This window comes from Lampris incognitus, chromosome 16, assembly GCF_029633865.1.
Source record: "Lampris incognitus isolate fLamInc1 chromosome 16, fLamInc1.hap2, whole genome shotgun sequence".
NCBI classification, from domain to species: domain Eukaryota; kingdom Metazoa; phylum Chordata; class Actinopteri; order Lampriformes; family Lampridae; genus Lampris; species Lampris incognitus.
Window position 1 is genome coordinate 16,290,252 of NC_079226.1, and position 72,089 is coordinate 16,362,340.

The following is a 72,089-nucleotide window of genomic DNA, read 5'->3' on the forward strand; positions in this document are numbered from 1 at the left end:
AATTTGAACAAGCCAAAGAGGAGTTTTTTTTCTCCACATCCTTCACAGAACCCCACTTTACTTTTAAACCAGCGAGCGGTTTCCTCCCAGCCGACGTTGCCAAGGCGATGGCCAGCTGCAAGTCTGCAGATTATTTGTTAATAGGTTCAGGGTTGGAGAGCAGTTCAATGAAGGTGGGGAAGATCTATTTGTGTGTTGGCCGGGTCATACTTATGACTGTGTGTGTGTGTGTGTGTGTGTGTCTGCTCTATGCTGAGTACGTCATTTTGACAGACGCAATGAAAATATTACATTACATCTCGTGTGTTTGCAGGGAAACTGCAAAACTGTCGCAATTTGAGATAAATTGGTAACCTTCCCAAGACGCCGCGTGAAATGTCCTTGAAAATGCAGGAACAAGCCTCTAAAGACGTCTTGGACATATGGAAAAACGCCCGGAAATCTAGTTAATGGGGACACTAATCCAACAACAAATACATCAGCACACACACACACACACACACACAGCCGTGCACAGCAAACAACAGAAAGACCCACAATGCCATAGCAACTGTTAAATTAAGCCGAGGCAAGCCTTAATCATTTCTCCAAATATGACATTTGATAATCTCCCCCCCTCCAAACCACACAGGAGTCTTAATATAGCTGGCCCCAAGGGCCAAGGAGCCAAAGAGGACCACCCACTTTCTTTTCAATTATCATCTTGCAGCAACCTGTCTCCTCTCCAGCATTCAGTAAGAGACACTGACTGCTCTCCAGAGGGAATTACAATTAGGCAGCGGTAGTCCCCCCTCACCCCCCAACCCCCCGAATAAACTTGCAGACTGTAGCGGACAGTCTGAACTTTGCAGAGCATGTGACCTAAAAGACAAACAGAATTACACCCCAAATCCCATGTCTCTTTCCTCTCTGCCCTCTTAAATTAGCAGGGGTCAGGGGTCTCAGGGTGGAGACAGGCTATGGGCAGTTTACAACACTTGTCTTATTTAAAACTGGTTTCATGCCGAGTCACCTTACAGCACATTACGTGTGACATGGGGGGTGGCATGAGATCCATACATGCCGCATCTGATATTATCATCTTAACATAAAGGGATGCCATGATATGAGGAGAAATATACATCATTTCCAAGTGATGCCGTTGCTGTTAAATGACAGCACAATATTTAATCTGACTCCATACTTTTTTTTAAAGAACAGCAAATAGGTGAAGCACTTGGTCACAGAATGCAAAAACGTCTTTATACATGATCAGTGCAAAGATATTTTACGAGACCGCTTTGTCAGTATCCCTCTAGCTCACAGTTTCTTATTTATGCATAGTGAATGGACCTTTTTGAGCTATGTTTCTTCATCTATCTTCACGTGGTTAATGAGGGAGGGGTAAGACCTCATTTAATCATTTTCCTCTGGCCTATAATGTCGGTCTATTACCTGTGCATTAAAACCTCATCAGTATGAATGACAATAACACAAAATTTGTCTTGGGACACCAAGTAGGACCCAATCCACGTGGGACAAAGGCTCTGCTTCAGACGGCGGCCGCATTGGCCGGTGAATATGCTAAAGTGTTTATTTGCCCTGCTTTAACCAGCTGGCCATACGGAGGGGCAGAAAGGGTATATTGACTCCACTCGGCAGGGGGTAGTGGCATTGCAAAAGGGAGACAGGGCTCTTTTTTTCAGCTCCCTCTCAACAATGCTGTGCATCTAATCAAAGAATACCCCCCATCCCACCCACCCACCCACCCTCTTCTGTGGGGCCAGTGAGTGGACGAGGAGGGAGTTTAGGGCTGAGGCGCCACAGCACACTGCCAACCACTCCTCCCACCGCTGCCCTGTCTGTCCGGCTGGCCGCACTTCACAGCTAATTAGCGGTCAGATCTACTGGCCCCTAATCAGCAGGACATGTTAAAACTGCTCTAATCAGGCCTAATCCTGGCTTTGTGTCATCATCCCTCGGTCAAACAGGCTTTCAATTTGTCTGCGCTATTGATTGGGGCATCATTTTGGGATTTGTTGGTCAACATGCTGCAATCTCTGGAGTATGTCGAGATTGAATCACGTAATGTAATTGTGAGATGAACCTGTCACGGCTAGCATACGTGCTAAGGTTTCTGCTGGCGTCAGTGTGATCCATTCAGAATCAGGGATGCAATGGGAGGCAAAATATCATATTGGTGAAATAAGAGGCAGGTATCGATAGTTGACTGCTTGAATTAAAATCCTCTCATAATTAGATAATTTGCATTTGCAATACAGCATAGGCTTTTTTTTCCTGTAAACTGGCAAATTGTCATTGGGTTTATGGCCATATACTATATCATGCAAAAATTTGCAAATTTATGACTTGTGTCTCTGTCATCCATTACTGACTAGGCTGGAGTTAATCCCAGATGTACACACACCCCGAGCTGGGCGTGAATAGTTAGACAATGCTTTTCCATACACAGATTATCCTCAAGTCATCGTTCATGAAAAATGGGAGTTTATTTGCAATGCCATATTTTGTAGGCTGCAGTAATAACCTTGGAAGAGAAAGTCAAGGAAGAATCTATTATATTCAACAGATGTTAGTACAGCATAATTAGTAGAGATGAAATAGCATTGTTTAATTTTCCCCAGATTGCATGGTACTATTGTATCAGAGTCGCTCTAGGCCTTGAATGGCAATGAAAGGTAGTGGGGCTAGAAATTTGCTTGTTGTGAATTCATTTAATTTCCGAGCCACTTCTCTGCAACTTGACCATTGATAGGCTGCATATGGGAATTCTTTCCCTCTCTGTCTAAATAATGGCTATTAGCTTCACTTGGACAGACTACTTAGACACTTTTGGGATGAAAAACGAGGTCTTCGTGCATTAGCAGTATGGCTGAATTTTAATCCAAGTACTGAATTGCAGAGAATGGATTTTGGTAATTATCATACTTTTCAGCACTATAAGGCCATAAATTAAAATCTCCAACTACTGCTGAAGTGACAACTCATCTAATCAGGGGAACAATCATGGAGAGGCCTTGCTGTTTACTGATTGCTCTAATCAAAATGGCTTCTTCAAACACAGCTAATTGGCCAGTTTACTCATGGAACTGGGAGGCAAACGTAGAGGGGCTACCGCCGTGATTTGAGGGACCCAAATACCTTCCATTTGCATTGAGTGCCACCGGAACGCACTTGACTCCCACAAGTTATCAGCAGACCCGACAATTATTCATCAGACTCAAATTGGCACGTCAAAGTCAAATCAGCGAATTATCGTCAGGAAGACCCTTGTGTATAGGGGCTGAGAGAGGAAACGTAGCCTTTGATTGACCGCCTTACCCTTCCCTCACTCAGCCATCTATATTACGACACACAACACCTCTCATACGAACCCACAGGATGTTTAAAGCTAAAAAAAAAACGAGCAAGGAAAAAGTTTAAGGTATCCAGTGGAGATTTTCTCTCCTTGTGAATAACTCGGTTTCATTTGAATTCAAGGCTTCTCGCCATGCATGCGTTAAAACGCCTTGAAGGGAGAAGCGCCTATGTCAGAATGTTGTTTACTGACTATAGCTCTGCATTTAACACCGTTGTACCATATAAACTGGTGTTAAAGCTGAGGGACCTTGGTCTTTGTAATTCCATCTATACGTGGTTACGTATATGACCTTCTGGCAGGCAGACCTCAGACAGAGAGAGAGCAGGTACCAGCTACTCAGCTACCATACTTCTCCACACAGGAGCACCACAGGGCTGCTGCTTTAGTCTTCCGCATCCTGTCAGGCCGCTCTCGGTGTTTCCTCTCAGGCGCAGCTCCAAGCAGGGCCGTGGTCCCTGGGCCCACAGGATGCAGCAGCAGACCAGGCTCTCCCAGCCGATCCAACGCCAGCTCTCTCAGCCATCAAATGAAGACAAACACGCAGATGTGGACAAAGCCACTGCACTCACTGGGTGAGGCCGCTGCAAACGAGAATTCACGGCGCCATCTTCCCACAGAGCATCAGAGCTCCAACCAGCCACCTCAGGGACAGTTTTTACCCCCAGGTGGTCAGAATAATTAACAGTAGGCTCCTTACATAACTTTCATTCATTTATAATTTTGTGGGATTTCTGATTTCTTATTTATGGTTTTTCTTATTATTTCCTTATATATATAGCTTTAAGGGCTGAGAGAGCCAGGGCATATGCATTTCACTGCATTTGAAGGTACATGGTACTTGTCTATGTATATGATAACTTGTGTGTGTCCTTGAGGTCTATCAAACATGCATTTCCCACCTCATAAAACTTTGCAAAGGCTTTAAAAAAAGTGTTGGATGCTGCTTTGCTTTATATCGGCTTGCGATCTTCTTATTCTTCTGTGTTTACTGGCGGATATGGAGCAATGCTGCTACCAGTTGTTGAATTGCAGCCAAGCGAGTGAAACAAATGTAAAACACCATTCAGTGATTCTCGCCCATCCGTGTTGGCACAAAACTACCCCCCCGACTGACTGCACCCTTCTCTACCTAGACACAGCCTCACCAATATCTATGTGATTTGTTTCTTTGTCCTTTTCTGTGTCACGGCCAGAGTAATGGCTCTTTGCTTTCATTGCAGCTGCTTCACTTTCTCCGGTCGACATTTATCTTTTCATCAAAATGTATTACATGACAAAAGGTATACAATGAGCGACAACAGCCAAACACACTGTACAAACAGAATCAATTGAACCAATAAACCTAATAATTCACTGTGTGTGTGTGTGGGGGGGTACATATTAAATAAAGACCCTTATAATGATTACAAATCCGGTATGTTTTAAAAGCTTTATTGTTACTCAGCTGTCGTGGAAAGGCATTGCAGGAGGTCAACAAACACTCCAAGAAAGTTTAGTTTCTTACTCCTTCTTGGGGGCGGCACGGTGGCCCAGTGGTTAGGACTGTTGCCTCACAGCAGGAAGGTCCTGGGTTCGAACCTCAGGCTGTCCCAGGTCCTTTCTGTGTGGAGTTTGCATGTTCTCCCCGTGTCTACGTGGCTTTCCTCCGGGTTCTCCGGTTTCCTCCCACCATCAAAAAGACACGCGTGTTAGGGTTAATACTCCTGTCTGTGCCCCTGAGCAAGGCAGTGCCACTGCTCCTATACAATAGGATGGGCTACATGCAGAGGACACATTTGTTGTAGCAATACAATTTGTTGTAAGAATACAATGACAACATAAAGTAGCTTTCTTCTTTCTTTCTTGTTTGCAACTTTGGACTCATGGGTGCAGACTTTAGCTAGTAGAACAGTAGAATTGGGTAGATAAAAGTGTACGCCTGAATTCTTGTCCTGGTCAATGAATCCTACCTAAGCATCCTCTGGTCGGTTTGTTGTGGGCAGAAAAGCGTAATACCTCAGCCCCGTGCTCATGGCATGTGGGCCCTCATGCAAGTGCAGGAGGAACACGTGCTGCAGACAATATGGGGCTCTGCTTTTCATGTTGTGCTCTATAGCGCCGCTGATGGTCAATCCCTTCACTGGCCGCCTTTAAGAGCCAGGCAGGCGAGCTCAGACATCAGGGCTCACACCAACAAAGAGGAATGCAGTTTGTTTCCTTCTGTCGACATGCAACTTCTTTCACCTTGGGTAACTTGTTCTCAGATTTCTGCATAGACATTTTCGAGGAAATGTGTTATGACGGTAAATGATGTGCGTCAGGACAAGCTATTTATCTTCATTTGGAGGGTCGGTCGGCGTAGGTTGTACACAGGTTGGGTCAGCTTTATTCCACAATGCCTCATATCCATTTTGAGAAAGATGTCTGGTTCTCAAGGCTCAGTATTTAGAAATAACAAATAGCAACATTCTTAGATATTTTTCTCTCTCCAGTAAACAGGTCTGACAGAAAACGTCTTCAATAAATGTTTTTAACGATTTCTTCCCCTTTATGGCAGTTGTCGCTTTGCTGTTGTGGTAGCTGTCGTGTTTTTCGGGGGTTGGATGTGTAATTTTGGATTGAAACTCTGTGTATTTTGTCTTTCAGTTGAAGGAAAAACATCCTGTCAGTGCTGGTAGCATTTCTAATGGAAACCATGGAGGACTTTGAAATGTGCAGACCAGTTGTGTAGGGGGGGGGGGGGGGAATTAAGGGACTGATGTAGAGATGCTTTTGATCCAATTTGAAAAGGATGACAAAAAAGGGAGCAATCAAAATTGTATTTATAGTGCAAGTCTCTGTTGAGAGACGGAGGTTCGTCCACAGTTTTATCCTCTGCAGCACGCCAACCTTTGAGCCGCAGGTTGCAGGCGGGTAATAAGCTGAGTGGTCTCTTAAATGGCGAGCCAGGTAAAGAAGATGGCCGCCATCTTAATGCTTTCTTTAGAGAGCAGGCGGGCCAGTTTTCCGTTTATTGGACTGCATTCTTTTTATTCTCCTTTGTCTATCATACAAACTTTTGGAGTTTACTTTTGTAAAGCAATATAGGCAAATATTTAGTTTTGTTTCTTCTTCTGAGATTCCCCCTCTTTCACCCCAATTGTACTTGGCCAATTACCCTACTCTTCCGAGCTGCCCCAGTCGCTGCTCCACCCCCTCTGCCGATCCGGGGAGGGCTGCAGACTACCACATGCCTCCTCCGATACATGTGGAGTCGCCAGCAGCTTCTTTTCACCTGACAGTGAGGAGTTTCACCAGGGAGACGTAGCGCGTGGGAGGATCACGCTACCCCCCCCCCCAGCCCCCCCCCCCTCCCCGAACAGGCGCCCCGACCGACCAGAGGAGGCGCTAGTGCAGTGACCAGGACAAATACCCACATCCGGCTTCCCCCCCGCAGACACGGCCAACTGTGTCTGTAGGGACACCCGACCGAGCTGGAGGTAACACGGGGATTTGATCCCTGTGTTGGTGGGCGACGGAATAGACCGCCACGACACCCAGACGCCCCCTTCCCTCTCCTTTTTAAATGACCAATATATCTGCTGCCATTTTTCAGTTCTCCTGAAACGCACCTAACTTTGACTTATTTCCTCGACAGCCTTTACTTACTGATCTTCAATATAATGTAATTGTGATCATAGCAGTGGCTAGAATTATATTATTACGTCAAATTTCTTTTCAGAATATCACTGAAAGGTTCTTTATGACACGTTGGGCCTAGTTTGAAGTAAATTGGACAATGTTTCACTAAGTAATGGCAAAAAAAAAATCACTTTTCTGTAAAATTGACTTGACTTGACCTTGACCTTCACCAACGTTTTTTTTTTCCTCCCCAAATTTTGATGGAAACCTTCTGGGATGGCGTCTCCTACTATTTGTTATTGTTGTTTCATTTTGAGCAAATAATTTTCCTTTGACGTTACCAACACACAAATAAAGACAGAAACAAAAGGAACCAAATACAACCTCAATGTCTAAGCTTACCGTCATGGTAGAAGAGCACTGTTCATGCATCCTACTGTTTAAAGGGCAAAAAAGTGCATCCTCATATGTAACTGACCTGATCCATTTTCAGTTGTACTTGTACCCCCCCCCCAAATGTAAGTGATCTCCCCACCTTCGTGCTGCAATTTCAGATTTCTCTCCACCACTTAAAGCTAGAATCCTGAAGATTTCTTTCGTTTGTTTTTGTTTGATTTCCTAACACCTATGGTGATACTGGTAACTGCAGAGGTTTTCAACGACTTCGATTCGAAATATAACAGTGTCGCCAGTGTTGTTGTGTCAGCACCTCTCCACTGCTGAACAGTTAAACATGGTTAAATCTGGGTTTCTTCTTCTGCTGCTTAACAGCCACAACGTTGGTTCTTCTTCACCTTTCCTGCTACCTGCTTTATTCTTCTCCAGTTGGCTGTTCTCGTAAGCTGGAAGGGCTCACACAGCAGGCAAGGGCTTCGTGAGGCCCTTTACCAAAGCCGAAGGTTAATCTATTGTCTCACCAGAAAGGAACAAAGTATGGATTTTGTTTTCAAGGGACTGGTGAGCCCCGCTGTATTAATTATCTATAGAATTGAGTTGATTAAGATTGTTGTTGCAATTCTCGAATTTACTGCTGTGTATGGCCCAATTTCTACCTTTAAAAACTACTACTACTACTACTACTACTACTACTACTACCACCACCACTACTACTACTACTACTTTTGGCTGCTCTCTTTAGGGATCGCCACAGCAGGTCATCCGTTTCCATCTCTTCTTGTTCTCTGTATCTTCCTCTGTCACACCAGCCCCCTGCACGTCCTCCCTCACCACATCCATAAAAACCTCCTCTTTGGCCTTCCTCTTTTCCTCTTCCCTGGCAGCTCCATATTCAGCATCCTTCTCCCAATATACCCAGCATCTCTCTTCCACACATGTCCAAGCCATCTCAATCTTGCCTCTCTTGCTTTGTCTCCAAACTGTCCAACCTGAGCTGTCCCTCTAATATAATCGTTCCTAATCCTGTCCTTCTTCGTCACTCCCAATGAAAATCTTAGTGTCTTCAACTTTGCCACCTCCACCCTCGCCTCCTGTCTTTTCATCAGTGCCAGTCTCCAAACCATATAACATAGCTGGTCTCACAACCATCTTGTAAACCTTCCCTTTAACTCTTGCTGGTTCCCTTCTGTCGCAAATCACTCCTGACACTCTTCTCCACCCACTCCACCCTGCCTGCACTCTCTTCTTCACCTCTCTTGCACTCCCCATTACTTTGAACGGTTGACCCCAAGTATTTAAACTCATACGCCTTCATCACCTCTACTTCTCACATCTCCACCATTCCGCTGTCCTCCCTTTCAGTCACGCATATGTATTCCGTCTTGCTCCCACTGGCTTTCATTCCTCTTCTCTCCAGTACATACCTCCATTTCTCCAGGCTCTCCTCAACCTGCACTCTACTCTCACTACAGATCACAATGTCATCCGCAAACATCATAGTCCATGCAGACTTTTGCCTGACCTCGTCCGTCAACCTGTCCATCACCATTGCGAACAACCTCCACCTTGAACCCATCTGTCATTCCAACCGCACACCTCACCACTGTCACACTTCCCTCATACATATCCTGCTCCACTCCTACATACTTCGCTGCAACTCTCGACTTCCTCATACAATACCACACATCCTCTCTTGACACCCTGTCATATGCTTTCTCTAAATCCACAAAGACAGAATGTAACTCCTTTTGACCTTCTCTATACTTCTCCATCGACATTCTCAAAGCAAACATCGCATCCGTGGTGCTCTTTTGTGGCATGAAACCATACTGCTGCTCGCTAATCATCACCTCTCCTCTTAACCTAGCTTCTATTACTCTTTCCCAAATCTTCATGCTGTGGCTGATCAACTTCATACCTCTGTAGCTGCTACAGCTCTGCACATCGCCCTTGTTCTTGAAAATTGGTACCAGTATGCGTCTTCTCCACTCCTCAGGCATCCTTTCACTTTCCAAGATTGTGTTAAACAATCTAGTTAAAAACTCCACTGCCATCTCTCCTGAACACATCCATGTCTCCACAGGTATGTCATCTGGACCATCTGCCTTTCCTCTCTTCATCCTCTTCATAGCTGCCCTCACTTCCTCCTTGCTAATCCACCGCACTTCCTGATTCACTATCCCCACATCATCCAACCTTCTCTCTCATTTTCTTCATTCATCAGCCCCTCAAAGTACTCCTTCCACCTTCTCAACACACTCTCCTCACTTGTCAGCACTTTTCCATCTCTATCCTTGACCGCCCTTACCTACTGCGCATCCTTCCCAGCTCAGTCCCTCTGTCTAGCCAATCGGCACAAGTCCTTTTCTCCTTCCTTAGTGTATAAACCTTTCATACAACTCACCATACGCCTTTTTCTTTATCTTTGCCATCCCTCTCTTCACTTTATGCTGCATCTCCTTGTACTCCTGTCTTCTTTCCCCATCTCTCTGACTATCCCACTTCTTCTTTGCCAGCTCTGTATACTTTGCTTTACTTCCTCATTCCACCACCAGTCTCTCCTTGTCTTCCTTCCTCTGTCCTGATGACACACCAAGTACCTTCCTAGCTGTCTCCCTCAATATTTCTGCAGTGGTTGCCCAGCCACTCTTCACTACCACCCAGTGCCTGTCTTAGTGCCTGTCTTAACTCCTGCCTGAACTCCACACAACAGTCTTCCTTCTTCAACTTCCACCATTTGATCATTGGCTCCGCCTTCACTCGCTTCCTCTTCTTGGTCTCCAAAGTCATCCTACAGACCACCATCCAATGCTGCCTAGCAATGTTCTCTCCTGTCACCACCTTGCAGTCTCCAATCCCTTTCAATCACGCCTCCTACATAAGATATAGTCCACCTGTGTTCACTTTCCGCCACTCTTATACATCACCCTGTGTTCCTCCCTCATCTTGAAGTATGTATTCACCACAGCCATTTCCATCCTTTTCACAAAATCCACCACCATCTGTCCCTCCACATTCCTCTCCTTGACACCATACCTCCCCATCACCTCTGTTACCTTCACCAGCATGCCCACTGAAGTCTGCTCCAATTACCACTCTCTCCTCCTCGGGTACCCTCTCCACCACTTCATTCAACTCACTCCAAAAAGTTTTTTTCTCTTCCATCTCACACCCAACTTGCGGGGCATATGCACTGATAACAGTCATCAACACACCTTCGATTTCCAGCTTCATACTCATCACCTCCAACACACTCTTGACATACTCTTCCTTCAGAATTACCCCTACCCCATTTCTCTTCTCATTTGCACCAGAAGAGTTTGAACCCTCCTCCGATGCTCCTGGCCTTACTCCCCTTCCACCTGGTCTCTTGCACACACAGTATACATACCTTTCTTCTTTCCATCATATCAGCCAGCTCGCTCCCTTTACCAGTCATAGTGCCAACATTCAAAGTTCCGACTCTCCCCTCCACACTCTTACCCTTCCTCATCTCCCACTGCCTCTAAATATGCCTTCCCCCTCTTCTTCTTCACCCAGCAGTAGCATAGTTTCCACCTGCACCCTTCTGGCCACCAGCACCAGTGGCAGTCGTTGGTAACCCGGGCCTCGACCGATCTGGTATGGAAATCTGATTTATGATCCACATATTTGATTTGGCAAAGCCTTTATGCCGGATGCCCTTTCTGACGCAACCCTCCCCATTTATCCGGGCTTGGGACCGGCACTAAGAATGCACTGGCTTGTGCATCCACAGTGGCTGGGTTTTCTACCTTTCAAAAAATCTTTCCTTTATTGTTGGCTGATTATTGAGCAACATGAGCAAACATTTAGGCCATTGGAAGGCTGGGTGGCAAATTTGCTAATGCATTTGTCTTAGTGGGAATAATAACTAGGTTTGCATAGTTTCATCTTGTTGAGCTGGTGGTTTGAGCACACGAGTTAACAAGTGCTGGAAGACAATTTTGTACTGGACTTATTTCTATGTGAAATTAATAACGTAGTTAGCATATTGTTTCGATTTTAGTGGAGCTTGAGGCAATTTGCTGGCAATAAGTGCACTGTGTGTGTGTGTGCGTGTGTGTGTCTGTGGCGGGGTCATCAGTCTGACCAGGGAAGGCTCAGCGCAAGATCCCTCAGTCCGCTACTGCAGTCTTTACAGGGCATTGTATCTGATCCAGATACAATCCAACTTTTGTGGGGGAGGAGGAGTCAGTCTCTCAAGTTGCAGACCACGACTGCCAGGCAAGAGAATTCCGGAGTCTGTGGAGAGATACGACCCGGGGAAAGTCTGTCTGAGAGCACCAGCTAGCTACTTGGGCTAAAACAAGCCGGTGCTAGCTAGCAGCAGAATCCACCAGCGGTAGAAATGCAGTGGTCGGCGATCGCGAGCAAAGCCAGGAAAGCCAAGTCTGAGTGTTCGGTAGCTGCACTAGCGCCTCCTCTGGTCGGTCGGGGCGCCTGTTCGGGGGGGGGGCGTGATCCTCCCACGCGCTACGTCCCTCTGGCGAAACTCCTCGCTGTCAGGTGAAAGGGAGCGCCACATCATGTATCGGAGGAGGCATGCGGTTGCCTGCAGCCCTCCCCGGCTCGGCAGAGGGGGCGGAGCAGCGATCGGGACGGTATCGGCAATGAAGCAGAGCAACAAACGAGCAAACAAACCGTCAGCTGACAACCGGGAATGACTCAGCAGGAAATGCGCATGCGCAGAAAGAACGCAGCCAGAAAGGAGTCGGTTGAATCGCGTACGATGTGATAAGAGATTTTCTTTCGGTCGGTATATGAAAAGGTTTAAATTACCCTTCTACAACCTAAAGTACCCATCTGCAACCGATTGGGCCTGTATATTCTGATTTAGGTGTTTATATGGAGCATTTTTTTATTGTGTTTGGGGCTTTTAAAGTGATTATAATCGGACTATTAGGCTCCATATAAACGTAGCGACTGGCTGTGCTCACAAAGAATGAAAAGAGTATTGACAAGAAGACACACTTGGAAATTTATGGAAATCTGCTCTTTCAGAGTGACGATATCACGGGGTTTGGTACTTCACCCGGAAATAAGGTATGCCAGATATATTAAAATGTCTTCATGTATGCAGTTTCACAAATGTTTATAAAGAATGTAAATTGTGAATATTTAAGAGGCTGGTCAAAATATGTGCTATGTGCAAGCTAACGTGATCATGCCGGGCAAGGCCACTGACTGTGACATTACTCAGCTAGCTAGCTAGCTTTCTGAAAACCTTAACATTCCTGGGAGGTAAACCAGAGATTCAGATTGTTCCTGCTTTTTTGCATGTTTGTGATTCAGATGCATAGCATGTGTACATTTACACGATGAGAAGAAAAAAGATAGGCACCTGCACTCACATAAACTGAGTTTTTAATAATGGCTCTTTATTAATGACAGCAGACTTTTCACAGACAAGGCTTCATGAGTGTAGAATGTGAACCATTAATATATTTGGTCAGTGTTGGTTGGTACTAGCAGGTGGACTGATAATTATATATAACTATGACTGCACATATGGAAAATGATATCATTAGCACTACGTGAAAAAGAGTCCATATTCAAACGTTTACACACACACACACACACACACACACACACACACACACACACACACACACACACACACACACACACACACACACACACACACACGTTTTCAGAAACAGGTAGAGAGAGCAAGTTAACAAATAACAAATCCCATGAATACAGTCTGACCAAAAAGAGATAAAGGAGGGATGCAGAGTAGTTGTGATGGTGGGGTGGAATACTATAAAGGTCAATGTATTCATTAAAATCATTAGGACTCGTGGGTTTCGATTGAAAATCCAAGAAGTCTCCTCTGTAATACATGTTGTAGGCTGCTGACGTCACCTCCTCGACAGACATTGGGTCTGTGGTCAAAGCGATGTGCTGCAGCTATTTCCGGTGCTTTTCTCCTGATGGTGCATTTGTGTCTGCTGACTTTACCCACACATAGGTAAGAAGGTAAATGATATAGAAGGAAGTGCAGATAATGAGTCAATTGAGAGTTTATTTTTTTTCTTCTTTCATTTTCTCCCCTTTTAATCCTGATTTGGCATGTCTAATTCTCTGTTCTGCTAAGGTCAAGTCAAGTCAAGTCAGTTTTATTTGTATAGCCCAATATCACAAATTACAAATTTGCCTCAAGGGGCTTTACAGCAACACAACATCCTGTCCTTAGACCCTCGCATCGGATAAGGAACAACTCCCTAAAAAAAAAAACCTTTAACAGGGAGAAAAAATAGGAAGAAACCTCAAGGTCCCATCATTGCACAACCCCTCTAGCAATTGGGGAAGGTGTAGACTTTCAGGTGCATCCTCCAATACATGTGGGGCCAACTGAACTCTTCTGTTCACCCGCTATCTGCAGATGTCTGTGTGAATGTAATGTGTGTACAGGATCACACTATTTCCCCCAGATCCAGCCACAGTTGTGTTGGCGCCCTACCACTTGTTGGAGTCACAAGTTGCAATTACACCATCCAGATGCCCACCTCGGAACATCACCGAATGTGCTCCCAGCAATGGTTAGCTAACACCAGGGCTCAAACGGTGAATTAATTGAGAATTTCTTGCCAGTAAGAGGTTGAGAAATACTGGAGGCTTTTTTTTTTTATGGTATCACATTGTACACGGCTGAAGCAGGGGCAAGTTTCCAATTGGGGTGAGAGCTGAGTTGGGGTGGGAGCTGAGTCACTGCTCCACCCCCTCTGCCGATCCGGGGAGGGCTGCAGACTACCACATGCCTCCTCCGATACATGTGGAGTCGCCAGCCGCTTCTTTTCACCTGACAGTGAGGAGTTTCACCGGGGGGAAGTAGCACGTGGGAGGATCACGCTCTTCCCCCCAGTTCCCCCTCCCCCCTGAACAGGTGCCCCGACTGACCAGAGGAGGCGCTAGTGCAGCGACCAGGACACATACCCACATCCGGCTTCCCCCCTGCAGATACGGCCGGTTATGTCTGTAGGGACGCCCGACCAAGCTGGAGGTAACACGGAGATTCGAACCAGCAATCCCCTTGTTGGTAGGCAATGGAATAGACCGCTATGCTACCTGGACGAATGTAGTAGAATATTTTTCTAAGAAGTACTGCAAAGCTGGGTTCATGTATGCATGCATGTTTATCCTCCAGTGAACACTATCAGGGCCGAAACGGCACCACATAGGGCATGTTATGCCAACTTTACGGATTACCTAATGTCCAACGGCACTTTCTGATAGAGGAATTAATTCATCCTTGGGATTTGTGTCATCATATACATAGTGCTAATATAGACAGCAGAGGAGCCTGCACTGCACGTCTATGCTTCAAGTCCAAAAAAGTTTGTTTCTGGCTGACGGTGCCTACCAAATTAATTGTGAATAGTTTGTTGATCACTGGGGACTCGGCTTTATATAATAATTTGTGTTCCTATTGAAAGGTAGATTAAATGGAGGAAAACACACATTTGCCCATAGAAATTTTTTGTTGAAGGGCATTATCCCCGTGCAGCACTCAGTAGATGTCTGTCAAAGTGAAGGCCCGATGAATGCTGCTTGGCCTTCCTTCAATCAAATGCAGCGTGTGGGGCTTTTGAAAAGGGGACTGAATGGCATACATTGCTGTGTGCGCATCAATGTTTGCATACAAAGGGGTACACTTGTTCTCCTACGTTAAGATGGGTGCCGTGGCAGGCCGCACAAATTTTGCTTGAGTCTGCATTCACAGGTTGGCACAAAGGATGTGCTTCAAAGGCAACTCCTCATGCTGCAGACTCAAACATCATCTGAATATAAATTTGAGACCAATAGCACTACACCTATGTGTAATTTTGCAGCTTACTCTCTTTGACATCCATATGCATATTTCCGTGGCGTTGTACTGTTTTCAGAGAAGTTATGTTTTTCACCGCCAATGTAGAGGGAGTGTTTAAAAGGATCTTATGTAGCTTGGCAGATATTACCAAACATTCAAATTAAACATGGAAAGAGTGAAACCGGTCCTCCGTTTAACATGTTGGTGTAGTCTAGAGAATACGAACTAGAAAAAGATGGAAGGGTGATTGCAGGCATATTTCTATGGGCTCATGGCCACGTTTTATGGATGACAATGACAGTACTTCAAGAAGCTGAACCTATTTGGGTATAAATGGCCTGTCTCTCTCTCTATATATATTCACCCCAATTTCTGTCAGTGTGTCAGCCTAAGGTTGTATGCACATCAGCACAACACATCATCAAGTTCTTGGATCTGTGGCTTCTAGCGTTGGGGAAAAAAGTTATGGATGTTCACAAATATTAACTGAAATGCCATTGGCCATGAGACGCATGGTGGCTTGGTACCCTTCTGTTGAGTTTGGGTTTTCCTCCAGGTGCTCCAGTTTTCCTCCAACAGTCCACAAAACACAGGTCTCAGGTGATTTAGACACTATATATTGCCTCCTCAGTGCAAGTGTGTGTCTGCATTGGCCTTGCAGTGGATTGGTAGCTTGACTGGTCTCTCCCCGGTGTACGATGAGATAGACCTCGGCCATAGATGACCCCGCAATAGACGCCTGTAAGCAGGTGGGGGGAAGTAGAAGTGCAAGTTGAGTGGTGTTTTTTTTCCCTCACACACACACACACACACACACACACACACACACAAAAACATAAACACACACTTTGGATTTTCTTATGAATGAATGAATGAATGAATGCCTTTATTTGTCACTGCACAGCTGTACAACAAAATTAAGTGCAACTCCCCAGTGGTGAGAAAAAAAAATTAAATATAAAAATAGTCAAAATACAAATAGACTCACATTTGCAGCACAGTCAACATATAATGTATGCGTAGGTGTAAAAATAAGTGCAACATCTCTTATTCTTAAAAAAAAAAAAAAGAAACACGGATACACTCATGATTTCCACCATTTGTCCTAATAAGAAAGGTAAAAGCTCATCTGAAGTGGCTCCAGGTCTTCAGTCACGGACAAACAGTTGTGGATGAATAACACCACATACTTACCTCAGGCACTCTCAGCAAACACTCATTTTGTTATATTGATTCTCTGATGTTGCAGCTACCAACAGAAACAGGCCAGCATCAGCCTGGAAAGAGTGTGTGTGTGTATTGTGAAACATGATATTGATAGCACTCATGGCGGGGTGTTGAATTTATAGGGCTAATTGTCAAAATACCTCTTCCCCCATCAAGCACTGTAAGGCTTGAGGGCACTTGTTTGCCTCTTCTGCTCTGAAGATACAATGTTCTTGTTCTTTGGCTAATGCTTTTCTTTATCAGGGGAATCCATAAAGCCCTCAGTAAGGCTATGATGTTCTCAAAGTGCATTTCTCACCTTCCTCTGCACACTCTCAGCTGGCAAGGTTTGCCATGCAGAGTCCCCCTGCTTGAGTCTCCACAATCTGGCTCAATGATGTGCCTCAAAACCAGCAGCCCGTCCATCCATCAGACCTCAACTTTGTCTGAACACATCTCTGACATCACTAAAAACAATCTGACTACAAGGAAGGAAAAACGTGAAACTTGCTTATTTCCAAGTTACAATATGAGAAGACGAAGAAAGCCACTTTATTTTGTCATTGTGTTCTTACAACCTTCTCCTGAATCGCCACCTTGTCGTGGTGAAGCTTGCATGTTCTAATAATCCCAAGAGCTATGCCACCTGAAGTTTGGCTCCTGCTAGGGTCACCCAAGGCAGATAGGTCAAAGGGGAGGTTCCAGATGAAGCGCGACCCAATGGCGAAACTGGCGGAAGATGTCTCCAGGTCACAACGGCAGTGAAGGCGGATGAAATTTGCAATCCCCAATCGTCTTGGTTCTCCATGCTATTGGACTCTGGCCACCCCCTGCCAAGGACCGTGTGGTGGCTGCCGGCACATCAGCCTCTCCATGTAAAAAGCTCTCACGTGCAGGCGTCCTCCCGGGACAGTCATACTTGACCCGAGTGACCGCTAATGAATGAACAGTTCTTACAATGAATGTGTTCTCTGCATTTAACCCATCCTATCATATAGGAGAAGTGGGCAGCTGCAGCACCCAGAGACCAACTCCAGTTCTTCTTTCCATTGCCTTGGCCAGGGACACAGACAGGAGTATTAACCCTAACATGCATGTCTTTTTGATGGTGGGAGGAAACCGGAGGAAACCTACGCAGACACGGGGAGAATATGCAAACTCCACATAGAAAGGACCTGGGACGGCTTGGGGTTCGAACCCAGGACCTTCTTGCCGTGAGGCAACAGTGCTAACCACTGAGCCACCATGCTGCCCACCTATGTCACAGGCTATGGCCAACAAACAGGTCCATGGCATCCCTTTTATCGACTTATAACTTATTTTAGGGTTAGGATTACAAAAACACTTTATATTTGAGTTTCATTAAAAGTTTAAAATCTGCTATAGCTGCAGAGCCAGGCAAAGCCAAATCTGCAGTCATACATTAAATATGATGTGAGTGACAGAATGCATTAGCTATAAAGGAACCACACTATTATGTTACATGGCAGCAACAACACTGGCCTGCAAATACTCTTGACATAATAGTGTGTAATTCCATGGATCGGGTGAGAGAGGATATTACCTCCAAAACTTAACAGAACTGCAGTTCACCTGCCAGCCGTTTGTGTCATCAGCCAATAACAGCTTCAAAACCACAGCAGGAAATAACCGATGGCAGGCAGTCAGGGGTCTGTTGATTCAAGTCGAGAATTAGCATTTCTCCTACGTGCTAATGGCTGACCCTGTATTCCCTCGGTGAAGACTGGGGATCGTGCCACGCTCCCCTACAACAGCCTGTTAATGACAGTGAGTCCAACCAATCCCCCAACTGTGTCTCGGGCTAATCTGTTTTGATCACCTCTGCTACCATCTCTATTATCAACAGATTTCAGCCATCAACAAGGAATTACATTAATGCCACTTCCTGTGACCCAGCTGCTCGAGTCGTGTGTGTTTGTATGTTAACATGTGTACTCCCTAAGGACAAGAGGCGAACGGAAGGGGTCATGGGGGTGAAGATCTGTAAATGCAGTAAAGTTTGCAAGCCTGACACGACACACTCTTTCTATTCCAGAGGCCCAAACACTAAAGCAGATGCAGCTCACTCACCCGCCAGGCTCCCGGTGTGAATAGGGGGAATAAGACACTGTAAGTCCCTCAGATCATTTAGCATTATTTGTGCATTCGGGGGAAAAGTTGCAGAGCAGGAAAACGGTGGATGTGGCAGAGACATGTCTCTTGTGGCTGCAGGAGAGCACGCCATGAATAAATTTAGCTTCATTCCTCGGCGTTTGCCTTCAATCATGGAGCATGATGTGTCAAAGCTTCACCCCGTGTGCATGGTACATGGAATTACCTTTCGCTGGATTGCTGAGCTGGGTCTAATAAGACTGGAGAACAAGCTGAAGGGGACAGACTGATAATTAGCCTGGCCAAAGTCAGAACCAGTGGTCTGGGGATGTTAACAGTTGGTCCAGGGATATATGTTTAGACAGACTGGTGGATTGGATTGATAAAAGAGTAAGTACTGGGACCTCCAGAAGAAATGTATGCGGAGATGTAATATACAACAGCTACGCTATGATGTATTTAGCCATTTATAGCAGTTAGAAAACATATGGTATACCAGAAATACTGGTTTTCAGTGTTTTATACGGTGAGTATATAGCCAATTACACAATTACAGAAACATTTATGTGTAAACACAACCTTTGTCATATTGTGTAAAAACTGAAAGTGTAATGATGGGGACACGTACTCAGCAAATCATTTTATGTTATAGTAAAATGTACCCAGGAATCCTATGGCGTATGAACCATAGAATTAAAGGCCATACCCAGTATTTATCACAAGCTGAAATATTAAAATGTCAATTTACATACAGATTTCCATGCACCTAAAAGCAAAATCTCTTTACCGGGCTATTTTGTATAATAGCTGTTTTTTTCTGAGATTTAATTGACCAAACAAAAGACATGACTAGTGCATTAAAGCAATTGTTTATTGCAGCTGAATCATGGCATATGTATAATTTTGCTGTAAATGGTTATTAACTGATACAGAAACCATGGATTCGTATAATAGCCAGTAATCATTTCACCTCAGAATGTGTTTTCTCCCTCATGCACAAGGTTAAAGAATTACTGTGTAGTCAATTCCATTTAGCAGGTCACAGAAACTGATTTGCTGCCTAAGGAATGTTTTTTCCCCCCGCTGTGCTTCAGTGTTGCAGTGGCATTCTGCTCACATAATCAAGGATGAGCGCTGCCTGTCTACCCAATCTACTACTTGGTCCCACAGGGAAAACTGACTTGCACAGGAAAACCTGCATGAATACTAATTTGCCTACTTGGCTTTAACAGCTTTGGCAAACCCATCTCATAGGAATTTGCAGAATATGATGCCTTTCCATATTAATTACCCAATCTGAAAATAGGGAGAGAGAGAGAGAGAGAGAGAGAGAGAGAAGAGAGGAAGAGAGGGATGGGATCGCGGGAATTGCTCTAAGTAGGGACTCTCTGCTCCATCCTATATACGGTTAATTATAATGTGATTTGAAGCATCTCAAGCAGGAATCTGGCAGCCAGAGTTGGAGCTCTATGGTCTGCAACTCCAGTTTCGGTCTCTTCATTATGGCTGCCCGGTAAGCCCCTCTTGCCCTTTCAACCTCAGGATTAGGGTCACGGACTAGGCTCTAGTGGTGGGCTGGGAGGAGGGAGAGATAAAGAGGGAGGGGGATCACTGGAACCGACAAAGATATAGATGCATAAATACTCACAAAATTACCTTAGTTTTGCCTCGTTTACACTCAGTCACTTAATTGAGGAGAACATGTCAGTTTTCCTGAAAACGCAGAGCTGGTCAACTTGTAGATAAATGTAATTTTACCTCAGTGATGTGTCGTGACCACACCAAGCTATTTTTTTTGGGCGGGGGGGGGGCAAAGGACCCAAAATTTCTTTTCCACAACACGATAAGGGTCCGGTGAGAAGAAAATAACCAAATAAAATTCCATTAAAAAAACAAACGAGAGGGGCTGAAATTAAGATTTATCTCGGCTCACAAAATAGCATCAAATGCAGACGGCATGATAAACATTTACACGATGAAACCGTTTTTGTCGTTCAAATGCTCTATGGGCATGTTACAGCGACTAATAAGGACAAGCTACCCGGCAGTAGACCAGAGCAACCCATTGCTGTTACGCGTCCATTGAAATCGTCGCCATAATAAGGGCTTTCCGTCCACGCCGAACGCATTTTCATTCGGCCCTTTGTGTTAGAGAATCTCACCTGGGCTTTGGAGTGGGGGGCAGAGGGGAGCAAACCTTGCGGCCCCGGGCCTGGCGCCCCAGGCTATGGAGAGACAGCCTGCCTCTGTAACCCACGCTCTCATTCACAGACATTATTCATGTGCAAATCACCCTTGGGACTATTGTTCACCCCACTGTGCATTCAGCTACTTCGTGAATCCAGCAATAAATGTAATGGACGGGCTCAAGATATTTTCCATGCAGAGCAAAGTGATAAGGCCAATCACACACAGACTCACTCAGATACCGAGAGCAACTTATCAAGCTGTCGTACATTCATTTTTAAATTTTGAGCAAACTATTTTTTTTTAACCATAAAGGCCATACTCAAAAGGCTCCTCAGCCTGAATGTGTTACTCCTATTTTACTTGAGTACATTTTAGCATCTAAAGTAGTGAATGAAGTTGTGTTTCTGCTCACAAGTTTTACATGCATTTTGCAATTGGGACCAAAAAATATATATTTGCCAAAGACATGTCGAAACAGTTTTGGGCATTTATCTAAGTAATTTAAGAAATATAATACCTGCAGAAGTATAACAAGTACTAAAAATGTTGTACTTTGGTTGCAAAACTGCCACTCACTGAGAGCAGTTGCCTTGAAAATTACTCAAGTAAGACATTAGCTCACAAAAGTACTCAATTACTTAGATACTTTCAAGCAAATAACACACTTAAAAGGACCCATTGTTGTTTGCAGCAACCGCATGGGCAGTCCCTGCAAATATGACAGTAAGAGTATTTTAGCTAGCAGTAAAACACAGTATGTTGTGCAGCAGCTTAGTTTGGTGTAAGCATGCAGAAGATAGCTTGCTTTGGGTTTATACACCAGCCCAACGGTTTTTGTTTCAGCGTTCAAGGACAAAGCCACTAAAAAACAACCCTGTTGATCAGTAAGACAGATTATTTAACTCTATATAACGGTGCCTGATGTCTTTGAAAAAGGTCCAAGCTTGTATAATCAAAACCACAGCCTTTTGTCTCTTTAACACACGTATCCCAAAGAAGATGCCGAAGAGGCCACGCCAGAATGAATGAATATTTAATTGAGGCCTATTGAGACAGAGGATCAAAATGACCTTGTTTTAAATCATTACTCCCTGATAAAAATAAAAAGTGGGTAGGCGAGAATGGAAGGTACTCACTCAAGAGCGTCGGCTTGTCCAGATAGCGGGAATATATTACACAAACATCCAGCGTTGACATGTTACGCCGAAACCACAGCATTGTTGACGAGTGCGTTCAACTTTGGTGATTTTTTTTTGTCCGTGTCTTCTACCATTTACAGACAAGACTCAGTTCTTCTGACCACAAAAGACTGAAATGTGAGAGGAGGTACTTCAAATATGAGCTATTGTTTGAAGATCATCGGAGAAATTACTGCAGTGCCACACCATTTCAAACGGCAGTAAAGCTCAACGAGAAATGTGGTTGTGCAGATGGTTGAATGGGTGGCTGTACATCATGTGTGGTTCAAATCTAAGGTTAGAGTGGCTTTTTATGTTTTCCTGCCAAAATACGCTTTAGAGCTGGTCCTTGTACTCAAGGATTCAATCATTTAGATGTATGACACAAATACAACCAGGCACTCCTGACAGCCAGTTGTGAAGCCAAAAAAAAAAAATGGCTGAGTTATGTTTTGGCATGCATTTAAACTTCAGAACCACCAAGCATACACACTTAAAGAGGTGAGCTTCCATTAAAGCCTTCACAACCCCGCACAATATCAAGATTCACAAAGTGCGGTTGCAAGACTACTTTCTAAAGCCAAGCACCTCGGCGCAATTTTCCTACTTTTTGTATTATTCTGTCAGTGCCTGGTAATTGCTTCATGTCATCTGGTATCAAGGTTAAGCATTCAGTATGTATAAAAGCTTTGGTAGTAAGATTACAAATACTAATTGCTGTCCAAGGCCCAGTGTAAATGGAAATTACCAGGTACATCTATAAAAAGGAGATGCCATCAATTTGCTCCCATGAAAACCTGTCAAAACTGGGACAACAAAAAGATCAACATATGCAGCTTTTCTTCCAGACTCAACTTTATAAATGTATATAAAAAGGTGATTAAACATTTATCCAAGACATTAAAAGGTTCTCATCAAGTTAAAACCTTTTCCCAAGCGAAATTCCCATCCCGTAGGGAATATACACCGAATTTTCGATACGATAACCTTGTGGTGAACATGTGACGACTCGCAACAGAGGGAAACACACTTACCAGTCCTGCAGAGATGGACTGAGTCAACACAGAACTATTCGGCCACGTTTTGAATTCAAGTTTCAAATTACAGAAAGGGATCAACTTTAGTTGTATGCCGCTTAGGGACTTTGCCGTTCGAGGCTCTGTGGGGACAAACAGATTTGGAAGTTTAGAGCTTACTGATGCTTTAGATGTGACTGTGTGGAGCAAACAGGGTTTATACATCATATGTCAGAGCCACAGTGCCACCATCGCTTTTAAGGCGAGTTTCTCGGTTGTTTTATCTGGAGCGTAGCCTGCTGTGTCACCAAGGTGTCCTCAGCAATGCCGGTAAACTGAGGAAGCTGTGCCTGAGATGCTATTTCAGAGCCACTCGAGCTGTAAATTCAATTGCAGACACAAACCTTGACCGAAATGTGCAGCACTACAGGCAGTCATCAAACGACTAATGAAAGTCCTGCATACAGCAGCCAGTTAAAACATGGGTTCTCTTCATGCAGTTTTCATCATGAGTAGGGATGTTACGTGTTATGGCCATAGTATTGTCGTCCAGGTGAATGTATCCTGTAAGTGCTTGTGATGACAAGATGACTTGTCATGCTGCAAGCGTTCATCTTCACACCCAGACCAGTTCATTAGCAAAATATATTAAGTCAATACACAAATGAACAATTATTCTACACAAAGTGTCCTATACATTTTTTTTTCTTTGCCAAATGTAATGAAATGTTAGCCATGTTTATAATCCAGGCATGCACTGGACTGGTAACAGCAATTTAACTTCAACCCAAGTACCCATGAGACCAATGACGCCAAAAATCTCAGATGTTTATGTTCTACTTGTCCATGTTGCTTGAAAAAACAACACTGCCACCACAACAGAGATCATATGCACTGTTTCTGCAGGATCGAAAAGCAGAATCACCGAGGATGGTTCAAAAATCAAGAATTAGCGGCCAGCAAAAGATTTGAGATAACACGACTTCTATTTATAGGTAGATTATACCAAAGCCAAATGAGACAACGGGTATATGAAGCAGAGTAAAAACTCATTGTAAGAATTCACTTTCCCCTGGCCTTAAATCCTCAATGAAGAGGAAATAAGCCTAACTAATAATGCCACACAATGAAAGAGACATTGAGAACCCAAAAATAATTACCTCAATCAAATTAGTTTCACATTAATATAAATACCAGATGCCTTTTCTGGACCAGAAAAAGCCTTGTGATAGCATCGGCACGAGACAATTTAGTTTCCTCCTCTGCGAGTGCGCCGAGTACAATGTCTTTACAAATGTTATTGACGCAGTCATTTGACATTTTTTTTCAAAACGTACTTCCTTCCCAAATCTAAACAGTGCTGCTGTAATAGTGGTGGCTTTTTAAAGTCAAGTGCCGTGGATGGATACTGTAATTGTGTCGCATCATGCTACATGGGTAACACCATGCCTTAACTAAAGCATAGAAACCTCACATCTCCTCCCACGACAGCCAGAGACACACACCATAAGCCAAGCTGATTATCATCATCATCATCACCATCATCATCATCTCAGGCGTGGAATTTAAAGGTTCTTTTAAAAATGTTTATTGTGTTGTTACACATTAGTATAATATAACCGCACTTCCATCACGAGCTATCTGTCACGCACAAGTATCTGTTGACATGCTCCTTAACATGGATATTATGCTAGGGAGCCTTTTAGCAAACTCCAAATTATTCTGCCATAGTCTCTTTTCTGTGGTGGGTCAGGGCTGGCTGAAGCCATTACTGGTAATGAGTGTGGAGTCCTACTTTAGAAGGTTCAGGCATGTAAAGTCACCTAAAACTGACTAATGGAATCCCACTGACACCAAACGCCGGGGGCTTTTACCACATTACAGCATGGCACACTTTTGGAAATGTATGCTCCAGACATAATGAACTGTAAATGTAAACTTCAGAATCCAGCCTCCCACACAAAAAGTTGGGGTTATTAATAGATAGTATACGCAATATAGTGTGCAAAATTAAAAAAAAAAAAATATATAGAAAAGACTACACTGCAAATGACTCCATTGCTCAGTTACAGCAACGATTACCCAAATCCCTTTAATACTCTGTAGACTGATTTTGTACTTTTCCACAGGAATTATGTGTTTGAATTTCTGCTGCATGCTTGTTTAAACAGGAATCTCTAATACATGCTTTGCATTTGATGGTGGTGCTAACTACTGCGACTATGTTACCACAGTAATACTTTGTGTCCGGGGAGATGGGCCTCTTCAACAGGTTCAAAGGTCGTGCAGTAGCATCCAGAGTGGTCATTGTGCTTTGTCATTTTACAGGTGACTCACATCACTACACTCGAGCATGCTGGAGGTAGAGCACTTGGAGATGCTTGCGGCATTCAAAATGCATGATTTTCAGCCCAGTGCAAACAAATCGCTTTAAAAGATCAGTTTAATCTATTTCAAGCTGTTATTATGAGCTGGAAGAGTTGTTCAGATAAAGAGACTGAAGCAGGGTTAACATCAGAGCGTTGGACAACTCTTCACACGCTTTACACAGCGTGAGAGCCATCAACTTTATTTGTTTTTATGATACAGTGTGCATATGATTTACAATGTAGACCCAGCGTTTACTAAAATAATGGTCAAGGGGTAAATTACCACGAGCCAGACTGTCTGAAACTGGAATGTGACATAACGTGCTGTATGAAAGCAATACCTCAGAGGAAATGTTAATCGCAGAAGTCATCAAAGTCATCAATGTTTGTGATGTAAGGTTGAGGACGCAAGGCTGCTTCGATCTCGGAGTTGCTGTCATCTGACTCCCCCCAGAAAGCTGCAATAAAGTGCAAACAAAGTACTCAAAGGATTTTAATGGCCATTACTAAATGCTAACAGTAGTTTGGATGCCATGCCTCATGCAAAGTGGTACATGACACTTCTCACAGGCAAAAATGATCCTGCAAACAAAACACATTATAGGGTCAGACACTAGACTCTCCTCACAGGCATGTTGGGGTTTAAAAGATACCACAACATTTTCCTTGACCTGAACTGATCTATGACAGGCATACGATTCTTTGTTTTAGTTCCGCCTATGTGTCTTTTTGACTAGCTATTTAGATCAGTATCAGTAGCAATGATTCAAGATTTAATTTGTGTTTGGTTTACATGTACAACCATGGAAACAGAATGCGTTTCCTACATTGACATTTTCAGGTTATTTATCAAATTACATAAAGCTTTTTGATAACACATCTAATTTAGCTTTAGGAACAAGAATTGAGCTTCAAAGCCATTTCATATTTGCAATTATCTGCAAAAAGCATTTATTACTAGAACTCATAATCAAATAATTGTATATATTTGTAGAGTATATAAATCAATCTGATTAAAACAAAAAAACTTCTTGATTTTTTTTCCTTAACATCTCCACAGTAATCAGTTCATTGAAAATCAGTTGTTTAATTCTCTTTACAAGCAATTAAATGATTATCTTAAAACTTGCCTTTCGATTGAGCAGCATAAAAAGTCCTTGTGGTTGCCTTTTCAGACCTAAAAACACAAAAACATAGTCGCTGGCATTACTCACATTTGACAAAACCATATTTAAGCCATGACATCTCACAATTCACGAATTGCAACATAGTTAAAAAGCAGAAAATGGTTCTGTCTTCAATCACAAAGACATGTTTGTAAAATGAACCTCAATTCAGAATTCAATCAATGGCAACATTTCAAGAGGTATCAATGAACAAGACAAATTCAAGGGGGACGGGGATGCAAATCATTGAAAACAGGAGCACTTCGCCTGAAAGACACGACAGATATAAAGCCATATCACAGACATGCACTGTTTACCTATCATGCACAAAGACTACATCTTTCATTATGTTACAAACCAAATGTGTTGGTGTCCAAGACGTTGTGAGGACACCTATTTCCCCCTGGAGGGGAAGATTTGCTGGCTAATCCAAGACAGAGCAGCAAAGGGAACTTCCTTGACTCCTGTTCTAATCGTGCTGAAGGACTTCCACAAGGCCCTCTTTATTCAGAAGTGGTCCAAAGACAGGGTTGCCAGGTTCCCATAGCATCGGTGATATCGCTATGTAAATGCATGACCCCCGAAAAGGCTTTGATCTACCTCAATACATATGCAATAAGGCTCCGTTCCACTTTTAAAGGCCTCCTCTTTAATTTACATCATCACAGGGCCTATTCAGCATCCCACAATATATCCTCATCATCTCCCAGGTTAGCATACATATCCATATGGCTCATTTGTCTGGACTTTCTATATCTGTGCTGAGTTGAAACGCTTTCATTGGAAATTGTGTGTGTGTGTGTGTGTGTGTGTGTGTGTGTGTGTGTGTGTGTGTGTGTGTGTGTGTGTGTGTGTGTGTGTGTGTGTGTGTGTGTGTTTGGGGGGGTACGGCAGTTCTCATCAGATGCGCTCTTCTATGAACAATCGTGTTGTGTTCCTCCATCTGCATCAATTTGAATCTATAACCTATTTGACTGTCATTCTGTCAATCGCCCCCAATTTCTCTTGGCCCAATCTTGGCATATGTGACTGTACACTTGGCACAAGGACCAAATTACCTTGGACATGTTCCAGTTACTCTCTTCCAAACTATACATTGCTGCATTTGCACCACTCAAAAGAGATAAAGAAGAAAAGAAAAAAAGACGCAGCCCTGGTCCCTACTGATGGTTAGATTGCTTTGTGACACATGCATTACACCATATAGACACCATAACTTTTACAGGGTAACCTTTATATCCCTAGTGCAATGAGTTTCTTGCAAGACATCTGAATGATTTGTGCATCTGTTTCCACAGTAAGGCATAATGAACCCATGGCACATAAAAATTGGTAAGTGAAACCAGACAGATAATCTTTATCAGTGCAAATTATAGCAAAGAGAGTCACAAATATCTAGCGTGTCAAGTTGTGATTCAAAAGACGTCTCATATTATCAAGGTCAAGGTAATCTTTATTATCCCCAAGGGGCAATATCATGTGTTAGGGTCTTCATGAGACATCATATCACCAAGACATGAAAATCTCTCAAAAAGTGCATTTTAGTGTTTAATTTTGTGTTGAGTATACATTATTGTCAAATTCACACCTGTTGTGGAATGGCAGGTGGTAGGGAATGATGCCTCATAGAGTACTGCAGATGTATTTCACTATTTCAGATGCATACAACACAAAAAAGTCTGCTTTTTCTATTCTGAATGTCACGGTGTCGGCCACTTAATAAGCAGTCCTGTTTATCTTTTTTTTTTCTTAGAAAAGAATTCTTCGATTCCATTCAGTGATGTTTCACGGTGGGGCAATCATTAAACATGTCATTAAACATATCAAGGACACCCATGAAACAATTATCAGCACTCTGCTCAAGATTATCTGATAAAAAGGATGCATGGGCAAGAGTTTTATGTCAGTTTGGACAACCAAAGAGCGTACTTTAGAAGAAGACGCTAGCCAAACACTCAATGGCAGCAACTAATTAGCTAGTATTTGATAAGGTATGTAGCGATGACACATAGTTGCAGTACAATTTACTGGGGTCATTGAACCCTTTTTGAATTTGCTTGTTGATAATATGAGGCGAGCGTGAACAAACAGGCAACAATGTACACTGTTTGCATTTGCAATGAGCACCCAGAACAACGCCTTAAGCTAGATGAGCTTTGTCAATCAAAATGTTCCCCCCGGAGCACAGGTTGGCACATCACAGCCAAAATAACCCAGTCAAGAATAACTTATGCAACTTATACATGCATGTGTGTGTGTACCTATATCAATTTCTCTCTCTAGTCAAGTATTCTAGTAATTCTTAGAAGTAGTAGATAAAGATTGCCATTTTTCCAGTATACACTTAATATAAATGTCAAAGGATATTATAAAGTGAACCTTACGCATAGTGAGCTTTAAATTAAAAGTGTGTTGTCCTGAATAATCACAAGAGTAGAACAACGCTTTGTCTGTACAAGCTACAAAAATCAGCTAGAATAACAGCTTTGGGGCAAGTTGAGGGTGGAGTTGAAATGAGGAGAATACCTTTTACGTTCAAAAACTGGCCTGCTATCCACAGCCAGCCATTTTAAATAGGTAACAGATAAAGTATAGATGTTGTTGAAACACATCCATGGAGCCTAGTGTACCAATTTACAACTGTTCGGGCAACATATCTCTACAAGGCCCTGCAGCGGCAAAAAATGCAGCAATATTCCATACGATTACTTCCCCTGCCACAATAATAGCTGTTGCAGGGAGTAAATTGGGCTTTTCTTTTCTCGAACTTCCCCCTGGGATGGGAATGGTCTATCAGCTGGTCCACTTCAGCCGGGGATGAGGCTGATTTCAAGACAGGGCTATTACCATAGAGAGCCCAGTCTGGATCTGACCCCTCCAATCTAATATTCCGTTTCCATAAACATTTATGCCAGTTCATCTTCTGCTGAGTTTCCCTTAATTGAGGCAATGATCTGAATATGTAAGTCAGGGCTGGCCACTGTTTTGCAGGCTTCGGTAGACAGAGGTGAATGTAATGTGTAAAATGATGCAAATTACAGCTATTGTAATGTCACCTTTAGCAGCGTCTCGTTATTCTCTCTCTGCCTTTTGCAATTGTGGCATATGGTTGTTTATCCTGTGTTTTAACAGTTTCTGTGACAATTGTGCATAGCTGTATGTACAACAGTTCATAAATTTTATAGTCTGAGCTTGAAGGGGAATAATAGGGGTTTCCCTTCTCGCTGCATTTCCTTAATCACAACTCTATTTTGAATTATCTGCAGGCCAAGGCTTTGCTGCTGTGGCTTAAAAAACAGTCCCTAAAATGTGTGCATTAAATGTTGTAATGCATAAGGTGATCTGACATTTATGTCAGAGGCCGTATAAAGATCATAGAGAAGAAAGCTGACTTACTCCTGTGTTTGGCTGATAGACAACACATACACCTAAATAAAACTAACATTAATGGCTGTAATTATGATTTGTAAACCACATCGTTGGTACAATGCACTGATGCAAATACAATTTAAGAGGGACTTCAGAGCCAATAAAAAGCTGCCTGAGAGAAGAAAGGAAAAAGAGTTTTTCCATAATAAAGGATATAGAGTGATGTATCATATATAATATACATTGGAGAGGATGTCTGGCAGTGGGTTAAGTGATACGACCTTCAAACTGAATCATAATGTATGAGACGGTAATGTGACTGATTGCTTATGAAACTATTTGCAGCAAATAATGAAGTACTGTAGGCAGGTCTGACATAGCGAAGAAATGCCATTTTTTTATGCCTTGTTTTCCTATGAGAGCAGCATCTTGATTGGGAGTCATTCAATTTGCAGAAGCAAAGTAACAAAGGAATTTCTTGTTGTGGAAACAAGTGAAAAAAAACGACAGCCACTATTACTGCTGTTATCACTTCTATAATTTTTCAAACAAATTTCAGTGTATGCAATTGAACTCAATATTGAAATGAAACATTTACTCAATGCCAACCCAAATGACAGATTGTCTCTGGTCATTTTTGTAACAAACAGTGCAGAAAATATCTATGGTTTCTACTGTAAAAAAACCCCATTATTATTTGCCACATTACTTAAGCTAAAGGTCTTGCTATTTTGCTGTTTCACTGATTTACACATTTATCTATCCCACAAACTGCTTCTTTGTGAACACAAATGGCTAGCACTATACTAGTTACAAGCCTACAGGCAAATATACTTTGTACTACATATAGAAAAAAACCCATTCATATCACACACTATTATACGCTATTAATCTCCTCTTAAACTTAAACCATCCTGTCCTATCAATGGCTGCCATGTAAGACAACCATATCTGATCATCTTACTGGACCATGTGTTTAACGTATCATGTGGTAGTCATATTATCCACAGTGATGTGTCTGTTGTGAAAGAATGCTTACCCAGCATTTAATATTGGCGTGCTCTGCCTGAAAGTACTGCTTTTATTTACTCCGTCTTTTTTAGGCTCCCGCCACCCACACAGAAATGCTAATAGCGCAGTAGCACTCTTGCTCAGCGGCGCTTGTCTAAAGATAAAGGGCGACCCATCACCTCATCATTCCCATCAACTCCTACTCCCATCCCAGCTGTGACCCCACAGAAATATTGTTTGGGCTCCGCTTAGATGTTCTCCCAACAGGCCCGAACGTGGCCAGGATGTCGCCCTCAAAAGGGGGCCAACAAGCAAGAGGCAGCTCTCTAACGTGTGAGTGCTCTCTGGTGGCAATGACAGGGTACTGCAGCTCAGAGATAAATGGGCATTCTGCCAGAAATGTCTGCACAGGCACACTCCCCCAGACTGGAGACAGTATAGTGGAGAGAGCAAGTGCAGGGGATGCTTGAAGGATACATCATTTCACTTTAACATGACACTATGGATGCAATGACATATACTAGGATTATTGCCTGATATTTGTTGGATCAAGAAACACACACACACTAAAATATAAAAGGTGCCAAATCAAGTTACTTAGATAAAAGATATTTTCTTTCCTGTGTTGAATTAACCACTCCTCAGTGGCCCATGAATAGAAAAAAAAAGACAAGAGAAAAGAAAATCAATTTACCCACTTTAAAATCAACAGTAGAAATGCTTGAGAATGTGTGTCAGCCAAAAAGTTGTATGTTTTCTTATGTGGCAGATGGATATCTCCTGCCGTTTATTTAGATGTGAATGGCTGTGGCCAATATGAGTAAGCAACTGCAGTACAGTGACCTCCTCTGGCTGAAGCCTCTAAATACTGCCTTATTTGTAATGTCAGTATCGTTTTTGCTCCATTTTTTTGTGTGTGTCTTGTTCCAAGTCTCCTCCTGTAGCCCAATATGGAGTTAACATTTGATGTTTTAACATCTAAAAATGAATATTAGAAAAGAAACAGGTGGTGGATGCTGACCTTGAGATCGAAGAGGTCTGGATACTTTCCTTTCAGACACCTTGCTTTGTTTCTTTTCAACACAGCAGTGCACATACAAGGTTTCTGTACTCAGATCGGACTAAATGCTGCGGTTTTACGTGTTGGTGTAGCGGCTGTTAGTCTCTGTTCAACTGTTTACATGGGCCTTTCTCCTCACAGGGCCACATTTTGGATCAATGATCTACCCTCTCTCACTGCCTCTTTGTCTGTTACTGTCTCTCTGTCTCCCTCTATCTCCCGCTCTTTTTCTGTCCCTCTCCCTTCTCCTTCTAGCACATGTCCCCCTCCCCCCTCTCCCCCCTCCCAGTGTGAGCTGACGGAGATGCCACACACATCGTGTCCCCCGGTCGCTCCTTCACACACACACACACACACACACACCCACACACACGTACGCAAGCACTGACACATACACAGCGAGAGAGAGGGAAACAGGGCCAGCTTCTGATTACGACACTTTGTCTGAGAGTGATTTGAGGGCAAATGCCTGAGCACATCCTGTTATCCAAGGCAGAGTTCTGTCGTGCACTAATTGTTGAGTCAAAGTTTCTGTCAAGCAAAGAGGCACACAAAAAAACAAAAAACATCACACTGGTTGACAACTGGAGGGTGCTGTTCTGTGTGTGTGTGTACATGTGTGTACAAGTTGAGTGTGTGTGCGTACTCATGTGTGCCACAATATTTGTGGGGATCAAAAACTGGGCAAAATAAATGACATATAACAAAGGCAGAAATAAAATAAAAAAGGAGTACAATCTGAAATGCCTACAGTAGAAAGGAGCATAATGATTCTTTGCACGAGAGGAAGCAGTGGCATGTACCCGCGTACAAAGGGGAACAAGTGGTCTTTACATGGAGTGCAGCTGCTTATTAAGACTCACTCCTTCCTGCATTATTCCTTTCATCCCCACTCAACCACAAAGTGATTTTGCTTTGCCACTCACAAAGGCAGCAAAAGATTTCTAATGGGCAAATCCTTAATAAATGTTGCAGATCAGTCGGCTTCCCCGTGATTTATAATACAATATACAGTGCATTCTATAAAAGTATCTGGCTGAAAACCACTGTGTGGGGGAGAGCAAGTAAGAGAGGTAGAGAGAGAAAGAGGGAGAGAATATGAAAGACCCCAATTCTCTCCAAAGCCATAATAGTGAAATGAGCACATATAAATGTGTTAAGAGTATCTCTTTGCATCTTGTATAGACTGCATGTATTTAATCTGTAAAGCTTATTAAGGCCCTAGTCATTGCTATGCAAAGCAGCACCCAGTGCTTTTCTCTCGCTTTTCAGCCGAGTGCAGTGTTTGGCCAATAGGACTGGCCCCCCGCCTCTCATTCTGCATTCATAACATGCAACATTTGCACAATGTATCTCTCAAAGGCCCCTGAATAGAGGGCCTTAATACTCATGTAAACAACTGCAAACCAATTACTTAATGAATCAGGCCCACACATAATGAGGAGCCACACAAAGGGCTATAAATGTATTTTTTGCACCAAAGCCTCTGCTTTAAACTACAATCCCTCGGCTGTAGTCTGAGCTTAACTGGCAAATCATAATTATTGTCTAAGACAACAGAGAGGAAGCCATTTTTGTATTTTGAGTCCAGCTCCATCCTCCTTTTGATGTCACTCATCAGCTCACTGACAAAATAAAGCAAATAATTAACAAGTAGGAACAAGAGGGGGAGAGGAAAACATAGGAAGAGAGGTTCAGTCAGAGAGAGAGCAAGTGAGAGAGAGAGGGAGAGGGGCAGGGAGAGAGGGGTAGAAGAAGAGGGGGAGAGGAGCGAAGAGATGGCAAAAGGGCGAGAGCAAGAGTGAGCAAGAAAGAGAGACGGGAGAGAAGCAGGGCAAGAGCATGCTGCAGTGTTATGCTTCAGCTCAAGTGCAGGGCTTCCAGACCACTTGTAGAAGCAATAAAGCGCAAGAAGTGACTGTGGTAAGTGGAATGCTTAAATGTAAGCGTTCCGGAGAAGGAGTGGAGGAAAACAGAGGGAAAGAATATGACCGTAAGACCAGGAAGAGGGTTGATGGTGACCAGTAGCACTTGGCACAGCTTCTGACCAACCCCTAGTGAGATTAGAGAGTGTCATGCATACATAACTTCTCATTAGTCCCTTTTAACTTATGTACACTACTGGTGTCTCATCAGTGCTCATGTCCTTTCGTTTGTCCTCTAGGTTTTTTTTCTCCCATCTCCAGGTTTTGTTTTATCACCTAAGTCGTGTGCATCTCATGTACTTTAATAACAGGGAGACGGGTGCCATCTGAGCGGGTCTGAGCCTGAAATTGGCTCATGTTTATTAACAAGGGTGGTCATCGGGGCTGGCAGTAGTAGACATCAGCATCTACGAGCGCCACAATAGAGCAAACCCATTATGCCCTTCCCTAGGCTAATAGGCAGACTGGGAGCGCCTGCTGGCCTGGCCAGGAAAATGCAGACTTCAGGCTCTTGTGTCAGTGTGGGGCCCCGTAATCAGATGAAATCAGACAAGATTATTCCTCATAACGTTTACCCAGCCATTACTGAGGCCTAAATGGGCTCCCAGTGAAGAGGTGCTCTGAGGACCCGACGTCCAATTGCAGATTTTGATGAAGTCGTGTTGATATTCAAATGTAAGGAAGATGCCGTTAGCCTCCACCGAGCTATTTACTGTCAGATATTCTTTTCCAACCCACTAAGGGCTCTGATTTGAGGAGCCTAAATGCTGCTCGAGGATGAAAAAATGAAAAGACTTTTCTCCTTGTCAATACTTGAGTCTCCTTCTTCCAAACATGGACATCACCAGTTCTCTTGACATTATCAGTTTGCACCCTTGGGTTAAGCATCAACAGGATGCAATTTTGACTGCAATTCATATTCTAGGTACCGATTTTGCACCCCACGAACAGTGAGAAATGGGCTTTGGGGGCGCTTTTGTCTTTGTGAGCGAATTAATGGGTGGCACCCCCTTGATCTTATGGAAATGAACAGGGAATTATGAGAGCGGCCATGCAAATGTACATCAACCACTTTGGTGTCTGGTGGCCCATTTCCTGTGGCCCGCTGAATAATAACAGTGTTCTTACCGAGGGTAAGGGTCTTGATGTGAGGAGCGCTTGGCCCTCCCCGGGTCCTCTTCACGGCCATCATTTATTCCTTAAAAGAGCAAACAGGGCCAGATAAACCATTTGATTTGGGCATCTAATCAGTAGCTAATCTAAGACGCATATTAATGTGCCTTCTTATGGCGAGAGGCTGAGAGGAATGGCCTTTGACTGTTATTCAAAGAGTCTGTCTACACAGGATATGTTGTCTTTGTTAAGCGCCTTTATAAGAGATGAGAACATATGGCCAATGTTGACCAGTGGTTAGGCTCCAGTGGCTAACTACTTGTCAGTTAGGGTAGAGTAGTGGCGAGATCTCTTTTCTTACCTGACAGGCCATCCTCCTCCTCCTCTCCAGAACTCTGCAGCCTCTCCTGTGTGGCAGATTGTTTAAGCAGCTGATATGCTTTTGTCTCTGTTCAAAGACACACACACACATGCGCACACACACGCGCGCGCACACACACACACACACACAGACGTCTGTGTCAAATATTTGCTTAAAACCCAGGTTTCCAACTTTCAGAGGTTTCTCTGTTTGATGAGACAACATGCTCCAGTGGCTTTCAGAGTCTTTGGGTCTCAGTGCTGAACAGAGTGAATGAAAACACTGCCACATCAGCTAAGCTGTTGATTCAAGCCTTGCGTATACATCGGCAGTTTCCATGAGACGGCAATCGCCCTCTCACATTATCTCAGCATCTCCCCACCAGGAAGGCAATGATTGATTTTCTGTTTTAAAAACACTCATAACGACTTTCTCGCACACTAGAGAAGGTATCATATTTGAGAAGTGCACACAGAGTGTGCCAGCAAAACCAACAGGAGCAGATGTACATAATAAATGGCCAGTTGTCTCAAGATGACGAGGCTATTACAACAACACCTTTGGTAAATCTAAACCAGGGTATAAATTCTCTACGTACAATTCAACGTGAACTGAAATATTTTTAACGTGTTCAGAATAAAAGCAATCTGAACGTTTCAGCAGGCTATAAAAACGACACGACTTTTACATGGCCATTTCAAGTATCCATCCACCCAATGTGTTAAAGAAACCGACTTGCTTCTTTTAGAAAAAAACAAAAACAACAACAGTCGACAGGCACACACACGCCGCCTCATAGCCATTACTATCAGCTCCAAGGCCAGGGTATACGATTGTGAGATGGACATCTCTATCTCCCACCAAAAGCTTTAGTCATGTTTCCATGGAACGACACTGGTTATGGTTCTTTCCCCCCCTCTTTTGATTAGTTATTGCGATTCGGAAACTCGACTCATTTTGTGCGCTGTGCACCTGGGGATGTGTACATATGAAAAGCCCAGTAGGACATCTGATAGCCAAGTGTAATATGGCAATGCTTTACATTTCAGAGGTTCGGCTAAGGGACGGGTCCATTCTGCGCTTTTAGAATGCCTTCACATCTTGTCCGTTTCATGTCTAGCCTCACCACCAGAGCATTATTTAGAAGATAATGAGAACCGATGACAGATCTCTCACGCTCACACCCTGGCGTCCTGACAATTAAAGCAGCTGCATTATGCCTGTACCCCCAGATTATCAGTCCTACCAGAATGCCTCGGACCAGGCTGAAAACGCGGCCAGTGTTTTCTCGGAGATAATTAGAGAGAACTAGCGCGGCTCTTCAGGTGGGACTTTGACCGTAGATTCACCTTGATCATCCTGCCTCAGCCTGTGCGTAAAAGAGCCCATTATTCACTGCAGTGGGAAGAAAACAAACTGCAACACAAGGATAGTGTGAATGCTGGGGCACCAGCGCTGCCTTTTTACCTCTAATAGGAATACTTTCCGCAGGGCTTTCGTCTTGGCTGTCCTCTTCAGTACTTTGTAGTTCTATAAGAAAGGAAAGCCCATAGTGAGAAGCAGAGGCATGGAGGAATGGAGGCTAGGGGTAGAATTGGGACTGGGGGGGCTTTCTTTAGCTCTGAATAGAGGCCTTATGAAGTCTGGTGCTGTGGGGGATTCATAAAAAAAAGGTCTATGGTGAAATTGATTTCCCCCATGAAAGGGAAACCTATATTTCTTCACGGCGATGGCTCTCAAAAAATGGCAGTGGTCTTGTATTTGTTCATGTTCTCAGTCTTCCTATTTGTTAAAGTGAAATTACCAACTTTTCTAAATGAAGTGAGGTCATATTGTAACCCACAGTGGAAAGAAACCATCAACTAGCCCAACAGATAATAATAAATCATATCAGTTACTTCTTGCAGCATTATAGTAATCACATTGATTAGGACTGCTTCAACGACAAATAAAACAGACTAAAAGTAGTGCTTATCTGTTTTTGTGTTGGTAGGTACAAGCATATTAGGAGAGTTATGTTTTGTTTTTTTTTTGTTTTTTTTGCTCTTTGCTGGTCTCTCTCAAATTAGTCGGCAGTGCACACTAGCACAACAGTATTAACTTGCAAATCTGAGGATAGAGTATCTTTAAAATTGATAACCTTTATTACTCAATTTTCTTAACTGTAAATGGGTTTCACTTTTACTGCTGTAGAAGTGACTTTTTGTTGGAATGCTAGTTTTATCGCCCTCTACTTGTCTCTGCTTATCTATATGCTGCCGATGTGATGACCCACTTGAAGTTTCATCAGAGCTGATCTCATCTGAGCTAAGAATCAGCATCCAAAAGTTGCAGTGCAGCAAGAATGTCATTTGTGACCTGTACATGGTGCACTGTGAGCTGCTGAACTGTGTGATATGCCTGCTAAATGCTGTCCTATTTTGCAATAAAAAAAATCGTCAATGACCTTGTTTTCCTTTGTTATGTGCTGGCCTGCCAGGCTGCATTTCTCCACCATCAGCCAGGAGAGAGGGAAGGCCGCAGGAAGAAGACAAGTCACTCTCGTCCTCCGCCGAGGGGCACTCCTCACAGGACTGGGACAGAAGTGTCCTCAGCAGCACTTTGGCCTACAAGCAGCACAAATTAAAACCACACTCTAATTGCTCCCATATTCTAAAGGAAGCGTCAAATTGAACTCCCCCCAGATTAAGCAAGTCATTTACTTTGGCCTCAGCTGTGCTCACAGAAGGTGCAGCTGCCTTGCACGTTCAAATGCCGGGGAGAAAATAACTTCAAATTCTCCTTCTCGTTTAGCTTAAAAAAAAAAGATTATTTCTCTCACACATTTTTGCTCCTGCTCACTCTCTCTCTCTCTCTCTCTCTCTCTCTCTCTCTCTCTCTCTCTCTCTCTCTCTCTCTCTCTCTCTCTCAATCACACTTTTTTCTCTCTCATCCATGAGATTAGAGAAGCGCCTAAAGAATGCAATCACCCTGGTGTTAATGTGCAACTCGTTCCAGATATCTCCTCTCGTGGCTGAGAGGATTGAGACAAACTGCTCTCTTCCTCCATCTCCAGCTCAACTTTATCTCTGGGGAGATGAGGATACACAATTAAGAGGAGCTGTTCCGTGAGATGAGGAGCCGGGGAGATGCCACATGCCGATTTCATCTCGCTCCTTTCTCCCTTCCCCGTATCAAACCCAGCCATCGTCATTGCTCTCTTTTGTCATCAAAGGGCGCTTCTCAGCCTCAGACGGCCGTTTGCAACTTTTAATGAGCGCTAATGTGAAGGGGATGATCAGGAGGATTTTGACTGACAAACTTTAAGTACAATGTGAGTTGTTATCAGCAGGTCACAGGGGAGATTGAGAACGTACATGCTTTCATTTTTCTGAGAAGAAGGGGACAAGATGTAAACACACCATTCCGATCTTTCCAGTGGGTACTTGATGTTGATGAACAATAAAAACTGACTCGATCCTTGTCATTGATACCAATCTTTACTCTTTTTTACATTTAGTCAAATGTACCATGGGTTGAGGCCTTATGCAGACCCACTGCATTTTAAATATCAATGAATGCAACTGTTAGCACTTGAATATTCAAAGGACTTCTGAGTGTGTGCATGCAAGCTGCATGTTCCCATTTGCCAGAGTGGCCAGGCTGTGAGGCAAGATTTGAATGGAAATTTCTGTTTGCTCTTGTGCGTGGAGAGTAAGCCATTGTATGAGAGAGAGAGAGAGAGAGCGAGAGAGAGATTTTCACTCAGACTTTTACTGATGCACTTAGGCATGATGATGAAGATGGCAGCGCCACTCTTCCTTTTGTCAGCTCATGTTTTCAAGAGGCTCTACAGTCTCCCTCTTTGCCTCTTGCACTTGTGCGAGGGATGGTGCAGCGACATCTCCATGCCACAAGAAGACATCTTAGAAAAAAACTAGGAATGCCACCTCATGGTTGTATGCCTCCACCAACCAGTAAAGTTGCAGTTTACATCCATGCCAGTCCAGACTCATAGAGTTTTTGTAGTGAAGACTTTGAAGGACTTTAATAAAAGGTGTTAAGTGTATTTCTTTTGGCGAAATGGAAGTTATCACTATATTGACATGTATGATTCTAGTGGATAATTTCAAGTGAGAAACATGCTATTTTGGACATGCGCGCGCGCGCGCGCACACACACACACACACACACACACACACATACGTGCTGTCTGTCTCCTCAGCCAAATCCACCTAGCAACTTGTACATGATCTTATTTTGATTAGTCAAAAAGTTAACAACATACTAAAGACATTTATGTGCATGGCAGGGCAACACTAAAAATGACTAACACATAATCATTCAGTAACGTAAGCTAAATGGGTCTACCGACAGCTCATATTTCCGTTAAAAGTGTGAAATAGCTCAAGGAGAAAGGAGAATCCTTCACCTTTTCAGTCATCTTCAAAGCTTCCAAGACTTTAATCAACAGAAGGGGATGGTCTCTATGTGTTGTTGCAAAGAAGCTACAAATTCTAAAATTTGGATGCTTCAAACACATATTCAACCTGGCAGCACAGAAGATCTATACAATCACCAGTTTCAAGGTGGTTACCCAAGATTGGTGTCACCAATTCAGTATCTGACCAAATGTGAAATATGGTCACAATCTCCTTCTGTTCCCGAGTTATGGCATTAAATAATGACCAGAAAAGTGTTTTTGAAGAATATTAAAATGTCACAGTGAAGTTGACCTTAAAATGTCATCTTCTTTTTCTTCTGCTTCTTCTTCAAGGCTTCCTCATTAGCAAGGGTTGCCAGCACCATCAGGATGACATGTTTGCCAAACAAGTCTCCTCCCGTTCTTTCTGTCCTGAGCTGATCTTGTTGCCTCCAGTGCTTTCAGACTAAGCCATTCTTTGATGTCATCATGATACTGCCTTTTTTGGTTGGCCTCTCTTGCGCTTTGCTGGTGTAGTTCCCAAAATCGCTGTCTTTGTTAATTTACTTCCACCTGGACGACAGGTATGCCCAAAGAATGATAGCTTTCTTTTCATTATATGTATTATTAGTCCTCTTTTTGTTCCTAATTTATTAAGGATGCTCGCATTTGTTCGTTTCTCTGTCCAACTTATTCGAAGCATCCTACGATAAAGCTACAGGTCTGCAGCCTCAATCCTGTTTACCGTCGCTTTCTTCAATGTCCAACTTTCAGCTCCGTATGACAACACTGGCCAGACGAGTGCTTTAAGTAGACTGACTTTCACGTCTTTTCTTATTCCCCTATCTCTCCATATTGGTACCATCTCCATCATTCTTTTCTTTGCTAGGGTAATTCAGATTTTTATGTCATCTGTACGATCACAATCATTTTTCTTAACTAAACCCAAGTATTTGAAGCTCTCTAGGTGTTCTACATCTTGTCCATCTACTGAGATTGCAATATCCGATTCACCCACTTTCACACACTTTGTCTTTTTCACATTCAAACTGAGTAACCTCTTTTTCCCTGCCTCATTTACTTGACTCAACATTTCGTTTGGATCTTGCTGTCCATCAGCTGCTAGTACCATGTCATCTGCAAATCTAAGATTGCTTATCTTATAACCACCTATGCTCACTCCATATTCATCTATATCTGCCTCATGCATCACTTGTTCTGTGTATAGTGTGAATAAGCGTGGTGATACAATGAAACCTTGACATACACCCTTCTCTATTGGAAAAGCTTCTGTGTTCTCACCATTCCATCTCACCACTGCTCTCTGGCCAGTATATAAACCTTGAAGTAGCGCAACGAGGTGTCTAGGGAAACCCATTTCCAGCATGATGTTAAAGAGCTGTGCGTGGCTTACTGAATCAAATGCCTTTGAATAATCAATGAAAATCAGCATTGCCTTATTATCTGTGTTGGGTACCTTTTCAATTAGTGTTTGCAGTGTCACCAGCATTTCTGCACACCCTCTTCCTTGTCTATAACCTGCTTGCTCATCTGACATCTCTGAATCCATCTTATCATTCTGTCCAACAAGATGGATAGCATGATTTTACTTGTGTGACTAATCATCATTTTATCTTATTAGACATATTTGTGAAACTATGTCATAATTCGCAGAATTCTTGAGTTATGGCCAAAGATGTGTTTTGTGAGGTCACAGTGACCTTGACCTCTGACCACCAAATTCTAATCATTTCATCCTTGAGACCAATTGGACATTTGTGCCAGATGTAACAAAATACCCTCCTGGTGTTCCTGAAATATCTTGTTAACGAGAATGGGATGGAAGTGAAGTCACAATGACCTTGACCTTTGACCAGCAAAAACTAATAAATTCATCCTTGAGTCCAAGTGGACACTTGTGCCAATTTGAAGAAATTCCCTCAAGGTGTTCCTAAGATATCACATTCACTAGAACGGGACGGATGGACTGACGTACGTATGGATGGACAACCCGAAAACATAATGTCTTCAGCCACGGCTGTCGCCAGCGCAGAGGCATAACAAAACTCAGGCAGATATTCATAATCATTCAATTGATATTAGATGGAGAGGTACGGTCTCTGATTCTACTTGTAATATGATGCAGAGAAGAACTGATATGCCCGATGAGTGGAGATAGGGTGGATAGTAGGGATGTAAAGATACACTCAACTCACGATTCGATATGATTCACGATACTGTGTTCAAAATACAATTTTCTCATGATTTTTTTTTTTAGCAAAATGAGACTGAAGAAAAATTATGACTGAAAAAGATTCCTTTATTTCTAAGACAAAAGTCTTCAAAATATATATATTTCCTTTTCTTTGTGAAAGTGAAACTGAAAATCTTTTCTTAAAAAACAAAAATCCAATTTTTAGGACAACAATCTACAAAATATATTTTCTCTTATCTTTTCTTTATCAAATTAAAGAATCCTTTTTTTTTATTTCCAAGGTAGGGTATAAACTATGCAAAACTGCATATGTCCTTTTCTTTGTGAAAGTGAAACAAAACTAATCTTAAATAACAAAAAAAAACCTACACTGAATTTAAAAAAAAATCCCAAATCAAATAAATAAATGAATAATACAAATAAATGAATTATACAAAAAAAGAACATCGCTTCAAATAAACAAACTAAGGCTTGGCCTGTGTTCCTAGCTTGAAATTTATATTTTTTTTGTGAGGGGGGGGATATATCAGCATATCTATATTTCCAGGCAGAAGCTGAGATCTCTGGACATTCAACAATGTCCCACCAGCAGCCATAGACATACTATATACATAGACGCCACACTGGCCGCTGGATCATACGTCAAAAACGACTCTTTGAAATAGGTTGAGAAATGTAAACATTATTGTGCTTTTTGTCCAGAAAAACTGTAGCTCCCCTGTTTACTTGAATTTGTTTACAGGTCAGTTTTTCCCAGTCCAATACAGCAACAACGTTAACATATCACAGTAACGGGTCAAAGTGGCCAATGCGGCGTCTATGTATATGTATGCATGTACATATAGCCCAATCCCAATGTCCACACTCATGGACTCACGGACTTTGAGGCGCGTTCCCACTAAATCCATGAGGGTTTAGGGCTGCCCTACTGTCAAATTGTCAAGTGCATGAGTTGTCTCGCAGACATTTGAGCCCTTTATGCACACTTTCCAAAGTCTGCATTTCTGCAGACTTTAGCTGTGTCCCAATTCAGTGGCCATATCCTTCGAAGGGTGCATTTGAAGACCGATTATGTCACAGCAGCGCACCAAGGCTGTCCAATTCCGAAGGCTCCTTCAAATGTGGCCAAGAAACGTGGCCTTCGTTTGTCAGAATTTTATGGGTACAATAGATGGATTCTTCGTGGCCCAACCTACTCCAAAATACATTGTGCGCCAGTGATGATTGGATTTTTTTCCACAAGAAAATGATGTCTCCAACTCCAGCAGTGGCCGACAATAACACTTTTAAATGTAAGTATTGGGTAACCAAAAATAAATAAATAAATAAATAAAAATTCTGGCCCATTTCCACTACTGTTTGTCAACTGCAACTGTCAAGGTTGCTAGGTGACCGGAGCAGTGCTTTGTGATGCAAGAATAAGGGCGGGAACAGCTGTCGACCTAAATAGGAAACCCTCTGTTAGACCAGACCATCTCATTTAACAACGCTAGGTTCGGGCGTCCGGGTAGTGTAGCTGCCTAGTCCGTTGCCTACCAACATGGGGATTGATGGTTCGAATCCCCGTGTTACCTCCGGCTGGGTCGGGTGTCCCTATAGACACAATTGGCCGTATCTGTGGGTGGGAAGCCGGATGTGGGTATGTGTCCTGATCACTGCACTAGTGTCTTCTCTGGTCAGTCGGGGCGCCTGTTCGGGGGGGAGGGGGGAACTGGGGGGAATAGTGTGATTCTCCCGCATGCTATGTCCCCCTGGCAAAACACTTCACTGTCAGGTGAAAATAAGCAGCTGGCGACTCCACATGTATCAGAGGAGATGTGGTAGTCTGCAGCCCGCCGCGGATTGGCAGAGGGGGTGGAGCAGCAACCGGGAAGGCTTGGAAGAGTGGGGTAATTAGCCGGATACAATTGGGGAGAAAAAGGGGGAAAATTAAAACACTAGGTTCGGCCTTCGCAGTCCATAAGGACTTGCCTTTGTAGACTGTATTCTTCAAAGGATGCAGCCCCTGAATTGGGACACAGCCACATGTCTATGCCTGCGGCCGCCATGTCTGTGCAACCCCCCCCCCCTTTTCTCACCAATTATACCCGTCCAACTACTCCACTACTCTTCCAAGCCATCCTTGTCGCTGCTCCTTCCCCTCTGCCGATCTGAGGAGGGCTGCAGACCACCACATGCCTCCTCTGATACATGTGGAGTCGCTAGCCACTTCTTTTCACCTGACAGTGAGGAGTTTCGCCAGCGGGACGTAGTGCATGGGAGGATCACATTATTCCACCCAGGTACCCCTCCTCCTGAACAGGCGTCCCGACCGACCAGAGGAGGTGCCAGTGCAGCGACCAGGACACATATCCACATCTGGCATCCCACACGCAGACACGACTACCTGTGTCTGTAGGGACGCACAACCAAGCTGGAGGCAACACGGGGACTCGAACTGACGATCCTTGTGTTGGTAGGCTACAGAATAGACTGCTACGCTACCCGGACGGATGCCCCGATGTCTTTCCACCCTGATACAGCTACTCACGCAAGTGATGACGTAGGACGTCAAACAAGTGACCCCAAAAGTTGATAGCGCCCTCTGCTGTTTAAAAAGTGTATCTCGATTAATTTTTCATCTCACCGATTTGAATGGTCACATGTTTCTATTGGGAATTTACTCTCCCCCGAATTATCGATACATTCCTAGTGGATAAGGAAGATGACAAAGTAAGGCTCCTTGCTCTTAGCATCAACTTGAATATTCAGTCTTCTTTCTTCTTGTTTAATTAACTTCGCAATTTTCTCCAAGTCCTGCCACTCTTTGGGCGATATTTTAACAATCTATGCACATTGTCTAAAACACATAACGCAAGTGTATTTTGGGCGTGTCCAAATCCACTTTTGCTAGTTTAGCGGCAGATAATCTGAGCGCAAAGCAAGGCGCATGGTTCTAAGGGGTTGTACTTAGTCTCTTAATTAATCATAGGTGTGTTTTGGGCGTGTCATCTCCCATTCCTTTTAAAAGCCAGGTGCGCTTGCACCTTGGCGCATTGCTATTATAATGGCAGATTTGCCAAATAGTAGGAAAAATGTCACGCATTGTGCACTCACCTAGGTAGGCGCATATTACTATCCTAATAATGCACCCTTAAAATAACAGTAAAATACTTTTGTTGATCAATCACACAATCGCTTACTGCTGTCTCAAAATAGCAATGCACCAACAATACGCCTGACCATACCTCATTTTAAGACCAACACGCCCATGGGTAACTGACAGCTGCGTCGGTCTGAAACTTGTAAAGACACTTGCGTTGCTCTTGATGATGCTTTGTCCCGGATGTAAGATAGCATCCTTAGTTATCAATGCTTTGGCCAATAAAATTATGAGCTCTGCTATTATATTTAATGTTACATCACTGCGGTAAACACGCTTGGGGTAATGTAAACCTATTTTACAGTTTCCCCAACAATTACTACCATTTTCCTTTTCTGAAACCTATGTTCTTTAACTAGTCTTGCATTATCTATCACAAGTTGCATCAAAGCTGCTCTCTGTTGTTCTTAGTGGCGTATCAGGGCAGTGACAGTTGTAGGCAGTAGAGGTGATTGCTAGGCACTGAATGGTGGATTGTTGTGCCAATCATTATTTTGTAAATGGTCAATTAGGCATAATTTCCTACAAGGTCAATGAGTGGGAATTTTCAAAGAGTTCTGTCTTTTGAAGAAGGTCTTAATGGCTGCTTCATTCACGTGGGCCCAGGCAATGGATATAATTCCAGCTAATAACAAATTAAAGGCTAGTGTTTTCCGGAAGAATAAGCTACAGGATGAAAGCAGCCCAAGCTGCGGCTGTTATTTACGATTAGTGTGTGGGTCAGGGTTTCTTTTTGGTCTAGGTCAACATGTGGAGCAATCTGATAAGCGGGCAGCCAGGGCTGTGTTTCAAACACCAGACACAAAGAGGGCTCTCAGTACCACCCACAACCCTCTTCAGAATAATATTCTCAAAACACAATGGTAGCTATCTTGAGAAAAAATATTCTAATTGTCAAACTAGTGTGATAGATGCTGCCAATAGGCAGATTCTGGAGAGTAGGACAGTGGTCTTCGCATGTATGTGTATTTGCATTCACATGCCCATGGGAGTGTGTGCATGCATGAATGTGTATGAGCTTGAGTGCATGTTGCCTACGCTACCTGGTGGCTGTAGGTGGCATGGCGCTCCAACAGCAGTGGGGTGAACAGCTGAAGCAGGCGTTCAGTACTGAGGACACGCCACTCCTTGAGCAGAAGGGCATGCTTGAACCAGCGATCCCATAGCTGAGCAGCGTCGGGGGGGAGGCTGGAGCTGCGGCAGGGAGGGGAAAGAGGAGGGAGACACATGGAGCACAGCGAGGGAGAAACAAGAGAAAGGAAAGCAAGAGGATGAGAGGCTTTCCCACTGCATACTCAGTAAAAGACTCAAAAACCAAAGGCATAATTCTAACTCTCCACTGACTGACAGTTTTCTGGATAATCATCAGAACAACTGAAGTAGTTGAGTGAGAGATGTTTAATCTGCCATCAAATGAAGGAATAGACGGATATTGGCTATCAGTGTTGCTAAATTCTGAGACATAATTAGAAACATAACACTGGTATGTCACCATGTATGCTTTTTTATAACATATCATCCTCACCATGCCATCTTAACAGAGTAGAACTAGATCATATATGACTTCATGTTACAACACATGGACACAGGTAGGCTATATACAGAGGGAAAGCTGAATGAAAGGTCAAACAGTCGAGGCATCTCAACAGGAAGTGTTAAAATGACACAGCAAGATGCATTTCTTTGGACTGAGTATACGTTATCAGGAAAGGTCGCACTGAAATCAATAAAATAGTGAAGCAGAGCATGGATTTGGTTCCGAGTATGACTACTCATTATCAAAAAGGACTGGAAGTCACAGATAGGGCATTTTAATTTACTCATGACATTCACCTTTGCAGTGTTACCAACAAATGTGGCACCATTGATGACCTTTACATTTGTGGACAAGGGAGACCGTATCGAACGGCAGCGCACAAAATCTCCACTAGTGTTGTAAGTGAATGCTTTTTTCCCTTCCCTTGCTTGGTCAAGCTATCACTAAAAAAGGCAGGAATCCACTCTTCATCTAAACATGAAATTCACCTTTAAATTGGTTCACTTTTCATATGAAAAGGAGAGAAAAGTCTATTGAACTCTGGCACTTTCCGAGCACCGATATCTCTGCACTGAATTACTCCATTATGGAACACATTTATTAGAGGAGCAGCAAGAGTTGAAAATGTCTCTTTACACACACACACACACACACACACACACACACACACACACACACACACACACAAAGTCTTGATATCAAAAGCTGATAGTGGGCAATACAATACCAAACAGCACTAAAGCTGAGACCCAAGATCAACAACATCATCTCAAATCTTTGCACCAAACTCTCAGGTGAATGTGAAATACAGAACCTCAAGATCACCGTGTAATTTAAAAAAACACATTACACAAATGATCAACCTGGCTTGTACCATGGAAATTCAATTTACTGTCATCCAAGCATGTTTTTTTTAGGTTTAGTATTTTTAAGTCAAGATGAGAAATAAAGCACAAAAGGTAAAAAAAAAAAAAAGTAGAGGAAAAATTGAAAGACATCCAAGGCTTTAACTTGGTGGTGGCCTCACAAATAATCCAGGACCCTTACCTTATTTCCTTAGGCTGGGTGCTGGACCTGTGAGCAATAACTAGGTCCTGTGGTAGCAGGCAGCCCTTTGCCGTGCTCCATGACAACCTCTGAAGCTCATGAAGGACGGCCGCTCCACATGCTTCAAGGTCTTCATCATTCAAGCTCGCTCCCTTGTTACAAAGGCTGTGCAATATATAGAGAAAGCGCTCAGCTATCGCCATGGCGCCCCGGACTCAGCCTCTGGGTCAGGGGTGTACGGAACACAGCAAACAGCTACTAACAGAATACACAGACTTCACACATGCACAACCCCATGCACAAGCTCACGTGCTTACACACGCACACACACACAATAAGCATGAACACAAATATATAGCGAGTAAACATTGTACCAAAGGCCACAAGATCCCTCTTTGTCTCCAATTGGAGATGAAAATGGCATCATTTACAAACTTTATTTGCCTATGTGGGGATAACAATAGAAATTGACTTAAGAGTTTGTATCAATTGTGATACTTTAACAAAGAGCTCCAATTATGCTAAATTAATCATGCTATGAAATATATAATGCCTGTGAAAAGTAAACCCAGCCTAATGAAACATGGCCGCTCTATTCTCCATCTCCCTGACTCCAAATTACCAAGACCAATAATTCAGCAGCAAAGCATGGTTACTATAACGATCCAGTGTGTTTGAAAACCCCTTAGAAATCAAGACGTGCGAGCATCTGTGAATGTCTGCGTGTCTGTGTGTGAGAGTGTGTGTGAGCATTGTCTGTGCCAAGTGATGACACTTCATCTAAAGTGAGTGCCCTCGGTGGCAGGATAATTCTTTTTCCTTCAGATCTGCGGCTACAGTTTCGATTATCATTTAAAAAACAAAGACAACATTTAGACTCAAGGGAGTTAATAAAAAAAAGTTTCAAGTGAAAAGCTGTGCACCTGACAATTGTATTGAGTTTTCTTTGGTCAATTGAAGACTTCCAGTAGACGTTTGTTTGTTCACCATGGAGTTGTCCTTCAATGCTCTCCAGGAGATGAAATAGCCCTTGGTGGGAAAGTCTGAAAGAACATTATCCATTGAAAAGGTGAAAAGAACTAAATAAAATAAGGTCATTTGATCAATACGCCTGCCATTTTTAAAAAAGAAAAAAAAATTAAAAAGGTGACATTTGATTAGAACATTTGTAAAAGCCCCCCCACCCCCACCCCAATGTGATTTCCTTGAGACACTCAGGGACTGCTGAAGGAATCTGGCCATTACGGTACCACTGCCATAGTTTGGGCCTTCAGCTATTCAAATAATGTCTATTGATGCAGAAAAGAATGGCAGGTTGTACAATCAAGGTCTACATAAAATGGTTGTTCAATATAAAAGCTGGTAGAATCAGATGCCTATTGCAGAAGAGAAGTAGAATATGAAAAGAAATTCTTCAGATTGCATTCAATTATAAGACTGCAATATATGAGAGTTAAAAAAAATTCCAGAGATATGAAAATATATAACACTGAAAATAAAACCACATTCAAGTGAATGTCAGAAAACAAAAAGACACTGACACAAAAGAGATTTGAGGTTATTTCTTTAGGGAAGAGATTTACACTTCAATCTGACCGTGTGTGGGGCTGCAAAATGAGAAATGGATGTCTGATGCATGCGGATATTTGGAATCCATCTCTTTCTCGAGCATTAAGCTCTGGGTGGCCCTCATTGAATTCTCCCAGAAACCTTGAGCCGTAAGACTCCAAGTCCCCCCCAAATAAAAACGGCCACTAAGAATTTATGACAATCTGTAATGGGCTGCCAGGTTAAGGGGTCAGCAAACAATTGGTCCTTCTCTTTTGCAGGTTGTTTCCTGGTAACATCCTGATTAAGCTGGCAGCTTGAATTATATCCATGACATTCTGTAGTTCTCAGTCCATGTGTGCTAAGTCCCCTTCAATGTGGCTGAAGTAGCATAGGAAAAAGCTTTTTTTTATTTTTTTTATTCCCTCCCCCCATCGGTAGAGTGGGCCTTGAAATAGTCATCATCTTTCTCTCCACTTTATTTTTCAATGCTCTTCAAAAGGAGACCTTTAGAGAGGGGAAACCTGAATTTTTTTGTGTGCTGCTACAGGCTTCTCTCCCTCTCTCTTACACTCTGTATTGTTGCCAGGGTTTCAAGGCGAGGTCTTCAACCTCACTTTAGGTGCTGCTGTTTGTCCGCATCTTGACATCATCAGGAGTGCATTGTTAGCTTGGAGAAAGAGGTCAGGGCTCTCTGCAGTGATATTACTCAACAGTACAGTACCATCTCCAGGGTGATTTGCCACATGGAACGATGTCCTCATCTCCAAGTGATTGGTGTCAGGGGGATTTCACCACACTGGCAAGCATTAGAAAATAACACCACAAGTACACCACAAGTAATAATTACATGGGAGCTCCACATTGAAAATATTTCACAAATTTCCACAGCTAGCACCCAATTTAAGTAATGTATACGAATGTACATTACTTTCACGATGAGTCAGCTTAGACTCGGTCATTTCATAAAAAAAAAAACAGAAAAATCTTGAAAAAATTATCATTTCACAAGGGCACAACAAAACGCACAGTTCTATCTCAATGTCATGATTAAATACTAAATCTATGCATTATACACAGTATAGCCCTTTGTGGTATTTATAACAAAAACAACCAGAAACCTCTGCAATGTGTTAAACCATCTTGGCACAGATATAAGAGACCCATCATGCAGTCCAGGGTAAGATATTTAAGAGGAGCACACCAAGTAAGGCCATTATGTTGAGTCCTGGAGGATATTTTAGTCCTATATGCTCACCCACCCTAGAGAAGAAATATAATGGGATAATCTAATGAATTGCACAGGCTTGTTTTTACTGGCTGGGAGTTGAATGGAAAGAGCGATATAAACTCTAACCTTGACAGAGAGGGAGAGAGAGAGGAAAACAGAGAGAGTAACAGAGACTGGATGTTCTCTGAGCTTTACATCAAAGTCTTTGGTTTTCTTCTCATAGCCAGAGGCCCTCCGTGTTAACAATGAAAGCTACAGCCCCCCACCACCTTCTCCACAACACAGGCTAACTGCAGCTCCTCTCGAGGTTACACTATAACAGAAGAGTAGACCTCACAGAAGCCCCTCCTTCTCTCTCAAGGAAGAATAATTTTCCACATCATTTGTGTTCCCATGTTGCTACGGATATGTCCCACCAACCCGACCCTGCTTGAAAAAAGTTTCCAAGCAAGTGTTTGACGACTTGATAAAGCTTAAAATGATCATGCTGGTTTTCCCAGTAAAATAATTTGCTTTGCATGTAAAAATTTGTGGGGAGGGTGGACTCCACAAGGGTAATGAAAATAATAATGAAAACGGAACAGCAAATTCTAAAGTGATAACACAAGGACAAAAAAGCATGGAAAACATTGGGAGCACTGCTGAGCAGACACGGAGAGCCTACAATATAACATTTTTCTTTTTCCTTTTCAAGGGCTTAAAGTGCTTGTGTTTGGAAAAGATGTTCTAAGAAAATGAATATTCACACTAGGTACAAATATTCACTCTCAAACCCCATCCAAAATGATCCTTCAACTCAGAGGCCATCATTGTGCTAAGGATTTGTGGCTGTGAGTGCTGTCCACATGCCCACCCTTCAGAACACTCTATGGCGCCTCAAATTTCCTCCTCCACTGGGGACTTCCTGAGGTCTCTCAAGCAGAAAATTGCTCTGTTACAGCATTATCTTGGATTATGGCAATATTGTCAGTCACGGGTCCTGAACTCTCTCTATAAGGTGCTGCCACTGCCACAGCTGCTGCTGAGCTGCACAGAGCAAGGTAGCTTGGAGCGTGACTCCTACAATCCTCTATGACAGCCACCAAAGATGCAATAGTGGTGAGGACTGCCTGGGCCCATCACCCAGACCCCTTTGGTTGAGTATAGTCATTCTGGAGCACTCCCTTCTCTGACTTTTAGCTAACTTTTGCGTGTTCTTTCATTAAATTCACTGAATAATCAATATCCACATTATACAATTTTTGAAACTAGATACACTGTATAAAAAGAAAAGAAAACGAAAATCAATACATTTGTGTGTCTCTTAACTGAGTGACTCTGAAAAACAGTTTAAAACAATTTCTAGACGTTACCTTTCTAAGGCTGCTTCTGGAGGTATGGAATCATGATTGGATGGTGGTCTGTTCTTCAACTCTCCGGCATGGAGGAACAATTCTTCTCTGTGCAAACTGTCACTGTCCCCCCCTCCAGCGGTGGCACTCATCTCAGGTGCCATTCTGGCAGCTGGAATAGGGTCTAGGTTGGCCACACCCTCAGGTAGATCCTCATCCTCCAGCTCAGAATCCGTCAGGGAAATGGACAGGTCACTGGTACTGCTCTGTGACAAATTCACACTGTCGCTAGGTGTGCCGACACACTCACCTCTATCTGAATGCAGAGACAGTGCAGAGTATCTGATTACTTCTAGTAGGAGATGTTAAGAAAAAGAGTAATAAATTACCTTCAGCTGTCAATTTGAAATTGATATAACAAACAAACAGAAGACATCGAGGAAATAGAAATATGCAAAAAGTCTGAAGGAATAACATTGCAAACCTGGTAGATCTCGCCATTCCTTTCCAAGACACGTTTTGGGCACTGAATGGCTCAGAGCTTTTTCTACTTCCTTCTGTTTGGGCATCTGATGGACAGCCTCTCTGGAGAAGGCATATTCTGCAGGGGAGTTCTGGGCCCACATGGGGCTAATGCTCCCGAGGGATGGAGCATCCTTCTCCGGCCTCATCAAGGTCACTGAAGGTGAAGGCACATGTTCATCATCACCTCCAAAAGACATGCCGCCAGCTGCGCCTGTTAAGGCACAAACAGATGGGAGCGCCGCTGCCGTCCCTTTATGTTTGTCACTCAAATAACAGCTGCCAGGGGAATCGTTTGAGTCTGAAATGTCATCTGATAAATGTGCTTGGTTGTCGGCGGCAGCCTCTCCGCAAACTCTGAAGTCCTTCAAAAGGCCACTTGGTAGATGTTCATGGGAGAGCGTGAGGTGATTAGGTGAATGATGCGATGCTTTGCGTGACGGTACACTTGTGGTGGCAGCCACTGTTGCAGACCCTCTAGAGGTTGGACAACCAGTGAAAACTTCTGCTGGTAGCTGGGAATCCTTCGTTGGCTGAGAGTGGGAATCATGCTGATGTATGTATGCGGCTTCAAACTACAAATATGAAGTAAGATAATATCAAATAAGATACCCACTGTTAGCAGGTGAAGCTCTCCAACATTGCAACATCCAAGTCTCCACTGTGTTCATATGAAAGGCTTTAAGGCCACTGAGATTACCTTTTACTCTCACCATCTTGCCACCAATGAATGTGGCATTAAGGTGGTATCAACATAGATTATCACTACAAATGGGTCATGGAGACTGCAACACTGTCACATATGGCCTTGAACACCCACATTTTCCCAAAAGAAGAAAAAAGGCTGTTCTCCCAAGCAGTTCACAAGTTCATGTCTGTATACATTTTTATTCTCCTGAATTGTTCAACTCTTAAATCCAGTCAAATGGATTTGTCTTGAAAAAAAAAATCAACTTGAGTGTGTAACACTATCCATTTTTCAAATTTGAATATCGGTAGTTTATTTGGGCCAAGGTCAGAATTCTCTTCACATCTTTCAGAAGAATTTTCAGGATCAATGTTTAACTTTTAATCTTATTAGAAATCCTTGACGCAAGTTTTGATTCATGTCTGCAATGTCACTGAGGGGGGAGAGAGAGCAGCAAAAAAGGCTTTCCTCCAAACATAATAACAAAAAGCATGGCTTCTGTTTCTTTTCTGATAAGCGTCTTAAATACCAAACAGTTAGCTGCTTAATAACATTCACTGTAAACCATGCAGCCTGCCCAGCAGATCCACAAAGTAGGTAAAAAAGAGGAAAAGTTAATTTCTTGGCTGAGTGATTCCATCGGTAGCTGCAGGGCAAAGTAGAAAGTGTTTCACTAAAGTAGCAATTGATTCTTCTATCAATCTGCAGCACGCGTGTGCTCTTCCAAGGAATGTATTAAATATGAAAATCATATCCCGTTATCATCTGTCTCCAGCTTTCAGCCCGGTAAGCTTCCCTTAATGAATGCTGCAGCCTGAGGGACATGCACACTGCCAGCCAATGGGTTGTATGCATAATGGAGTGACGGCACCATTTTGCTCATTACAATATCGCCAGGCTGATGGGGGGGATGTGCACACAGTTACAAGTGACTGCTCTAGACAGCATGCTCCAAGATATTATGAGATGTCTTAGACATTTCATCTAAAAGAGCTTTAACTGCTTTAAGTGAAGGGAGAAAGCAGCTATGGGCTTGAACTACATGGCTTGTAAAGATGCACCAGCTAGGATTAGACACCTGCGCCATTACAGATACACAGTTTAAATGTAGACTCCTCTACAGATTTACTCTGTGTAAAGTCTACTTTTCTTTCTTGTTCTTGCCCCGAAAACATTGTGTGATAGAACTGAGATTTGAACTACCCTTGTATAGTTTACAAAGAAAGAGGAATTAAACCCAGCAAAGGCAAGTGGCCTTCTATTTTGGTTATTTGACAGTCTAGCATATAAAATGTTGCAGGATGTAGCTGAAGCGTATACAGCAGAAACGTATGTTTGAGCTGTCTAAGATGATGGTTCTTATTTAAACAGCATCGACATGTCTAGACCAAACCACTAATAGATACTGACAAAGGGAAAACGGGGGGGGGGGGGGGGGGAAGAAATGAAACAGAAAAAATGTTGCTGCAAAGTTGGCAATGTGTCTTTTGTTAAATTACACATAGAACACTATAGTACATAAAGTACAGAAAGGAAATATGATATCCTTGTCTTTACTATTATAATCCTATCACCATTTAAGGTGCACATTCTACTGTTACCTTATCTATATCAAGCTTTCGCTCTGTCTTTTTTCTTGCTGCCATAAAGCTGGAAATTCGATTCAAGCACTTAGCCTGCAAAAAAGAAAAAAGAAACAGTAATATTGTTAAATAGAGACACTACACAAATAATACACTGCTTGTTTTTCTAATTCTTAAAATGCACAATGGATAGTTATTGCCTAATGTACACAGCTGCAATGTAACTGCAACAATGACTAAGAGATGTTGATAATGAAGATATTTTCTACTAACTGACATGTCCCTCATGACGTGACTCTGGACACTTGCAAACACTGGGGATTTCGTCTATATGATAATGCTGTGTATTAAACATGATCTGCAAACACGGTGAGACATGACAGGGTGGTAAAAAAAAGCTGATGAGGTTCAAAATGACCCAACGCTGAGAGGCAGTCAGTCACGGCAGATATTCCCTAGTGAGTGCCCTCCAGGTGGCTGCCAACACGCTTAATCAATTATTTGACAAGGCAGACTGACCGCCTTAATCCTAACTTCAATTAAACAGTCTAATGGCACTGTTAAGGGCATTGTGATTAACTCCAACATCCCAGGCCATTTCTTTCAAACGCCAGTTTATAGAAAAGAGACCTTTAAAACACTGCCTAAAATTTGCCCAGCAGCAAACTCTTCTTATCTATTTAGGTTGATTTTCCACCAATCCAAACCATTAAGTCATTAATCTTTTAGTCCATAAAACGTCAATGACAAATGCCAATCACAAGTTTCCAGAGCCCAAAGTTGAATCTTAAAACTATTTAAATCTCACCAACAGCCCAATAAACTGCTCAAGTATTTATTTTATAATGATAGCAAGCAAGCTGTGACTAACAAATATCTGCTTTTGTTACTTAATGTCTAAAACAATATCGATTATATAAATTATAATCAATTGACTGCCTGTTGATCAATTAACAATTTCAACACCACATAGGTTATGAAGAATTACAGCAATTAGAGTTAATAAATGATGACATTGGTGTCATTGGTGTGACATTGTGTGTGTGTGTGTGTGTGTGTGTGTGACATAAATGATGATATTGGTGTTTTTGAATTTGTTTTTAGTATGTGTCAAGTCAAGTCAATTATATTTGTACAGCCCAATATCACAAATTACAAATTTGCCTCAAGGGGTTTTACATCAACACAACAATGTGTGTATGTGTGTGTGTGTGTGTGTGTGTGTGTTTGCTTTTTTGCTCTACACTTATTCATCTGGAGATTGATATTATTTGGTGTTACTTAAAGGTAAAGGCTGAAAAAAGAAAAGAATTCTGGTGATATTCCACACTGGAGTTAAAAGTAAAAAGCACAACTAAAATAATAACAAGAATGTATGACAGATAAAAGCATCAAGAGGAAATAAAGCAACTGCTTGAGGGGAGAGGGAATAAACCTCCGGAGCACTTCAGAGTCTCTATATTGGGCAATTAACTCAGTGAGTCATAATTAACCAATTTTGTTAATTTGATATTAAGCTGTCAAGCACTGTCATTGAGTTTTAAGTGATAATCTGACTGGCTCATTGTTTTCTCCCTTGCTCATTTGCTTGCAGAGAATAAATTGCAGTGTTCACTACTGTCACATCAAGCAATTGCTAGTAAATTTTCCAAATTAAGGCATGATACTAATAAATGTATTTATTAATGTTTGGTATTTAAAAAAAGAGCATTAAAATGGCATTTAGGGCACCCCAACCTGGCAACATGTAAAAAACACAACTGTGACATGCTGAATGTTTTCATTTTTTTATTACTCCTTTTTACTTATTATTGTACATTCCAATTAATTTAAAAACAGCTCAGTGCAAAAACCCACAAAAATAAAAACCATTCAATGTGTATCAGAGATTGTAGCCAAAATAGTCGCAAAAAAAACCATTCACAATCTGAAAATTACAAACAGAGATTAAAGTTAATTCACTGAACAAATGTGTGTGTGTGTGTGTGTGTGTGTGTGTGTGTGTGTGTGTGTGTGTGTGTGTGTGTGTGTTATATACCTTCTGCTGTTGTAGGGAGCCAAAATCAGGCTCATATTCCTTCATGCTTGTTTCTATGCACTCCACATCTCTTAGGAGCTCATGGTTTCTCATTTTTGCTTGTGTTTCCCTCTCACAAATTTCTTTGAGATAACTGTGCAGTTTGGCACACTTTGAGCTGAAGAGAGAGAAAAACAATTATTCAAAAAGAAAATTATGTAAATGCTTTGTCAAAAAATTAAGATTTAGAGCATGATCTTTGACTAAAGACTTTCTCATTTTTTATGACAGTCTGAGATTTACTGTTAAGAACTAAACATGGTTAATATTTATGAAAAAAATATTGCAGTGGAAATAGACTATTCTTACACACACATACACATCCTATTTAATATAGACTTTGCCATATCCACACCCTTTTAATGAAAACAAAATATATAACATTCACGTGCAAGCATAGACTAAATTCATTTTCTTTCAAATGAAAGACTCAAGTAGATGAATGGCGTATTTCAGAGGTTTATCTATGTCAAGCTGTTTGTGCTTTTCAGTAAGTGATGCTGACTCATGAAACTGCTGCAAGGGCTCTCAACCCATAAATATACAACAACAAAAAAGAATGTGGAATTATTTTATGTCTGAGAATGTGCATTAGACTACAATATATAGATGAGATAAATGATTAACTTGACAACTACAACCAAGTGGAATTATGTTATAAACTGAGCAACGTGCAATAATGTGCAAGACACATCAAGTGTATGATAAACTTATGAAAACAACAACAACAACAACAACAACAACAAAGTGGAATTATCTCAAATGATCTATTCATCCTATTCATAGTCTATATGATCACAGAAATTTGAATCAGTTCATCTGGACCCAACGTTTATTGGGAGATAATAATAACCCAATAATAATCTCCAAATAAACTTGATGTCCAAATGAACTGATTCAACTTTCTGTGATGTCCTTACCTGAACATGCGTCGATACATATATGTGCGCAAGATAGACGAAATAGCGTTACATTATAAATCTCATGGCACCAACACACTTTTCATAGGTATGACATTACTCAGATAACTTACATTCCTTTATCAGATATGGAGTAGGCGAGCAACTCCCTCTCCAGAGCCAGCCTCCGTTTCTCCCTATACGGACGCAGAGGAATAGTAAACAACGCAGCTCACAGTGGTTTTCCACCGTGGTTCGTATGGTTTAACCCACATCAGCATAGCCACTTATCCACCGAAGCGTTAGTGAGACAATACTACCGATGATATGTCAACAGCTCGTTTAATTAACAGGTCACCGCTTGGTTTTAATCTTTGGTACCGACTCATTCGGTTAACCTGCACACCTCACCGGCGACACTAGCATTAGCTGTACAGCATCAGACGACAAACGTACGATACACATACTTTGTGTTAGCTAGCACAACAATGGTACAGAGCAAAACGTTGCGGGCAAAGGCAGAGCCGTGATAACAGAACGACTAGCGTGACTGGCACAACGAGCTAAACTAGCTGGCTGCATCTAAGCTAACGTTAGCTCTGCGGCTAGCCTATGTTGTTTCGTACAGCGGGCGGCTGGCGGATGCGAGTCAGCGAGGGGACCCGGCAACCCGAGCTTGAGGATCCCCAGAAGGCTTGGATCGGAATTTACCCTTCGTGTATGCTTTGCTGAATAGATCCTATCTTCGCGTAATATTGCTCCGTGTTGAAAGCCGAGCTCGCCATTCCCCCCCCCCCCCCGCTTTGTTTCACCCGCCGCTAAGGGAGAGGCGGGTGAAACGTGTTTACGTTGGTTACCATGAGCACCGCTTCCCAGAAACCCGCTGGGCTAAACAGACAGACCACGTGGTGAGGGCTCCTGCCCTAACCCCCCCCCCCCCCCCCCCCCCGATGCCTTAAGTATTTGCTGTTACGTTCACCGATTGTTGCAGGTTTAAATCCGCCCTGTTTGAATGCTGGAACAACTGGGACGACAGGGGAATAGAAAACCAGCAGTACTGATGGTGTCCTACTACCAGTTGTCATCGATTACCTTTTTTTTCCTGAATAAAAAAAACAAAACAATTTTAAACAATATCATCAAGCATACAAAATATACCTAAGATAAGCTATGTGATTATGTGCCAAGCAATAATGACAGTCTTCTTGGTGAAAGGATTTAAAAAGTGCTAATACCAATTCTTGTTGGCCTCTTTTAGGGAAGCAGTGGGCTCACTAAGCCCTATACACTTGATGACTTGGTAATCAGGGTAGTTTATCTCCATATCTTTGCATTTGCAGAATTTGTGTAAATCCACAGAGGAAAAGAAAAGGCAATATTTGATGGAGCTCAGATATGAGACCCAGCCAGCCTTGAGTTTGTAAATCCTACTATTTCCTGCTGAGTCAGATATGTCCTTCCTCGTTTAGTTTAATTACTTTTATATCATCAAGTTCACCATTTTCCGCCCTCACAATGTCATATTTTCAATGTATTGTTTCTGACTACATATTATTTTGTCATCATTTTAACTCTACATCTAGGAGCCAGGATGCTGTACTTGGCAGCCACTACAAATTCAAACTCCAATCAAGCAACTTCCTCAATTCCTGTCCCATGAAATTGGTCTTTAGCTGTTGAACTGGGGAGTTTTGTTGTCCCTTTCTCACACTAATCTCTTCTATTCAGCATATCTATGTGAGGGTATTTTTTGTGAAATAAATCCCTTTGTTTGCCTCCTGCATGTATAATTGATATTGTTGCAGGTCTCTTTGTGCTGTGCAGAGCTGAAAGGCGGTATTTTTTGGAGGTGATGAAGAAAAGGGGATTTGAAACAATAATGTTCGGCCTGTGCCTGTGACCAGCCTTGTTAGATCTCACACTTGTTTTCATACAGTTTCGCGCATGAGATGATGGTTTACATTATGGACAACATTTCTAAACCACTGTGTAATAGTGGTGAACTTATGAGCTATGTGACAAACCTACCTCAAGTCCCAAATGCATGCTTTAGTCTCCCATAGTTGGAACAATCAACAGGACACAATGTGTGTAAATTATTAAACCTTGGAGAGCATGAGTATTACTAATTAAGTAAATGGCAATTGACAGAAATCTATTGGGACTCAATTTCTTCTACCACTTTTATAGTTTGCTGTGATCCTTGAACTTCTTCCAAGCCACGAATAAAAGGGCTACTTGTTCATCTAATTCACCATGTCAACATACTAGCTGCCCTTAATATTCCTCCTGAGTGGGAATAACTATTATAGTCTAAATTGGGAAAACCACAAAGATTGTTGTTTATTGTAGTTAGAATACAGCAATTTTTTTTATTGTGATTTACATATAAATGCACAATAGTAACATGGGGTGTATATTTCAAATATTTGCATAAAAAATCCTTTCTTCTGTCTCACCACTACATAGACACAATATATATATATGGTTATTGATATGCCTATGCAGGGGTCACAATTTGCATTAGAATTAACAGCTAGTAAATTAAATTGATATTCAGCGCACATCCCTGTTATATCCCTCAGACCTTTGTTACCCTGTCTGCCAGAGCCAAATTCAGCCGCTAGCCAGTCAGAAACATCTGTGCAGTTAATAATTTGATAAACAGCTTATACAAATGCCAAATTATCTTCTCTGAAAACCCCTTTTTCCCCCTCGTGTGAGACTTGGAATATTTGGCTCGCCTCCACGCTGTGATACACATGTAGGATTTATCTGTCTTTGTGGCTATTCTTCCATACTTCTGTTTTTTCACGGCGCTTCCTTCACTCTTTTCACTGTCACTTAGATACAGAAGCAATGTTTGGGGTTAATTCAAATCCTCGGTGCTCAGCTACAAGTTAAAATAAGAGGAAACATGTCTTAGGGCTTTTCCATTGTGGCAAATTTTGAAAGGAACATTGACTGTGAGATTGAACATTTATTATCCATTCCTAAATGGAGCTTTTACAAAGACTTTGTGAACAAAAAAACAAAAAAAAACTGCACAATTGAGCAATTACAATATCACTGTATTTCCGCAGAGTTAAGGCTTATTGTTTGACCAGAACTCAGGTGCGCCACTCTGAATTACAAATTAAGGCACAACATATTTTCCCAGAGTTCATTCTGCATCAGAGTGTAAAAGCTTTCAAGTTCTACGTGTTAATTCAATGGTCACTTGTTTCTGTAATTGGCTGATAACCTCAGCAAAAGAGATCTGACCGGGCTTTTATCATTGTTTCCACAGCTAGGCATTTGTAGCTGGCACAACTATATAGTCTGATATTCAAAAACTTACATCACAATAAAAGCTAAATGTGTCCAGATACTGATGAAAGTAATACCTATGAGAAACCATGACTGCTGATTTTTATTTTTATTTTTTTAAATGATAGAAAACACCACTGATTGTAAATTCTATGTGCTTGGGTGCTCGTGTACTGTACATGTGCCCATATAGATTGCATTTGTGTGTGCATATTTAGTACGTGCACATTCTGAGAATACACTTTTGTCTGTGATATGACAGCAATTACTTAGATGTTGTTAAAAGAGGATAAAAATGTGCAACAAATCCTCTATGTAATTTCACAGAAATGAAAGCAAACAAAGCTGACGATGCAAAATGGGATGGAGCAAATGGTAGGAAGAGTTTCCAGTACTTGCCTTTTTGGCTGGATATTAAAGAGTAACGTCACCTCCAAGTATCAGTGTGCTCCGCTCAGAAATAGGACATTACATTTTTTGGGGGGGGGGGGGGGGTTGAGATGAGACTGTATCTCTGATCCGTGGAGGTGGTGACATTCATACTTTCTCTTTAGCATGTGTGTCTGGGGGACAAAAGACCGTGCACATGTAAGCATTCAGCCCTGCACGCTTATGGCAATATTCAACCAGCAGGGACGCGATGTAGGCATATTCATTACAGGAAATGCAAATGCTATCATATTTGCACAGAAAAGATGAGATTTCATGCAGGATGCTATCTTTCATTGAAACTAACCCATATATTTCAGTTTTTCATGTGTAAAACATATTTAAGTGTGCAGATCGATGAACACACAAAGGCAAAAAAAAACGTGAAGAGGCTGTGTCATCTGCTCCAAGTGACAAAGTGACAATAATTAACACATTATAAAGCTATTCAGTGAAGTTTGTACACACAACGAATTGGATGTGGTCCAAATATAAACTGACAACAGAATCTTACATGCCACCACATCATGGATATTTGTTGATACCAGATGCTCTGAAGCTCCGTGGCATGTAAACCAGTTCTCGCTATAGCTGTGATATGATTCCAGGTACTGTTAATTCTTTGGACGACCCAGTAAAGAAAGTAAATTATCCAGTTTGGATGACTAAGAAAATCAGATTCACCGTGATGTTGCAGCTGTTGTTTATTTGAATAAACATCAGGGCAGTCTCGAGAGCTGTCTGAGAAGACAATGCCTCTAATGTGGTTGTAAACAAAGACTCTCAGGTTGAAGGACAAAGCCTTTCTGTTAGTGCGCATGGATGCCGTGATGTAATAGTTTGGAAAGTGGATTCATTCTCTATTTTATTTCTCCCCTCCTTTGTTCTTCTTTATGCGGCTCAGCTACTTTTCGCCCCGGTGTCATCCTGGCTCTTTTCGCTTTCCACTATTTTAGTGGTCCAGCGATTAAGCCCTGTGAGTGGGTGAGACAGGAAGCAAAGTATCATCTCTGCAACTGACAAGAGTCTGTGAGCCTGGAGTTTGACCGACAGCTGATAGCAGGGTCGGTGTGACATGCAGCAGTGGATAAGGGCAGCATGTGTGGATCTCAGATGATGAAATTCAGGCTGGCGGGTCTGTTTGGCTCGGGTGCTTGACAGTCGGGGCTTGATGCCTGGTCCCCCAGTGGGCCATGTTGGCGAGACTGATCCCTGACCTTGTTAAGACAGTGGACATCCTCCTCTGAGTTTACTTGCTGTGGCTCACAGAGGTGAACCGGCTGTCATGTGGCAGGCCGCCGCACTGAAGTGATCCCATTACTGATGCTGAACTGGGAGCCAGATTTGGTTGTTTTCTGGCCTTGTGTTGCTGTGCATCAGCAGCCTCTGTGTGGACTCAGTGTTTCAACCTAGGAAATTCTCAAGGTTTGTTGTAGGCAATATCATACATACGCTGTTATTTGATACAGTCATTGCAGGTAGTTGTTATACTACATCTGACAGGATCAACACAGGAAATTGGAGATTATGATCTTGACATGAGGCACCACCAGATTTAGGAAAATTTAATCTTTAATTGTCAAACCTTTAAGGGAGATGGAGCCCCTGCCTTTTATTCTACCAAACCCTCCACTAATTGTTGTGCCTTTCAACAATGTGACATCAATTTAACTTTCTTCCATCGCCGGAAAGACGAAACAGCACATTCCAGGCTTTCAGAGGTGACACAGACTGTACAACATCATGTGAGCATCTCTCCCCACACCCGAAGAGCCAATCCAGTCCTGGATGGCCCATTTGACCTCCTCCTCTAGAAGAGGCACACGGGACAACACATGTCATATCCACATTAGGGCATTAGGGAGTTCTTTACTTGTTTGCGTGAGGGGCAACATCCCCTCTCTTTTTCCAGGGTTACACTCAGTTGACACTGCCATTGGATGGCGTTGTGCATTATGTGGGTTTAGTCTTCTAGGTCAAATTATCCTTTAATTTGGACTGGAATTGGAAATGACAGAGGCAAGGATCAACCTGGGCCCTGGCTCTCTCCGCTGTATTAAGCCATCACAGTGATGTAAGGCGAGCTCATATAATGAACCCTGTCACCACTACCACTGCACCAATATCCCCACAACACAGCATGCATATTGATTGCAGATTGTGAGAGGACTGTCCGTGTGTCGTGCATTGCGTGTGTGCACGTGTGTGTGTATGTGAGTGTGTATACATACGTGCGTGTGCACGCAGGCTAACCTTTTTTCCAGCGAGGAGCAGGGGAATCGTGTTACTCTCTGACTGATTAGAAAGCTCATGCATAGAAAATCACGACAGAGACACTGCTCCCCATCTGCCCGCAGTGCAGGTGAAAACAATTTACACATTGGCAGGCTAATGGATATATTCATAGAGAGCACAGAGAGGTATCGAGGGGGAAAGGGAGAGAAAGAGGCAGAGCGAAAGAGAGAGGGATGGTAATAGGCCTGGGCCAATGCAGGCCAGTGGCCCTGGTCAGGCAGCCAAGCCAGATAGCAGCATATCAGATAACACATAATCACCAGGGTCAGGGACTAATGAATGCGGTCATGGCCCATCCGAGCAGGCTTTTGCCCGTGCTAAAGACACTTGTAAACAATTCGGCTGGGTGAAACATGGCAATAATATGTTGATTCAGCAGGTAATGAGGTTCTCCCTGAATCAATACCCCGAGCTAACCCTCTCCCAGGCAGGCCAGTGAAGAGCAGCTAGCCAGGTTGGTGAGCGGACACCTCTGCTGGTGACCTTTCCTCGGCGGTAAGGACACGAGGCAGTCTGAAGAGGACTATTCTCATATTGCACAAGGCGCTGAGTGTCAGAACTTTCATTCGCAGCAAGCAAATGAACAGGCAGGCGCTGCATGCTAATGAGTGGCAGGCTATTTTCCACCTTTTTTATCTGCACATTATGCTCTTGACTTTGGAGAAGGTGGGAATTAGGTTGGACCTCAGTGTCAGGCTGCCTGATGGCGCCGCTCAGGAAAAACTGGTAATTGAAGCCGATGGCTGCCGCGGAGGAGGTCTGAATTTGGAAATAAACAGTTTCAAGCACTGCACGTCATTTCTAGAGAGATGACAGGGGGAATGGAAATGAGCTGTCTGGATCTAATGTGCTTTCACAGCAGGGAAAAAAGGGGGCCATCTTTCAGATAACAATTCCACTCATTAGGGCTTCAGTGCTGCCGTAATGACTGGGGACCAAGTTGCTAAATTCAGAGAGGACAATTAGGAAATGTTGGCACACAGACAATCCAAGTAAACAAGATTGCCTGGCTCTGAATTCCATATACGTTGTTGTTTAACATTGTGAAATGTATCTTAATACCTTTGATGGGAAGGTTAAAACAGAAGCATTTAATAACCTGCTTCTGGCTAATTTTCACCGCGGTGGTAACTTTGTCGTTATTGTTTGTTTATAAGCATAATGAAAAACAGGCCAATTCATTCCTCCCATTGGCTGTGAGACATTTTATTCCCATCTTGCTGAAGAAAGCCATCTCTTTAATATTTCTACCATATGCTCTGAGATAGTTTGAGTTGTTTTAGGGGAAGCATATGATTCTCATAACTAGCGACGAGGTCAGTACTCCTGAGAGAGATTCTGGGGTGTTGGGTTGATTTTCAAGGTCAAATACAACATCATCAGTGTAGAATGAAATACTTTATGTAAAAGCACAGCCATTTTATGAGAAAGAAAAAAAACAGCCTCCTATTGATTCTCACTCTTCATTAAGAGCTGAACATCTCCACATTAAACAAATTGCAGACATTGACTTTACGTCTTTGAGAGGGAGCTACACCATGTTCTGGTAGTCCTCTGGAGATTTTTAAAGCAATATCCACCTTGAACCTTTTTTTTTTTTACCATGCATACTTAGGTGCACACATGTGCCTATGTTCACACATCTCTGTGCTGGCAAGTCTGCTTGAAAGGTTCCAGTGTTATTCTTTGCACCTGCTATGTAACGCTGCACAGATTAAATATCAGAATGAATGCTTGAAATTACTGAAGTTATTCAAGTAGAGGCTATAATCACAGACGCTGGAGTGCCAAGCTGTAGTAAAGCTTTGGGAAAATGGACAGCATTACTGGTGATTTGAAAAGCCCACTTTCTCCAAGGTGCTCCTTTGCAGTCTGAAGATGTGGCTCCTTTACCTTCCTCTCACTTGGCCCCAATTCAGTGAAACCCGTACGGTTACGACAAACCTCCTCGTCTCCTCGTCTGTAATGGTGCAAATCCAGCCCTGCACTGTGTGTCCACTGCCTCTCCCCTCTTTCAATTTCCAAAGGATTATCAACAACAATGCGTTTCCCCAGCAGTTGTGCAAACTTTTTCCATCCCTCCCTCCTGCACCAAATCTTTCCTCTGTCACCCAAACTAAGCCCCGGACCCCAAAAATTGTAACTTCGCAGACACTTTAAGAAGCATTCCATGAGCTGAATGACAGCCTGCTTATTAAAAGCCGTCAACATGGCTGCTGGGTCACCGTCTCTGACTGTGTTAAAATAAGGAACTTGTACTTTCAAATGACAACGGCAGTTAATCTCTGACGCTTTTTAAAAGGTGGCTGGCAAACAAACAAACAAACAAATAAAAAATGTAGGGGGGAAAATCAACCTTCCACGGACGCAGTGTGCAACCTATGAGACCACGGGGGTTTCTTAGACTCCAATAGCCTTCATGCTCATGAATAAAACAGAGGGTTTAGGGGCTTCCTGTGCAGCTAATTCACAGTGCTGGGGTTCCAATCTGTTTTTATGGTACTTGGGCAGAACAATTTCTCTTCCCCCTGCTTCAGGGCTGCATACAGCACAGAGAGTATTCTTAGCAGCTTGTACAGGGATAGTAATTTGCCGTAATCAATCACAGTGCACTGTTCAGTGCAAGACATGATATGTTCTGCCGTTTCTTCATTATAATGGAAAAGAGCAAAGCTGCACAGCTTCTAAAATTGCCCCCCATTTTGTGAGTTAAAAATGAAATGTCACGTTGCCTGTGTTCGCCAACATGTGTAATTTTCATATCAAACGGTAGCCCTCATCATAATGTTTGGAATTAACTGAAATTTCACCCATATGATTTTTCAGCTGGGATTTCGGGTTAATAGTGTTTTTTAATTGAAATCAAAAGTCATGCGGTCAACTGAAAAGGAGACACAAGCCGTTAAGAACAATCCCATGTGTAGCAGTGCAATGTGGCTAAAATACTAGCCATTACTTCTTTGTCATAATGCACTGCAATTAGTAATGGGAAATGTGATTCTCTTCCTCGTGAGTCCTGTTTGCCGACTCATTACCAGGCCCTGTTGGTGTCTGCAGCACTGAGAGGAAGTTAAATAAAGCGCCACTCACACACCTCCCCTCTGCAGCGGCAACAGGGTCCATAGACATTGTCTAATGCTGAGAAGTGAAGGACCTGTGAAAACAAATCACTATGACACCCTTCACCCTCACTTCTACTTGACTGCACCCAGTCACCAACCAAGCCTGCCACTGCTACCTACAGCTATACCTGAAGAGTTGAGAAAATAGACCACACAGGTATTTAGTGGAAAGTGGGTCTACTTGAAAGAACACATGGGGTAGGTGTACATATATATACAATGCCATTGTCTCAGTCCATGTCCATGAATGTCTTGTTCTAGTAGCCTACTTGTCTTCAGGTTGCCCTGGTTCCCCAACATCTGACACGGACCTTGTTAATCCGGGAGATGTCTGAGCCGGTATATTTCTCTCACTCATATTGTTCTCGCAAGGCATTGAGTCTAAATCTGAGGACTCTTACTGGAGGCTCACACTCACTGGGATTCAAATCCCAGCCTCCTGCACCAAAAAAAACAAAAAAACAATCACTACTATTAGGCCATCTAGCTGCATACACCACCACCCAAGAGAGGGGGATTATATGTGTGTGTGTGTGTGTGTGTGTGTGTGTGTGTGTGTGTGTGTGTGTGTGTGTGTGTGTGTGTGTGTGTGTGTGTGTGTGTGTGTGTGTGTGTGTGTGTGTGTGTGTGTACGTGTACACTTCTTATGGATTGCCACCTAGTCGTGGTGGAGAAGCATGCCTGTACTAATGATCCCAAAAACTATGCCATCCGGAGCTTGGCTCCTGGTAGGGTCACCCAAGGTGGGTGGATAGGTCAAGGGGGAGGTTCCAGATGAAGCACGATCCAACAAAGACCTCAAAGTTGCAGATGAAGGCTGCAACAGAAGGTGGTCCCCCAGTCGTCTCGGTTCTCCATGCCATTGGACTCTGGCCACCTCCTGCCAAGGACCATGTGGTGGCTGCAGGTGCATCAGCCACTCCACTTAAAAAGCTGTCACGTGCAGGCATCCTAAATGACAGTCATACCCGAGCTCAAGTGACTGTCGATGTGTGTGTACATATTGACATATTATACATGTTGTAATATGTGCATATGTTGTCCAGAGTCCAGGGATCCATTGCAACAGCAGGTGCTCCTTTATCGCCGTGTTGGTGTTGTTCACACAACATCATAATTAATGTTGCTCCAGGACCATAATTTCAATGGACCAATCACGTTGTGGTGATGTCGTGCCTTTGCGGCACGGGGAAAAAGATTGGAAAACACTAAAAAAAAGATTGGAAAATACTAGGGTAAGTGTCGGCTAGGGTTAGGTTGAGGTCAACCTCAACCTAACCCTAACAGACACTTACCCTAACCTTAACTGATAGCTAACCTTAACCTAACAGATAGCTAACCCATAATCCAGCGTCTTTTTACCTGAGTCGCAAAGGCATAACAGCACAACAACGTGATTGGTCAATTGCAATGATGGTTCTGGAGCAACAGTGATTATGATGTCGTAGGAACAGCAACAACATGGCGATATCAGATACACCATGCTCCTTTGCAAAGGAGGACTGAACACCAACCAGTTCCGTTTGCAAGATGATCATATTAACAGAGGACAGCACCCTTTTTGCTTTGGCAGAAAACATACTGCCTTACCTCCATGCATATAATGAGTTCTTGCAACCTCTCAGAGAAGTTTTCAGTCCATATTGGTCAACGTTTGCCATAACTAGTAATGTATGGTCCAAGTGATGGTCTCATGACCGCAGTTGCCAGAACACATCCCAGTGTACAGGCCAACTCCACGTCACTCTTCATTCCCATCCTCTCCCTCCAACAGTATCTGTCTGCGGACTGCAAGACAGGGGTGTACCGTACAGCACACCCCCCCTAAGTACAAGACACGCCCACATGCTAGTTCAAGAAGCCCCCCCCCCGCGCTGAGGTTAAGGTAAGGCGGTTAAGGTTAGGGCAGGTGATGGGAGTCCTGCTACAAGTTAGGCCCCTACACGTTCTGCCCCTGTCTTGCAGTCTGCAGACAGACCCTTCTCTCCCCTTCCATGCCTGCCAACAGGTGAAAACCAACCCCAGATTCATTCGTTTTGGAACGAGCTTTGTCCGCTTGGCGTTTCCCCTTGCTATATATGCATCTTTTTGGCATTGCGTCCACCATTGTTGGGGCTTCCTCTTGGCTGCGTGCTTATGACCTCAAGCTGGCACCTGGTTGCTACGTTTTTATAGTCCTGCTGCCCAAAGGTTAACGTCCAGAAACGTCCCGTACACAGCAAAATAAGAAAATATAGGCAGAGGACAGGGTCTCTGCATGGTGCCATGCCATTGTTCCATTAGTTTGAAACCCCAACAGTCTCACTGGACTGAAAGTACATTTGTCTGACAGCCCATTATCCCAAAAACAAATGCCCATTGCTCCAAAGGCCAGTTGCTCTGAAAATACACTCTCCCTGTAGTTGTTAATTCAGTGACTGCTGGTGTTATATCAAACTCTGTTCCCCTGTCGAGAACTGTTTCCCGCTAGCCAGAGTTCGGTACAAAACCGGGATGCTTGAGTAACCTTAATCTAACCTCAAACCTAATCCTAACCTTAACCTAGTGCTTACTTTAACCCAGAGACACCCATAAGGGGGAAAAAAGGGGGAAGATTTCTGGGGCCCAGCCTTTTTTTTGAGGGGGGGCATGGAGGTCAACAATAATTATGTTCATCCTAAATTAATAAGCAATGATAATGGCAATACTTGCCATTGAGTATAAACTGGCTAAACAGATGGACTTTAAAGACATTATAAGATGGATAGATAGATAGATAGATAGATAGATAGATAGATAGATAGATAGATAGATAGATAGATAGATAGATAGATAGATAGATAGATAGATAGATAGATAGATAGATAGATAGATAGATAGATAGATAGATAGATGTACTTTATTAATCCCCATAGGGAAATTCATCCTCTGCATTTAATCCATCCTAACATACACACTGGAAGCAGTGGGCAGCTGCCGTGCAGCACCTGGAGAGCAACTCCAGTTCTTCTTGCAAAGCCTTAGTCAGGGACACAGACAGGAGTTTTTACCCTAACATGTATGTCTTTGATGGTGTGTATAGAGAACTTTGCATCCAATCAGACAAGGAAGATGGCTGTATAAGAGGCAAAGAGGGAGCCATAAGGTAAGCAATTGCATTTTCTACAAAGAAATGTGTGGTGTAAGTGTAGCAGATCTTTGTTGACCTTGGTGTGTTTAAGTGGGTCAGAGAGAGAGAGAGAGAGAGAGATTTGATTTTTAACAATACTTTAATAAAAGTTACAAAACAATAATAAACAGGATAAAAACTAATGTGGTCAGTAAGATTCACAGAATCTAAATCATCTCAGTACACTCCCAAAGATCAGCTCATCATCCACAACACAGCAAAGCACCTTTTTATAACACCACACACTGTGAAAACTTTCTAGATTTTTCACCATTTTGAAATAGTGAAAATCTACTTTTAAACGTGCTTTTAACATTTTCATAAACACAAAAACAGCCTCACCATCCCCAGGTTTCTCCATTCTGTTTCCTCTGCTCAGATATATGGTCATCTTTGTCCTCGCCAGAATGAAATTAAAACACTGGCATTTGACTCTGTTTTTCTGAGAGTACCTGTAGTCCAGAATGAACATGGGTTTAGAAAAGACTTCCCAAAACAATCCAAAAACATTTTTCAGCATTGTAAAAAGTGGCAGCAGTCGCTAACATTCCATGAAACATGAAAAACAGTTTCACAATTAGTGCAAAATGGGCAATCGTGGCTAACATCAGAATTGATGACAGAGACAAAAGCATTAACAGCCACGATACCATGTAAAACCCTCCACTGCAGGTCTGCAGCTCTTTGATCAATGGTGGTTTGTACAGCGCCCTCCACTCAGGTCCAACACTGTCACTCAGGCCTAAGTGAGCTCTCCATGGGGTGTCAGGTTTACCATTTAATTTGTCCCTGTTCAGAACTTTATACACCAGCCTTCCATTTGGATCCTGAAAAGAAAACAGAGGATTCTCACTTTTTAAAAGAGGTCCTGTACAATCCTTAAAATCTGGGGAAATGTTCATTGAAGGGAAAACATCATTCTCATCAGGTCTAACAGAGCCTCAACAGTGTTCGCTCACCACTTGTGAGAGCTTCCCTCCATTTGTTAAGCAGCAGAGTGATGACACGAGTTGATCTCAACTCTAAGCATGAGGTAAGAGGAGCTGCATTGTCCATGTTTGGGTCTGCAAGCTGAACTACATGTCCCAGAGTCACCACATTCAACACAGAACACAAGGAAAGCTACTGGTCCTGATGGCATATCCGGGCGAGTACTGAAGACCTGTGCTAATCAGCTAGCTTCAGTGTTCACCACAATATTCAACATCTCCCTAGCTGAGTCTGTGGTCCCCGCCTGCTTCAAGCGATCCACCATTATCCCTGTGCCGAAGAATGCTTCTCCAACATGCCTGAATGACTACCGACCGGTGGCCCTCAACTCGGTGGTCATGAAATGCTTCGAAAGGCTGATAAAAGACCACATCTGCACATTCCTCCCCTGCTCCATGTACCCGCTGCAGTTTGCTTATCGTCCAAACAGATCCACAGATGACGCTGTCTCCCAGGTACTGCACACCACACTCTCTCATCTTGACAGCCAGAAGGGGGGCTACATGAGACTGCTGTTCATTGACTATAGTTCAGCTTTCAATACCAGGTTCAGCTCCAACTCCATTATCAAGTTTGCGGACGACACAGTGGTGGTGGGTCAGATCTCTGATGACGATGAGAAAGCCTACTGGGAGGAAGTTGCTGTTCGATCACTCTGGTGCCAGGACAACAGCCTCCTCTTGAATGTCTCCAAAACTAAGGAGATTATTGTGGACTTTAGGAGGGCACAACAACAACAGAGGACGTACTCACCATTGAGTATTAATGGGACTACTGTGGAGAGGGTGAGCAGGTATAAATACCTTGGAGTCCACATTACAGAGGATCTCACATGGCACTCACACACAGACACTCTGGTGAGCAAGGCAAGGCAGCACCTCTATCACATCAGGCAGCTGAGGAAATTCCAAATCTCCTGGAAGATCCTCCAGTCCTTCTACTCTGGGGCAGTGGAGAGCATCCTAACAGGATGCATCTCTGCCTTGTTTGGCAACAGCTCCGCCCAGGATAGGAAGGCTCTGCATAGGGTAGTGCATTCGGCTGAGCGCACTATTGGCAACTCACTCCCCATCCTGCAGGACTTATACACCAAGAGATGCTGAACCAGATCCTACAGGATTACGAAGGACCCTCACCACCCCAACAATGGACTGTTCCAGCTGCTGCGGTCAGGCATGCACCTCCGCAGTCATGCTGCAAATACAGAGAGACTGAGACGGAGTTTCTTTCCTCAGGCCATCAGGACTGTGAACTCTGACCTTACCAGGGCCCCCTCGCTGACCCATACTGCCCCCCTCATGCTCAAGCAT

At 42.9% G+C, this 72,089-nt stretch overlaps 1 protein-coding gene across 2 annotated transcripts; it reads right to left on the reverse strand.

Annotated features, from left to right (window-relative positions):
* Positions 1-19,375: 19,375 nt before the first annotated feature.
* On the reverse strand, positions 19,376-58,297 carry kiz (kizuna centrosomal protein). Of its 2 annotated transcripts, XM_056296000.1 has the most exons (16): positions 58,198-58,297; positions 57,621-57,683; positions 56,549-56,705; positions 54,529-54,603; positions 52,202-52,814; positions 51,739-52,033; positions 48,531-48,650; positions 47,608-47,772; positions 46,067-46,217; positions 37,711-37,870; positions 36,732-36,794; positions 35,265-35,351; positions 34,919-34,988; positions 26,390-26,436; positions 25,601-25,717; positions 19,376-20,081 (listed from the first exon to the last, which is right to left on the reverse strand). In XM_056296000.1, exons 1-15 carry the CDS (start codon positions 58,269-58,271, stop codon positions 25,614-25,616), a joined length of 2,244 nt encoding a protein of 747 aa, XP_056151975.1. In that variant the 5' UTR covers positions 58,272-58,297; the 3' UTR covers positions 19,376-20,081; positions 25,601-25,613. The 2 variants fall into 2 exon arrangements, 1 of the variants encoding a protein (XP_056151975.1); XR_008811728.1 differs by lacking the exons at positions 19,376-20,081; positions 37,711-37,870 and having other exon boundaries at positions 25,699-25,717.
* Between the last annotated feature and the right edge of the window lie 13,792 nt (positions 58,298-72,089).

Bases quoted from the DNA above. Each gene is read 5' to 3' on its own strand.
- kiz (XM_056296000.1), bottom strand. From the start codon at position 58,271: ATGGCGAGCTCGGCTTTCAACACGGAGCAATATTACGCGAAGATAGGA. The intron at 54,604-56,548 runs GTATATAACACA...TCTTTTTTGCAG, and splicing joins GCTCCCTACAACAGCAGAAG to GCTAAGTGCTTGAATCGAAT. The intron at 37,871-46,066 runs GTAGCGTAGGCA...TGCTGCTTGTAG, and splicing joins ATGCCACCTACAGCCACCAG to GCCAAAGTGCTGCTGAGGAC.